This window comes from Rutidosis leptorrhynchoides, chromosome 9 (assembly GCF_046630445.1).
Source record: "Rutidosis leptorrhynchoides isolate AG116_Rl617_1_P2 chromosome 9, CSIRO_AGI_Rlap_v1, whole genome shotgun sequence".
Classification (NCBI taxonomy): Eukaryota; Viridiplantae; Streptophyta; class Magnoliopsida; order Asterales; family Asteraceae; genus Rutidosis; species Rutidosis leptorrhynchoides.
In genome coordinates this window covers 240236204-240308292 of record NC_092341.1, presented here as the reverse complement: position 1 = coordinate 240308292, position 72089 = coordinate 240236204, and the positions used below count along the sequence as shown (strand labels likewise).

At 34.9% G+C, this 72089-nt stretch overlaps 3 protein-coding genes across 3 annotated transcripts; 2 read left to right on the top strand and 1 right to left on the bottom strand.

Annotated features, from left to right (window-relative positions):
- Nucleotides 1-40743: 40743 nt before the first annotated feature.
- LOC139866967 (uncharacterized) lies at nucleotides 40744-46616 on the bottom strand. Its single transcript, XM_071855274.1, has 17 exons — nucleotides 46320-46616; nucleotides 46028-46219; nucleotides 45649-45804; nucleotides 45277-45570; nucleotides 44955-45172; nucleotides 44772-44846; nucleotides 44419-44485; nucleotides 43971-44296; nucleotides 42822-43246; nucleotides 42319-42457; nucleotides 42063-42171; nucleotides 41831-41933; nucleotides 41546-41735; nucleotides 41356-41454; nucleotides 41212-41270; nucleotides 40999-41104; nucleotides 40744-40908 (listed from the first exon to the last, which is right to left on the bottom strand). The coding sequence occupies exons 1-17, from the start codon at nucleotides 46552-46554 to the stop codon at nucleotides 40744-40746; spliced, it is 2958 nt and encodes a 985-aa protein (XP_071711375.1). The 5' UTR covers nucleotides 46555-46616.
- Nucleotides 46617-59282: 12666 nt separating this feature from the next.
- On the top strand, nucleotides 59283-61266 carry LOC139868626 (uncharacterized). The gene is made up of 9 exons (XM_071856959.1): nucleotides 59283-59333; nucleotides 59512-59648; nucleotides 60103-60261; nucleotides 60370-60423; nucleotides 60499-60594; nucleotides 60681-60773; nucleotides 60841-60984; nucleotides 61060-61167; nucleotides 61228-61266. Exons 2-9 carry the CDS (start codon nucleotides 59562-59564, stop codon nucleotides 61264-61266), a joined length of 780 nt encoding a protein of 259 aa, XP_071713060.1. The 5' UTR covers nucleotides 59283-59333; nucleotides 59512-59561.
- Nucleotides 61267-67042: 5776 nt separating this feature from the next.
- LOC139868625 (uncharacterized) lies at nucleotides 67043-69309 on the top strand. The gene is made up of 8 exons (XM_071856958.1): nucleotides 67043-67051; nucleotides 67137-67188; nucleotides 67370-67491; nucleotides 67585-67677; nucleotides 67770-67913; nucleotides 68033-68140; nucleotides 68255-68306; nucleotides 69090-69309. The coding sequence occupies exons 1-8, from the start codon at nucleotides 67043-67045 to the stop codon at nucleotides 69122-69124; spliced, it is 615 nt and encodes a 204-aa protein (XP_071713059.1). The 3' UTR covers nucleotides 69125-69309.
- Nucleotides 69310-72089: the final 2780 nt, after the last annotated feature.

Genomic DNA, 72089 nt, shown 5'->3' with positions numbered 1-72089 from the left:
GTAACCCTCGTCCCTTTGACGACGTTACAACACGCTGTCTTATCAACGGCCATAACGGTTATGTTGCACAAGACCAAGGATGGGAAGTAGTCCTAGTAAAACCAGAATGCATGACTTGTTTCTGGACGTATGAATTACGTGTCTTTATTGCCTTTGCTGAACGACTTGTGTACTAGCTAGAATTATCTTCACAACTATCTTGTATCAAAGTTATTGTGTGCTATATTTTATGCTTTATGTAAAATAAGCGGTATTGTAAGTTTGTAAAATATTGTATAAAAGTTTGAACGCGAAATATTATTATAATCAGTTTTTCATATAGAATTGTAGTAGTTGAATTGTATATTAGCTACTAAGTATGAACTTAACGGGTAGGTACTACCCGAATTTAAACTTATAAAACGCTAATATGAAGAAAAAGCTTTTATAAATGAGTTCATATTATGCTACAAAATACTATTAACTACTCTTAATATTCTGTATGATTAACTTGTTCCATTTAACTATTTTGAAGGAAATGGCACCGACTACTCGACACACCGTGAATATGAATGAAGAGGAATTCCGTACTTTTCTAGCTTCAAACATAGCCGCAGTACAGGCTGCGCTACATACCAACAATAACCTTGGATCTAGCAGTACAGGAAATCGTGTAGGATGCACCTACAAAGAATTCACTGCCTGCAAACCTTTGGAATTTGATGGAACCGAAGGACCGATCGGATTGAAACGGTGGACCGAGAAGGTCGAATCGGTGTTTGCCATAAGTAAGTGTACTGAAGAGGACAAAGTAAAGTACGCTACGCATACCTTCACAGGTTCTGCGTTAACATGGTGGAATACCTATCTAGAGCAAGTGGGACAAAACGATGCGTACGCACTACCGTGGTCAGCATTCAAGCACTTGATGAACGAGAAGTACCGTCCCAGAACCGAGGTCAATAAGCTCAAGACAGAACTTAGAGGGTTACGAACCCAAGGATTTGATATTACCACGTACGAAAGACGATTCACAGAATTGTGCCTATTGTGTCCGGGAGCATTCGAAGATGAGGAAGAGAAGATCGACGCGTTTGTGAAAGGATTACCGGAAAGAATCCAAGAAGATATAAGTTCACACGAGCCCGCCTCCATACAACAGGCATGTAGAATGGCTCACAAACTCGTGAACCAGATTGAAGAAAGAATTAAAGAACAGACTGCTGAAGAGGCCAATGTGAAGCAAGTCAAAAGAAAGTGGGAGGAAAGCGGTGATAAGAATCACCAATACAACAACAACAGCAATTACAACAATAATCGCAACAATTATCCCAACAATCGCAACATCAATCGCAACTACAACAAACGGCCCAACAACAACAACAACAACAACAACAACAGCAACTACAACAATCATCCCAACAACAATAATAACCGCAACAACAACAACAATCAGAAGCAGCTATGCCAAAGGTGTGAAAAGAATCACTCGGGGTTCTGCACCAAATTTTGCAACAAGTGTAAAAGAAATGGTCATAGCGCGGCGAAGTGTGAGGTCTACGGACCAGGGGTTAATAGAACGAAAGGAACAAATGGTGTCGGAACGAGTAATGGCGGAGCAAGTAGTGTCGGAGCAAGTTATGCCAATGTAGTTTGTTATAAATGTGGAAAACCGGGCCACATTATTAGAAATTGCCCGAACCAGGAGAACACGAATGGACAAGGCCGTGGAAGAGTTTTCAATATTAATGCGGCAGAGGCACAGGAAGACCCGGAGCTTGTTACGGGTACGTTTCTTATTGACAATAAATCTGCTTACGTTTTATTTGATTCGGGTGCGGATAGAAGCTATATGAGTAGAGATTTTTGTGCTAAATTAAGTTGTCCATTGACGCCTTTGGATAGTAAATTTTTACTCGAATTAGCAAATGGTAAATTAATTTCAGCAGATAATATATGTCGGAATCGAGAAATTAAACTGGTTAGCGAAACATTTAAGATTGATTTGATACCAGTAGAGTTAGGAAGTTTTGATGTGATAATCGGTATGGACTGGTTGAAAGAAGTGAAAGCGGAGATCGTTTGTTACAAAAAATGCAATTCGCATTATACGAGAAAAAGGAAAACCCTTAATGGTGTACGGAGAAAAGGGCAACACGAAGCTACATCTTATTAGTAATTTGAAGGCACAAAAACTAATAAGAAAAGGTTGCTATGCTGTTCTAGCACACGTCGAGAAAGTACAAACTGAAGAAAAGAGCATCAATGATGTTCCCATTGCAAAAGAATTTCCCGATGTATTTCCGAAAGAATTACCGGGATTACCCCCACATCGATCCGTTGAATTTCAAATAGATCTTGTACCAGGAGCTGCACCAATAGCTCGTGCTCCTTACAGACTCGCACCCAGCGAGATGAAAGAACTGCAAAGCCAATTACAAGAACTTTTAGAGCGTGGTTTCATTCGACCAAGCACATCACCGTGGGGAGCTCCTGTTTTGTTTGTCAAGAAGAAAGATGGTACATTCAGGTTGTGTATCGACTACCGAGAGTTGAACAAACTTACCATCAAGAACCGCTACCCACTACCGAGAATCGACGACTTATTTGATCAACTACAAGGCTCGTCTGTTTATTCAAAGATTGACTTACGTTCCGGGTATCATCAAATGCGGGTGAAAGAAGATGATATTCCAAAGACTGCTTTCAGAACACGTTACGGTCATTACGAGTTTATGGTCATGCCGTTTGGTTTAACTAATGCACCAGCTGTGTTCATGGACCTTATGAACCGAGTGTGTGGACCATACCTTGACAAGTTTGTCATTGTTTTCATTGATGACATACTTATTTACTCAAAGAATGACCAAGAACACGGTGAACATTTGAGAAAGGTGTTAGAAGTATTGAGGAAGGAAGAATTGTACGCTAAGTTTTCAAAGTGTGCATTTTGGTTGGAAGAAGTTCAATTCCTCGGTCACATAGTGAACAAAGAAGGTATTAAGGTGGATCCGGCAAAGATAGAAACTGTTGAAAAGTGGGAAACCCCGAAAACTCCGAAACACATACGCCAGTTTTTAGGACTAGCTGGTTACTACAGAAGGTTCATCCAAGACTTTTCCAGAATAGCAAAACCCTTGACTGCATTAACGCATAAAGGGAAGAAATTTGAATGGAATGATGAACAAGAGAAAGCGTTTCAGTTATTGAAGAAAAAGCTAACTACGGCACCTATATTGTCATTGCCTGAAGGGAATGATGATTTTGTGATTTATTGTGATGCATCAAAGCAAGGTCTCGGTTGTGTATTAATGCAACGAACGAAGGTGATTGCTTATGCGTCTAGACAATTGAAGATTCACGAACAAAATTATACGACGCATGATTTGGAATTAGGCGCGGTTGTTTTTGCATTAAAGACTTGGAGGCACTACTTATATGGGGTCAAAAGTATTATATATACCGACCACAAAAGTCTTCAACACATATTTAATCAGAAACAACTGAATATGAGGCAGCGTAGGTGGATTGAATTATTGAATGATTACGACTTTGAGATTCGTTACCACCCGGGGAAGGCAAATGTGGTAGCCGATGCCTTGAGCAGGAAGGACAAAGAACCCATTCGAGTAAAATCTATGAATATAATGATTCATAATAACATTACTACTCAAATAAAGGAGGCGCAACAAGGAGTTTTAAAAGAGGGAAATTTAAAGGATGAAATACCCAAAGGATCGGAGAAGTATCTTAATATTCGGGAAGACGGAACCCGGTATAGGGCTGAAAGGATTTGGGTACCAAAATTTGGAGATATGAGAGAAATGGTACTTAGAGAAGCTCATAAAACCAGATACTCAATACATCCTGGAACGGGGAAGATGTACAAGGATCTCAAGAAACATTTTTGGTGGCCGGGTATGAAAGCCGATGTTGCTAAATACGTAGGAGAATGTTTGACGTGTTCTAAGGTCAAAGCTGAGCATCAGAAACCATCAGGTCTACTTCAACAACCCGAAATCCCGGAATGGAAATGGGAAAACATTACCATGGATTTCATCACTAAATTGCCAAGGACTGCAAGTGGTTTTGATACTATTTGGGTAATAGTTGATCGTCTCACCAAATCAGCACACTTCCTGCCAATAAGAGAAGATGACAAGATGGAGAAGTTAGCACGACTGTATTTGAAGGAAGTCATCTCCAGACATGGAATACCAATCTCTATTATCTCTGATAGGGATGGCAGATTTATTTCAAGATTCTGGCAGACATTACAGCAAGCATTAGGAACTCGTCTAGACATGAGTACTGCCTATCATCCACAAACTGATGGGCAGAGTGAAAGGACGATACAAACGCTTGAAGACATGCTACGAGCATGTGTTATTGATTTCGGAAACAGTTGGGATCGACATCTACCATTAGCAGAATTTTCCTACAACAACAGCTACCATTCAAGCATTGAGATGGCGCCGTTTGAAGCACTTTATGGTAGAAAGTGCAGGTCTCCGATTTGTTGGAGTGAAGTGGGGGATAGACAGATTACGGGTCCGGAGATTATACAAGAAACTACCGAGAAGATCATCCAAATTCAACAACGGTTGAAAACCGCCCAAAGTCGACAAAAGAGCTACGCTGACATTAAAAGAAAAGATATAGAATTTGAAATTGGAGAGATGGTCATGCTTAAAGTTGCACCTTGGAAAGGCGTTGTTCGATTTGGTAAACGAGGGAAATTAAATCCAAGGTATATTGGACCATTCAAGATTATTGATCGTGTCGGACCTGTAGCTTACCGACTAGAGTTACCTCAACAACTCGCGGCTGTACATAACACTTTCCACGTCTCGAATTTAAAGAAATGTTTTGCTAAAGAAGATCTCACTATTCCGTTAGATGAAATCCAAATCAACGAAAAACTTCAATTCATCGAAGAACCCGTCGAAATAATGGATCGTGAGGTTAAAAGACTTAAGCAAAACAAGATACCAATTGTTAAGGTTCGATGGAATGCTCGTAGAGGACCTGAGTTCACCTGGGAGCGTGAAGATCAGATGAAGAAGAAATACCCGCATCTATTTCCAGAAGATTCGTCAATACCTTCAACAGCTTAAAATTTCGGGACGAAATTTATTTAACGGGTAGGTACTGTAGTGACCCGAACTTTCCCATGTTTATATATATTAATTGAGATTGATATTTACATGATTAAATGTTTCCAACATGTTAAGCAATCAAACTTGTTAAGACTTGATTAATTGAAATATATTTCATATAGACAATTGACCACCCAAGTTGACCGGTGATTCACGAACGTTAAAACTTGTAAAAAAACTATATGATGACATATATATGGTTATATATATAGTTAACATGATATTATGATAAGTAAACATATCATTAATTATATTAACAATGAACTACATATGTAAAAACAAGACTACTAACTTAATGATTTTGAAACGAGACATATATGTAACGTTTATCGTTGTAACGACATTTAATGTATATATATCATATCAAGAGATATTCGTACATCATAATATCATGATAATATAATAATTTAAAATCTCTTTTGATATTATAAACATTGGGTTAACAACATTTAACAAGATCGTTAACCTAAAGGTTTCAAAACAACATTTACATGTAACGACTAACGATGACTTAACGACTCAGTTAAAATGTATATACATGTAGTGTTTTAATATGTATTCATACACTTTTGAAAGACTTCAAGACACTTATCAAAATACTTCTACTTAACAAAAATTCTTACAATTAGATCCTCGTTCAGTTTCATCAACAATTCTACTCGTATGCACCCGTATTCGTACTCGTACAATACACAGCTTTTAGATGTATGTACTATTGGTATATACACTCCAATGATCAGCTCTTAGCAGCCCATGTGAGTCACCTAACACATGTGGGAACCATCATTTGGCAACTAGCATGAAATATCTCATAAAATTACAAAAATATGAGTAATCATTCATGACTTATTTACATGAAAACAAAATAACATATCCTTTATATCTAATCCATACACCAATGACCAAAAACACCTACAAACACTTTCATTCTTCAATTTTCTTCATCTAATTGATCTCTCTCAAGTTCTATCTTCAAGTTCTAAGTGTTCTTCATAAATTCTAAAAGTTCTAGTTTCATAAAATCAAGAATACTTTCAAGTTTGCTAGCTCACTTCCAATCTTGTAAGGTGATCATCCAACCTCAAGAAATCTTTGTTTCTTACAGTAGGTTATCATTCTAATACAAGGTAATAATCATATACAAACTTTGGTTCAATTTCTATAACTATAACAATCTTATTTCAAGTGATGATCTTACTTGAACTTGTTTTCGTGTCATGATTCTGCTTCAAGAACTTCGAGCCATCCAAGGATCCATTGAAGCTAGATCCATTTTTCTCTTTTCCAGTAGGTTTATCCAAGGAACTTAAGGTAGTAATGATGTTCATAACATCATTCGATTCATACATATAAAGCTATCTTATTCGAAGGTTTAAACTTGTAATCACTAGAACATAGTTTAGTTAATTCTAAACTTGTTCGCAAACAAAAGTTAATCCTTCTAACTTGACTTTTAAAATCAACTAAACACATGTTCTATATCTATATGATATGCTAACTTAATGATTTAAAACCTGGAAACACGAAAAACACCGTAAAACCGGATTTACGCCGTCGTAGTAACACCGCGGGCTGTTTTGGGTTAGTTAATTAAAAACTATGATAAACTTTGATTTAAAAGTTGTTATTCTGAGAAAATGATTTTTATTATGAACATGAAACTATATCCAAAAATTATGGTTAAACTCAAAGTGGAAGTATGTTTTCTAAAATGGTCATCTAGACGTCGTTCTTTCGACTGAAATAACTACCTTTACAAAAACGACTTGTAACTTATTTTTCCGACTATAAACCTATACTTTTCTGTTTAGATTCATAAAATAGAGTTCAATATGAAACCATAGCAATTTGATTCACTCAAAACGGATTTAAAATGAAGAAGTTATGGGTAAAACAAGATTGGATAATTTTTCTCATTTTAGCTACGTGAAAATTGGTAACAAATCTATTCCAACCATAACTTAATCAACTTGTATTGTATATTATGTAATCTTGAGATACCATAGACACGTATACAATGTTTCGACCTATCATGTCGACACATCTATATATATTTCGGAACAACCATAGACACTCTATATGTGAATGTTGGAGTTAGCTATACAGGGTTGAGGTTGATTCCAAAATATATATAGTTTGAGTTGTGATCAATACTGAGATACGTATACACTGGGTCGTGGATTGATTCAAGATAATATTTATCGATTTATTTCTGTACATCTAACTGTGGACAACTAGTTGTAGATTACTAACGAGGACAGCTGACTTAATAAACTTAAAACATCAAAATATATTAAAAGTGTTGTAAATATATTTTTGAACATACTTTGATATATATGTATATATTGTTATAGGTTCGTGAATCAACCAGTGGCCAAGTCTTACTTCCCGACGAAGTAAAAATCTGTGAAAGTGAGTTATAGTCCCACTTTTAAAATCTAATATTTTTGGGATGAGAATACATGCAGGTTTTATAAATGATTTACAAAATAGACACAAGTACGTGAAACTACATTCTATGGTTGAATTATCGAAATCGAATATGCCCCTTTTTATTAAGTCTGGTAATCTAAGAATTAGGGAACAGACACCCTAATTGACGCGAATCCTAAAGATAGATCTATTGGGCCTAACAAACCCCATCCAAAGTACCGGATGCTTTAGTACTTCGAAATTTATATCATATCCGAAGGGTGTCCCGGAATGATGGGGATATTCTTATATATGCATCTTGTCATTGTCGGTTACCAGGTGTTCACCATATGAATGATTTTTATCTCTATGTATGGGATGTGTATTGAAATATGAAATCTTGTGGTCTATTGTTACGATTTGATATATATAGGTTAAACCTATAACTCACCAACATTTTTGTTGACGTTTAAAGCATGTTTATTCTCAGGTGAATATTAAGAGCTTCCGCTGTTGCATACTAAAATAAGGACAAGATTTGGAGTCCATGTTTGCATGATATTGTGTAAAAACTGCATTCAAGAAACTGATTTCGATGTAACATATTTGTATTGTAAACCATTATGTAATGGTCGTGTGTAAACAGGATATTTTAGATTATCATTATTTGATAATCTACGTAAAACTTTTTAAACCTTTATTTATAAAATAAAGGTTATGGTTTGTTTTAAAAATGAATGCAGTCTTTGAAAAACGTCTCATATAGAGGTCAAAACCTCGCAACGAAATCAATTAATATGGAACGTTTTTAATCAATAAGAACGGGACATTTCATGTATGGCCGTAAGTGCCGATCTCCTATTTGTTGGGCCGAAGTAGGCGAAAAGCAAATCACCGGACCCGAGGTAGTCCACGAAACGACGGAGAAGATTGCTCAGATTCAAGCTAGACTTAAGATAGCCCGTGATCGCCAAAAGAGTTATGCCGATCTTAAACGTAAAGACTTTGAATTCAACGTTGGTGATCGTGTAATGTTAAAGGTTGCACCTTGGAAAGGTGTGATCCGTTTTGGAAAACGTGGAAAGTTAAACCCACGATACATTGGTCCTTTTGAAATATTGGAACGTGTTGGACCCGTTGCATACCGTTTGGATCTACCAGCACAATTGAGCTCAGTTCATCCTACCTTCCATGTATCGAACTTGAAGAAGTGTCTTGCTGCACCCGAACTTATCATACCATTAGAAGAACTTACTATTGACGACAAACTCCACTTTGTGGAAGAACCTGTTGAAATTATGGATCGTGAGATCAAAACTTTGAAACGCAACAAGATTCCGATTGTACGAGTACGATGGAATGCCAAGCGAGGACCTGAGTTTACTTGGGAGCGAGAGGATCAAATGATGCGAAAGTATCCTCACCTTTTCCCGACTCCTCCATCTACCTCAGCTTAAATTTCGGGACGAAATTTTCTTTAACAGGTGGGTAATGTAACGACCCTGGAATTTCCAACATTTATTTATTAATAATTATTATTATTAATACGTGTGATTAAACGAATGTATGTTATTACATTTACATGTTGCCTTAATTGCCCGTACTTGACTTTTTATGGCCCGGAACGTCTCTGCGACACACGAAACTTCACGAATAATATTTTTAAATATTATTTGCATTCATGATTAAGTTTTATTAATCATTTTAATTAACTAAAGCTATTAGTTAGTTACTTGGGCTCAAGTTGGACTTTTATTGGATTACTTGCTAACTACTTACAAACTTGGGCATTTTAGTGTTAATGGACTTGTGTAAGCCCACCCTACTTATATTATGGATTAACTAGCCCATGTTAGCACTTGTAAGTATTAGTTTGTAGGTTAACTAGTTAGTTTGTTCAATTGGAATCTAGTTGACTTGTTATCCCCATGCATGGCCCTTCATTAACCACCTTTTGAAGCTTTAACACCTTAGTGACCAACAAACAACTCACCCATCCTTGGTGAGCTGCTGAACCGACGGCACCCATGGAGTAAAAGGGTTCAAAAATCTTTTTTTTCACTCACTTGCTCACTTACTTCACTCTTGTTTCATTCTCTCAAAACACACACTTGAAATCCTCTCAAACTTTCTCTCAACTTTCTCTAGTTCTTGCAAGTAAGTTGAAGACTTTTTCTCTCCTTCTTTGCTTAACAAAACCGAACCATAAGACACATTAATCATCAACATGCTTTGTTGTTTTAATCTTTGTTTACATGTGTTGATTTCTTGCTAGTTGTTACTTACTTTCTAGCTTTCAAGAAGCAAACTTAATAGTTTGATTTCTTCATCTTTATCTTGTTATAACAAGAACATTCAAGAACATAATCTATCTAGTTATGTTCTACATATTTTGTTTCAAAAAAAAAAAAAAATTAAAGTTCATAGTTGTATAAACTCATTACTTGTAGTTCTTGAAGTAACTTTGAAATTACTTCACTTAAAGATCAACTTTGGTTGAACCTTTAAAAGTATGAGCAACTATGAATCATTTTCTTATTTACTTAAGTTACTACTTCATTTATGCACTTTATTTACATGTTGTTAGTTTATTTGGTCAAGTACTACAAGTTAGACTTGATCTCATAATTTTCTTGAACTTAAAAGTTAACTTATAAGTTTCAAGAACATAGAAGTGTAACTTACTAGTTACAACTTCAAATACCTTTGAAAGATTCAAGTTATCTAGCTTATGGTCTTCTTAATTTGTCATAAACAAAAGCTATAAAGTTTACATACACTTTACTAGTTGATAATTTAAGTTTATAACTTGTTTTTACTTCTAAAGTTCATGTAAGTGTTGAAACTAAGACTTTGATGTAACTTTGGTTCATCAAACCTCATACAACTCTTAAGTGAGTTGATCTACATGTCTTGAGACTCACACTTGTGTTATAATTGTCAAATTTTAGTTGTATTACTTTTACATTTCATGTATGTGCTAAATCTAAGACTTTGATGTAACTTTGGTTCATCAAAACACTTACAACACTTAAATGAGTTGATCTTCATGTCTTAGACTTGCACTTGAGTTATGATGGACAAACCTTGGTCAAGATGATGTTAACACATCAACGAGTTGTACACTTGAAGCTATACGCATCAAGGATGAGAACCATGATGAGCATCAAGCACCAAGACACCGGAACTCACCTAAAACCCACTGTTTCTGTCCAAAAGTTTCTGTTCAGATATTTATGGAACAGACCCGTGGACCTGGGCTGTTCTAACCTTGATTTTTAGATAGAACTTTTTGAGTAGATAACTTTTCATATAGAACTCGTCTTAATCCGAGTTACGGTTTAGGATTTATGGCCCTCCGATCGTCACTATGTCCTTTAACGTTGTGCAGAAATTTCTGACCTACTCGCACTTAGACCGTCGCCACGGTCAAACCAAGATGAGTTTGCTTCTGTAAATTTTACCACACTTAAGGGACTCATAGACGGAGCCATGGCCACTGGTCTCACCTTAATTCAGTAAGGGTAGAGGCCGTGGTGACTGACTGAAGTCAGACCTTGTTTTAAACTACTTTCATAAACGAACCTTACTTGTTACCTTTTGTTTAATGATGATTGATGATGACCCTTATGACCTTAATTACATAATTATAAACCTTTTGAGACGACTTACTGACTTAGTACTATTTGACTTAGGTTGAGGACATTTGGACCGTTACTTGCACACCATTTTCCCGACTACTACTTTACCGCTACTACTATCATTGTGAGTTATAGCATTCCCTTTTTACTTTAACTTATTTTGGAAACTGAGAATACATGCGGATTTTATGTTTTACATACTAGGCACGAGTACTAAAACTTATATATGTGTGGGTTATACAACGGCATAAACATTCCCTTTAGCTCGGTAACGTTTAATCATCGGTTTTTTTGAACCGTGAACGCGAATCTTAGATATGGATCCATAGGGTTTGACATCCCCACTCAGGCTAGTAGCGCTAGCAGTTAACGAGTGTTTAATACTTCGTAAACATACGCACTCGCCAAGTGTACTTTCAGGGGGTATTTTAAACGTTAAGTTAGTTACCAAGTGCCCACGGTTAACATATACTTTACCATACTGTTTTGAAACGCTCTTTGTAGCACTGAAATCTCGTGGCCTACCTTACATACTGTTATACTTAAACTATAGCTCACCAACCTCTGTGTTGACGTTTTTAAGCATGTATTTCTCAGGTGCTTGAGGTTGCTTCCGCTGTCTTACTTGTCGTGTTGTAGAACCCGCTGCTTAGAGTTGTTATCGCATGACTACTTATCTTGCATTCAAACTTGTTTACTTTTGAAACTATGTTATGTAACAACCATTGGGGTCACGTACACTTATTTATTGCTTCTACTTAGCGAAGCATGTTTTGAAATGTAAAACATTTGATGTCGGTTATGACATCACCTTTTTATAATGAATGCAACTTCTTTATTTACAGCATATAGTACTTAACCTTGTAATGATCCTGTTGTTGATGATTCGTACACGATGGTTTTGTACGGGGCATCACATTTGGTATCAGAGCGTTGGTTGTAGGGAATTAGGATGCATTAGTGAGTCTAAGACCGACCCGAGTAGGATTCACTAATAGGACTAATCTACAACTTGCTAGTTTACTTGTTTCCGCTGTATTTACTGCATGCTACTGCTTACTGTTACTGCTATATGCCGTATGCTACTACGTGATATCACTACTGTATGATATTACTTGCTTTCGATTGTATGCTACTTTCATACGAATTACTGTTATTGCCATGATAGTTACTGTTATACATGATTTAAACTGTTGGCCTATTATTTGCTTGCTTTATGACATACTGACATGGAAAATTTACTTTTCCTTGTTCAGATGTCGGACGTTCCACCTGTTGATATTCCGGGCAGTACAGGCTCAGACCCCGTTGTTCCACCTACTGCTGCACCTGCTGCTGCTGCTGCCGATATTCCGGCCCCGACACCCACTGGCGATCCCGGCGCTTCTACTTCTGGAGCTAGCTCTAGCGCACCTGCCCCAGCGTCTGCTTCCAGACCCCCGAGGCAACTGGCTTACATTGGTGGTATGGAGATCCCCGCGGAGTTCGGAAAAGGTCCCTTCCGTAATCACTGGCGCACACCTTGCCGACGCACTCCCGACGGACGCCTAGCCGTGATTACGCCAGGCCGACACCGACAGATGTTGGCCGCTTTCGGACATTTCGGATTACCACCTCCGCCACCCGCGTCACCACCACATGATTCAGACGACGGGTCTTCCACCGATGCTCCTTCAGACGACACCTCATCTGACGACTCCAGCGATGATGAGGATCCTGCCGATAGACCTATTCAGGCACCCTCCACCCCGCCGAAGAAGCGGTACCGTTTCGATGGCACCGTCATTCCAGGGGTGAATGGAGGTCGTGCTTTTACTGATGCTTTTGGCCATCGACGTAGGGTTACTGCTCGTAAACGAGTTGTGCCATACCCTGCCGACCCACAGATACGTAAGGTTCCCCGTTACGTATTGACTATTCCTGGAACCGTACCACCTAGATTCAGATACGCACCACTTACATCTAGGGACGTGCCGTCTACATCCGGAGCTGGACCATCTACATCAGCACCACCGGCACCACCCGCACCACCCGCCCTACCTGCACCGCCTGCCCCACCAGCTCCCTCTAACGAGGAACTGATGAGGGAGATTGAGACTCTCCGAGCTCGAGTCACTGAGCTCGAGGAGCAGTTGGCTCGAGGAGCAGTTCACCCGCCTTCACCGTAGGACCTTGTATTTAGATTTCATGATGTAATCTAGATATAGTTTCATGTATTTCATATGTATTGTACGAACTTATTCAGATGTATGAAACTTATTATTATTAATGAATGGAACTTTGCGTTATTTAATTCTTGCACGATGTTCTATTTACATTGCTGTACGATGATTCTGTGGTATTTGTACCTAGATGCATTATTTAATAACATGTGATGTTTTGATTCCATGTTAGTCACTATATACTGTATTACTACTACTTGCATGCTGGATTTTGACTTGGGTCAAAATTTTTGTTTAGAATACCATGGCTAACGGAAGAACCACGCCTACCGCCGCCCAGATTGAGGACATGATTAACGAACGTGTTGCTGCTGCTCTAGCAGAAAGGAACCCTCCAATTGTACCACCGCCTGTCGTTCCACTCGTCCGAGATGGGTGTACTTACAAGGAATTCCAGAGCTGCAAACCGCATAACTTCAGCGGCACCGAGGGACCAGTTGGTCTCACCAGATGGTTCGAAAAGTTGGAATCGGTATTCAGGGTTAGCAATTGTTCGGAAGCTAACAAAACGACATTTGCATCTTGCACGCTTTCTGATGGCGCGCTTACATGGTGGAATACCATGGCCCAAGTGAAATGTCCCGTTCTTATTGATTAAAAACGTTCCATATTAATTGATTTCGTTGCGAGGTTTTGACCTCTATATGAGACGTTTTTCAAAGACTGCATTCATTTTTAAACAAACCATAACCTTTATTTCATCAATAAAGGTTTAAAAAGCTTTACGTAGATTATCAAATAATGATAATCTAAAATATCCTGTTTACACACGACCATTACATAATGGTTTACAATACAAATATGTTACAACAAAATAAGTTTCTTGAATGCAGTTTTTACACAATATCATACAAGCATGGACTCCAAATCTTGTCCTTATTTAAGTATGCGACAGCGGAAGCTCTTAATAATCACCTGAGAATAAACATGCTTAAAACGTCAACAAAAATGTTGGTGAGTTATAGGTTTAACCTATATATATCAAATCGTAACAATAGACCACAAGATTTCATATTTCAATACACATCCCATACATAGAGATAAAAATCATTCATATGGTGAACACCTGGTAACCGACAATAACAAGATGCATATATAAGAATATCCCCATCATTCCGGGACACCCTTCGGATATGATATAAATTTCGAAGTACTAAAGCATCCGGTACTTTGGATGGGGTTTGTTAGGCCCGATAGATCTATCTTTAGGATTCGCGTCAATTAGGGTGTCTGTTCCCTAATTCATAGATTACCAGACTAAATAAAAAGGGGCATATTCGATTTCGATAATTCAACCATAGAATGTAGTTTCACGTACTTGTGTCTATTTTGTAAATCATTTATAAAACCTGCATGTATTCTCATCCCAAAAATATTAGATTTTAAAAGTGGGACTATAACTCACTTTCACAGATTTTTACTTCGTCGGGAAGTAAGACTTGGCCACTGTTGATTCACGAACCTATAACAATATATACATATATATTAAAGTATGTTCAAAATATATTTACAACACTTTTAATATATTTTGATGTTTTAAGTTTATTAAGTCAGCTGTCCTCGTTAGTAACCTATAACTAGTTGTCCACAGTTAGATGTACAGAAATAAATCGATAAATATTATCTTGAATCAATCCACGACCCAGTGTATACGTATCTCAGTATTGATCACAACTCAAACTATATATATTTTGGAATCAACCTCAACCCTGTATAGCTAACTCCAACATTCACATATAGAGTGTCTATGGTTGTTCCGAAATATATATAGATGTGTCGACATGATAGGTCGAAACATTGTATACGTGTCTATGGTATCTCAAGATTACATAATATACAATTACAAGTTGATTAAGTTATGGTTGGAATAGATTTGTTACCAATTTTCACGTAGCTAAAATGAGAAAAATTATCCAATCTTGTTTTACCCATAACTTCTTCATTTTAAATCCGTTTTGAGTGAATCAAATTGCTATGGTTTCATATTGAACTCTATTTTATGAATCTAAACAATAAAAGTATAGGTTTCTAGTCGGAAAAATAAGTTACAAGTCGTTTTTGTAAAGGTAGTCATTTCAGTCGAAAGAACGACGTCTAGATGACCATTTTAGAAAACATACTTCCACTTTGAGTTTAACCATAATTTTTGGATATAGTTTCATGTTCATAATAAAAATCATTTTCTCAGAATAACAACTTTTAAATCAAAGTTTATCATAGTTTTTAATTAACTAACCCAAAACAGCCCGCGGTGTTACTACGACGGCGTAAATCCGGTTTTACGGTGTTTTTCGTGTTTCCAGGTTTTAAATCATTAAGTTAGCATATCATATAGATATAGAACATGTGTTTAGTTGATTTTAAAAGTCAAGTTAGAAGGATTAACTTTTGTTTGCGAACAAGTTTAGAATTAACTAAACTATGTTCTAGTGATTACAAGTTTAAACCTTCGAATAAGATAGCTTTATATGTATGAATCAAATGATGTTATGAACATCATTACTACCTTAAGTTCCTTGGATGAACCTACTGGAAAAGAGAAAAATGGATCTAGCTTCAATGGATCCTTGGATGGCTCAAAGTTCTTGAAGCAAAATCATGACACGAAAACAAGTTCAAGTAAGATCATCACTTGAAATAAGATTGTTATAGTTATAGAAATTGAACCAAAGTTTGAATATGATTATTACCTTGTATTAGAATGATAACCTACTGTAAGAAACAAAGATTTCTTGAGGTTGGATGATCACCTTACAAGATTGGAAGTGAGCTAGCAAACTTGAAAGTATTCTTGATTTTATGAAACTAGAACTTTTGGAATTTATGAAGAACACTTAGAACTTGAAGATAGAACTTGAGAGAGTTCAATTAGATGAAGAAAATTGAAGAATGAAAGTGTTTGTAGGTGTTTTTGGTCGTTGGTGTATGGATTAGATATAAAGGATATGTAATTTTGTTTTCATGTAAATAAGTCATGAATGATTACTCATATTTTTGTAATCTTATGAGATATTTCATGCTAGTTGCCAAATGATGGTTCCCACATGTGTTAGGTGACTCACATGGGCTGCTAAGAGCTGATCATTGGAGTGTATATACCAATAGTACATACATCTAAAAGCTGTGTATTGTACGAGTACGAATACGGGTGCATACGAGTAGAATTGTTGATGAAACTGAACGAGAATGTAATTGTAAGCATTTTTGTTAAGTAGAAGTATTTTGATAAGTGTATTGAAGTCTTTCAAAAGTGTATAAATACATATTAAAACACTACATGTATATACATTTTAACTGAGTCGTTAAGTCATCGTTAGTCGTTACATGTAAGTGTTGTTTTGAAACCTTTAGGTTAACGATCTTGTTAAATGTTGTTAACCCAATGTTTATAATAACAAAAGAGATTTTAAATTATTATATTATCATGATATTATGATGTACGAATATCTCTTAATATGATATATATACATTAAATGTCGTTACAACGATAAACGTTACATATATGTCTCGTTTCAAAATCATTAAGTTAGTAGTCTTGTTTTTACATATGTAGTTCATTGTTAATATAATTAATGATATGTTTACTTATCATAATATCATGTTAACTATATATATAACCATATATATGTCATCATTTAGTTTTTTTACAAGTTTTAACGTTCGTGAATCACCGGTCAACTTGGGTGGTCAATTGTCTATATGAAACCTATTTCAATTAATCAAGTCTTAACAAGTTTGATTACTTAACATGTTGGAAACATTTAATCATGTAAACATCAATCTCAATTAATATATATAAACATGGAAAAGTTCGGGTCACTACAGTACCTACCCGTTAAATAAATTTCGTCCCGAAATTTTAAGCTGTTGAAGGTGTTGACGAATCTTCTGGAAATAGATGTGGGTATTTCTTCTTCATCTGATCTTCACGCTCCCAGGTGAACTCGGGTCCTCTACAAGCATTCCATCGAACCTTAACAATTGGTATCTTGTTTTGCTTAAGTCTTTTAACCTCACGATCCATTATTTCGACGGGTTCTTCGATGAATTGGAGTTTTTCGTTGATTTGGATTTCATCTAACGGAATAGTGAGATCTTCTTTAGCAAAACATTTCTTCAAATTCGAGACGTGGAAAGTGTTATGTACAGCCGCGAGTTGTTGAGGTAACTCAAGTCGGTAAGCTACTGGTCCGACACGATTAATAATCTTGAATGGTCCAATATACCTTGGATTTAATTTCCCTCGTTTACCAAATCGAACAACGCCTTTCCAAGGTGAAACTTTAAGCATGACCATCTCTCCAATTTCAAATTCTATATCTTTTCTTTTAATGTCAGCGTAGCTCTTTTGTCGACTTTGGGCGGTTTTCAACCGTTGTTGAATTTGGATGATCTTCTCGCTAGTTTCTTGTATAATCTCCGGACCCGTAATCTGTCTATCCCCCACCTCACTCCAACAAATCGGAGACCTGCACTTTCTACCATAAAGTGCTTCAAACGGCGCCATCTCAATGCTTGAATGGTAGCTGTTGTTGTAGGAAAATTCTGCTAACGGTAGATGTCGATCCCAACTGTTTCCGAAATCAATAACACATGCTCGTAGCATGTCTTCAAGCGTTTGTATCGTCCTTTCGCTCTGCCCATCAGTTTGTGGATGATAGGCAGTACTCATGTCTAGACGAGTTCCTAATGCTTGCTGTAATGTCTGCCAGAATCTTGAAATAAATCTGCCATCCCTATCAGAGATAATAGAGATTGGTATTCCATGTCTGGAGACGACTTCCTTCAAATACAGTCGTGCTAACTTCTCCATCTTGTCATCTTCTCTTATTGGTAGGAAGTGTGCTGATTTGGTGAGACGATCAACTATTACCCAAATAGTATCAAAACCACTTGCAGTCCTTGGCAATTTAGTGATGAAATCCATGGTAATGTTTTCCCATTTCCATTCCGGGATTTCGGGTTGTTGAAGTAGACCTGATGGTTTCTGATGCTCAGCTTTGACCTTAGAACACGTCAAACATTCTCCTACGTATTTAGCAACATCGGCTTTCATACCCGGCCACCAAAAATGTTTCTTGAGATCCTTGTACATCTTCCCCGTTCCAGGATGTATTGAGTATCTGGTTTTATGAGCTTCTCTAAGTACCATTTCTCTCATATCTCCAAATTTTGGTACCCAAATCCTTTCAGCCCTATACCGGGTTCCGTCTTCCCGAATATTAAGATGCTTCTCCGATCCTTTGGGTATTTCATCCTTTAAATTTCCCTCTTTTAAAACTCCTTGTTGCGCCTCCTTTATTTGAGTAGTAATGTTATTATGAATCATTATATTCATAGATTTTACTCGAATGGGTTCTCTATCCTTCCTGCTCAAGGCATCGGCTACCACATTTGCCTTCCCCGGGTGGTAACGAATCTCAAAATCGTAATCATTCAATAATTCAATCCACCTACGCTGCCTCATATTCAGTTGTTTCTGATTAAATATGTGTTGAAGACTTTTGTGGTCGGTATATATAATACTTTTGACCCCATATAAGTAGTGCCTCCAAGTCTTTAATGCAAAAACAACCGCGCCTAATTCCAAATCATGCGTCGTATAATTTTGTTCGTGAATCTTCAATTGTCTAGACGCATAAGCAATCACCTTCGTTCGTTGCATTAATACACAACCGAGACCTTGCTTTGATGCATCACAATAAATCACAAAATCATCATTCCCTTCAGGCAATGACAATATAGGTGCCGTAGTTAGCTTTTTCTTCAATAACTGAAACGCTTTCTCTTGTTCATCATTCCATTCAAATTTCTTCCCTTTATGCGTTAATGCAGTCAAGGGTTTTGCTATTCTGGAAAAGTCTTGGATGAACCTTCTGTAGTAACCAGCTAGTCCTAAAAACTGGCGTATGTGTTTCGGAGTTTTCGGGGTTTCCCACTTTTCAACAGTTTCTATCTTTGCCGGATCCACCTTAATACCTTCTTTGTTCACTATGTGACCGAGGAATTGAACTTCTTCCAACCAAAATGCACACTTTGAAAACTTAGCGTACAATTCTTCCTTCCTCAATACTTCTAACACCTTTCTCAAATGTTCACCGTGTTCTTGGTCATTCTTTGAGTAAATAAGTATGTCATCAATGAAAACAATGACAAACTTGTCAAGGTATGGTCCACACACTCGGTTCATAAGGTCCATGAACACAGCTGGTGCATTAGTTAAACCAAACGGCATGACCATAAACTCGTAATGACCGTAACGTGTTCTGAAAGCAGTCTTTGGAATATCATCTTCTTTCACCCGCATTTGATGATACCCGGAACGTAAGTCAATCTTTGAATAAACAGACGAGCCTTGTAGTTGATCAAATAAGTCGTCGATTCTCGGTAGTGGGTAGCGGTTCTTGATGGTAAGTTTGTTCAACTCTCGGTAGTCGATACACAACCTGAATGTACCATCTTTCTTCTTGACAAACAAAACAGGAGCTCCCCACGGTGATGTGCTTGGTCGAATGAAACCACGCTCTAAAAGTTCTTGTAATTGGCTTTGCAGTTCTTTCATCTCGCTGGGTGCGAGTCTGTAAGGAGCACGAGCTATTGGTGCAGCTCCTGGTACAAGATCTATTTGAAATTCAACGGATCGATGTGGGGGTAATCCCGGTAATTCTTTCGGAAATACATCGGGAAATTCTTTTGCAATGGGAACATCATTGATGCTATTTTCTTCAGTTTGTACTTTCTCGACGTGTGCTAGAACAGCATAGCAACCTTTTCTTATTAGTTTTTGTGCCTTCAAATTACTAATAAGATGTAGCTTCGTGTTGCCCTTTTCTCCGTACACCATTAAGGGTTTTCCTTTTTCTCGTATAATGCGAATTGCATTTTTGTAACAAACGATCTCTGCTTTCACTTCTTTCAACCAGTCCATACCGATTATCACATCAAAACTCCCTAACTCTACTGGTATCAAATCAATCTTAAATGTTTCGCTAACCAGTTTAATTTCTCGATTCCGACATATATTATCTGCTGAAATTAATTTACCATTTGCTAATTCGAGTAAAAATTTACTATCCAAAGGCGTCAATGGACAACTTAATTTAGCACAAAAATCTCTACTCATATAGCTTCTATCCGCACCCGAATCAAATAAAACGTAAGCAGATTTATTGTCAATAAGAAACGTACCCGTAACAAGCTCCGGGTCTTCCTGTGCCTCTACCGCATTAATATTGAAAACTCTTCCACGGCCTTGTCCATTCGTGTTCTCCTGGTTCGGGCAATTTCTAATAATGTGGCCTGGTTTTCCACATTTATAACAAACTACATTGGCATAACTTGCTCCGACACTACTTGCTCCGCCATTACTCGTTCCGACACCATTTGTTCCTTTCGTTCTATTAACCCCTGGTCCGTAGACCTCACACTTCGCCGCGCTATGACCATTTCTTTTACACTTGTTGCAAAATTTGGTGCAGAACCCCGAGTGATTCTTTTCACACCTTTGGCATAGTTGCTTCTGATTGTTGTTGTTGCGGTTATTATTGTTGTTGGGATGATTGTTGTAGTTGCTGTTGTTGTTGTTGTTGTTGTTGTTGTTGGGCCGTTTGTTGTAGTTGCGATTGATGTTGCGATTGTTGGGATAATTGTTGCGATTATTGTTGTAATTGCTGTTGTTGTTGTATTGGTGATTCTTATCACCGTTTTCCTCCCACTTTCTTTTAACTTGCTTCACATTGGCCTCTTCAGCAGTCTGTTCTTTAATTCTTTCTTCAATCTGGTTCACTAGTTTGTGAGCCATTCTACATGCCTGTTGTATGGAGGCGGGCTCGTGTGAACTTATATCTTCTTGGATTCTTTCCGGTAATCCTTTCACAAACGCGTCGATCTTCTCTTCCTCATCTTCGAATGCTCCCGGACACAATAGGCACAATTCTGTGAATCGTCTTTCGTACGTGGTAATATCAAATCCTTGGGTTCGTAACCCTCTAAGTTCTGTCTTGAGCTTATTGACCTCGGTTCTGGGACGGTACTTCTCGTTCATCAAGTGCTTGAATGCTGACCACGGTAGTGCGTACGCATCATCTTGTCCCACTTGCTCTAGATAGGTATTCCACCATGTTAACGCAGAACCTGTGAAGGTATGCGTAGCGTACTTCACTTTGTCCTCTTCAGTACACTTACTTATGGCAAACACCGATTCAACCTTCTCGGTCCACCGTTTCAATCCGATCGGTCCTTCGGTTCCATCAAATTCCAAAGGTTTGCAGGCAGTGAATTCTTTGTAGGTGCATCCTACACGATTTCCTGTACTGCTAGATCCAAGGTTATTGTTGGTATGTAGCGCAGCCTGTACTGCGGCTATGTTTGAAGCTAGAAAAGTACGGAATTCCTCTTCATTCATATTCACGGTGTGTCGAGTAGTCGGTGCCATTTCCTTCAAAATAGTTAAATGGAACAAGTTAATCATACAGAATATTAAGAGTAGTTAATAGTATTTCGTAGCATAATATGAACTCATTTATAAAAGCTTTTTCTTCATATTAGCGTTTTATAAGTTTAAATTCGGGTAGTACCTACCCGTTAAGTTCATACTTAGTAGCTAATATACAATTCAACTACTACAATTCTATATGAAAAACTGATTGTAATAATATTTCGCGTTCAAACTTTTATACAATATTTTACAAACTTACAATACCGCTTATTTTACATAAAGCATGAAATATAGCACACAATAACTTTGATACAAGATAGTTGTGAAGACAATTCTAGCTAGTACACAAGTCGTTCGGCAAAGGCAATAAAGACACGTAATTCATACGTCCAGAAACAATTCATGCATTCTGGTTTTACTAGGACTACTTCCCATCCTTGGTCTTGTGCAACATAACCGTTATGGCCGTTGATAAGACAGCGTGTTGTAACGTCATCAAAGGGACGAGGGTTACGTAATGTCCAACAGTCCCGTAATAATCTAAAAACCTCATTTCTTACCCCAATTACCGACTCCGTCACTTGTGGAAACGTTTTGTTTAATAGTTGTAGCCCGATGTTCTTGTTCTCACTTTGGTGAGAAGCGAACATTACTAATCCGTAAGCATAACATGCTTCTTTATGTTGCATGTTAGCCGCTTTTTCTAAATCACGAAGTCCAATATTCGGATATATTGAGTCAAAATAATTTCTTAACCCGTTGCGTAAAATAGCATTTGGGTTCCCCGCAATATATGCGTCAAAGTAAACACATCGTAATTTATGGGTTTCCCAATGTGATATCCCCCATCTTTCAAACGAAAGTCTCTTATAAACCAAGACATTCTTGGAACGTTCTTCGAATGTCTTACAAACTGATCTCGCCTTAAATAGTTGTGCCGAAGAATTCTGGCCGACTCTAGACAAGATTTCATCAATCATGTCTCCGGGTAGGTCTCTTAAAATATTGGGTTGTCTATCCATTTTGTGTTTTTAAACTGTAAAATAGACAAGAGTTAGATTCATAAAAAAAATACTTATTAATACAAGCAATTTTTACATATATCATAAAGCATAAGAACACTATATTCCATATATTACACCACACGAATACAACTATCTTATTCCGACTCGCTCGTTTCTTCTTCTTCGGTTTTGGTTCGTTTTGCCAAGTTTCTAGGGATATATGATGTTCCCCTAATACGAGCCGTCGTTGTCCACATTGGTTTAGAAAAACCTGGTGGTTTAGAGGTTCCCGGGTCATTGTTACAACTTAAGGACTTCGGGGGTTGACGATACATATAAAGTTCATCGGGGTTGGAATTAGATTTCTCTATTTTTATGCCCTTTCCCTTATTATTTTCTTTTGCCTTTTTAAATTCAGTTGGGGTAATTTCTATAACATCATCGGAATTCTCGTCGGAATCCGATTCATCGGAGAATTGGTAATCCTCCCAATATTTTGCTTCCTTGGCGGAAACACCATTGACCATAATTAACTTTGGTCGGTTGGTTGAGGATTTTCTTTTACTTAACCGTTTTATTATTTCCCCCACCGGTTCTATTTCTTCATCCGGTTCCGATTCTTCTTCCGGTTCCGATTCTTCTTCCGGTTCCGACTCTTCTTCCGGTTCCTCTTCGGGAACTTGTGAATCAGTCCACAAATCATTCCAATTTACATTTGACTCTTCATTATTATTAGGTGAGTCAATGGGACTTGTTCTAGAGGTAGACATCTATCACATAATATCAAACACGTTAAGAGATTAATATATCACATAATATTCATATGTTAAAAATATATAGTTTCCAACAAAAATGTTAAGCAATCATTTTTAAAGAAACCACGGTCGAAGTCCAGACTCACTAATGCATCCTAACAAACTCGATAAGACACACTAATGCAAATTTTCTGGTTCTCTAAGACCAACGCTCGGATACCAACTGAAATGTCCCGTTCTTATTGATTAAAAACGTTCCATATTAATTGATTTCGTTGCGAGGTTTTGACCTCTATATGAGACGTTTTTCAAAGACTGCATTCATTTTTAAACAAACCATAACCTTTATTTCATCAATAAAGGTTTAAAAAGCTTTACGTAGATTATCAAATAATGATAATCTAAAATATCTTGTTTACACACGACCATTACATAATGGTTTACAATACAAATATGTTACAACAAAATAAGTTTCTTGAATGCAGTTTTTACACAATATCATACAAGCATGGACTCCAAATCTTGTCCTTATTTAAGTATGCGACAGCGGAAGCTCTTAATAATCACCTGAGAATAAACATGCTTAAAACGTCAACAAAAATGTTGGTGAGTTATAGGTTTAACCTATATATATCAAATCGTAACAATAGACCACAAGATTTCATATTTCAATACACATCCCATACATAGAGATAAAAATCATTCATATGGTGAACACCTGGTAACCGACAATAACAAGATGCATATATAAGAATATCCCCATCATTCCGGGACACCCTTCGGATATGATATAAATTTCGAAGTACTAAAGCATCCGGTACTTTGGATGGGGTTTGTTAGGCCCGATAGATCTATCTTTAGGATTCGCGTCAATTAGGGTGTCTGTTCCCTAATTCTTAGATTACCAGACTAAATAAAAAGGGGCATATTCGATTTCGATAATTCAACCATAGAATGTAGTTTCACGTACTTGTGTCTATTTTGTAAATCATTTATAAAACCTGCATGTATTCTCATCCCAAAAATATTAGATTTTAAAAGTGGGACTATAACTCACTTTCACAGATTTTTACTTCGTCGGGAAGTAAGACTTGGCCACTGTTGATTCACGAACCTATAACAATATATACATATATATTAAAGTATGTTCAAAATATATTTACAACACTTTTAATATATTTTGATGTTTTAAGTTTATTAAGTCAGCTGTCCTCGTTAGTAACCTATAACTAGTTGTCCACAGTTAGATGTACAGAAATAAATCGATAAATATTATCTTGAATCAATCCACGACCCAGTGTATACGTATCTCAGTATTGATCACAACTCAAACTATATATATTTTGGAATCAACCTCAACCCTGTATAGCTAACTCCAACATTCACATATAGAGTGTCTATGGTTGTTCCGAAATATATATAGATGTGTCGACATGATAGGTCGAAACATTGTATACGTGTCTATGGTATCTCAAGATTACATAATATACAATACAAGTTGATTAAGTTATGGTTGGAATAGATTTGTTACCAATTATCACGTAGCTAAAATGAGAAAAATTATCCAATCTTGTTTTACCCATAACTTCTTCATTTTAAATCCGTTTTGAGTGAATCAAATTGCTATGGTTTCATATTGAACTCTATTTTATGAATCTAAACAATAAAAGTATAGGTTTCTAGTCGGAAAAATAAGTTACAAGTCATTTTTGTAAAGGTAGTCATTTCAGTCGAAAGAACGACGTCTAGATGACCATTTTAGAAAACATACTTCCACTTTGAGTTTAACCATAATTTTTGGATATAGTTTCATGTTCATAATAAAAATCATTTTCTCAGAATAACAACTTTTAAATCAAAGTTTATCATAGTTTTTAATTAACTAACCCAAAACAGCCCGCGGTGTTACTACGACGGCGTAAATCCGGTTTTACGGTGTTTTTCGTGTTTCCAGGTTTTAAATCATTAAGTTAGCATATCATATAGATATAGAACATGTGTTTAGTTGATTTTAAAAGTCAAGTTAGAAGGATTAACTTTTGTTTGCGAACAAGTTTAGAATTAACTAAACTATGTTCTAGTGATTACAAGTTTAAACCTTCGAATAAGATAGCTTTATATGTATGAATCAAATGATGTTATGAACATCATTACTACCTTAAGTTCCTTGGATGAACCTACTGGAAAAGAGAAAAATGGATCTAGCTTCAATGGATCCTTGGATGGCTCAAAGTTCTTGAAGCAAAATCATGACACGAAAACAAGTTCAAGTAAGATCATCACTTGAAATAAGATTGTTATAGTTATAGAAATTGAACCAAAGTTTGAATATGATTATTACCTTGTATTAGAATGATAACCTACTGTAAGAAACAAAGATTTCTTGAGGTTGGATGATCACCTTACAAGATTGGAAGTGAGCTAGCAAACTTGAAAGTATTCTTGATTTTATGAAACTAGAACTTTTGGAATTTATGAAGAACACTTAGAACTTGAAGATAGAACTTGAGAGAGTTCAATTAGATGAAGAAAATTGAAGAATGAAAGTGTTTGTAGGTGTTTTTGGTCGTTGGTGTATGGATTAGATATAAAGGATATGTAATTTTGTTTTCATGTAAATAAGTCATGAATGATTACTCATATTTTTGTAATCTTATGAGATATTTCATGCTAGTTGCCAAATGATGGTTCCCACATGTGTTAGGTGACTCACATGGGCTGCTAAGAGCTGATCATTGGAGTGTATATACCAATAGTACATACATCTAAAAGCTGTGTATTGTACGAGTACGAATACGGGTGCATACGAGTAGAATTGTTGATGAAACTGAACGAGAATGTAATTGTAAGCATTTTTGTTAAGTAGAAGTATTTTGATAAGTGTATTGAAGTCTTTCAAAAGTGTATAAATACATATTAAAACACTACATGTATATACATTTTAACTGAGTCGTTAAGTCATCGTTAGTCGTTACATGTAAGTGTTGTTTTGAAACCTTTAGGTTAACGATCTTGTTAAATGTTGTTAACCCAATGTTTATAATAACAAAAGAGATTTTAAATTATTATATTATCATGATATTATGATGTACGAATATCTCTTAATATGATATATATACATTAAATGTCGTTACAACGATAAACGTTACATATATGTCTCGTTTCAAAATCATTAAGTTAGTAGTCTTGTTTTTACATATGTAGTTCATTGTTAATATAATTAATGATATGTTTACTTATCATAATATCATGTTAACTATATATATAACCATATATATGTCATCATTTAGTTTTTTTACAAGTTTTAACGTTCGTGAATCACCGGTCAACTTGGGTGGTCAATTGTCTATATGAAACCTATTTCAATTAATCAAGTCTTAACAAGTTTGATTACTTAACATGTTGGAAACATTTAATCATGTAAACATCAATCTCAATTAATATATATAAACATGGAAAAGTTCGGGTCACTACACCAAGCGCAAGGAATTGATGAGGCGTATGCTACGCCTTGGGAAGAATTTAAATGTGCTATGATCGAGGAATACTATCCGAGAACCGAAATTCAGAAGATGGAAATCGAATTTATGCAGTTAAAGGCCGTAGGGAACGACCTTAACAGTTACAACCGTAGGTTTTTGGAGTTGGCTCTTATGTGTCCGACCATGGTCACCCCCGAATTTAAACGCTTGGAAAAATACTTCTCGGGACTTCCTAAGTCCATCAAGGGTAATGTTACCTCATCCAAGCCACCAAGCGTTCCTGAAGCAATGCGCATGGCGCATACTCTCTTGAATCAAATCATCCTTGACGAGCCGGAGAAGGCTAAGTTTGAAACTGGTAGTGGCGAGAAGAGGAAATGGGAAAACAACCACAACAACAACAGGGGTAAGAACTATGATCAAAACCCGGCGAAGCGACATGAAGGGTTCAGGCAAAACAACAATAACACCAACCCCAACAACAACAGCTCCAATCCGAACTACAAGGGAACTTTACCACAATGCAAGAGGTGTTATAAGCACCACACCGGGTATTGCAATGTTATCTGTGAGAAATGCCAACGGACTGGGCATGTTGGTAAGGATTGTAAGGTTACTACTTTGAACGTGAAGCCAAACCACAACAACAATGGGCCTAGGAAATGTTATGAGTGTGGAAAGACGGGCCATTTCAGAAACGAGTGCCCAAACAAGCGTAAGGATGGCGGACCACCACGTGCTAGAGCCTTCAATGTTAATGCGAGGGACGCACGCGATAACCCCGACTTGGTGACAGGTATATTCACAATCAACAATCTTTTAGCTTCTGTCTTGTTTGATACTGGTGCGGATAGAAGTTATGTATGTAGACATTTTTGCGATAAGATTAATTGGTCATTAGTCCCGTTAAAAGAAAGTATGCTTGTCGAGGTCGCCAATGGAAAACTTGAAAAGGTTGACCATATTAGTCGTGGAGCTATTATCAATATAGCTGGTGCAGATTTTGAAATTGATTTGATACCTATCAAACTGGGAAGTTTTGACGTGATCGTCGGTATGGATTGGTTGAGCAATATAAAGGCCGATGTTATCTGTGGAGATAAAGCACTTCGCATACCACAAGGAGATGGCGAACCACTGGTTATCTATGGAGAGAGATGTACCTCAAAGTTAAACCTCATTAGTTGCGTGAAAGCGCAAAAGATTATGAAGAAGGGACGTTTTGCTGTCCTAGCACATGTGAAAGCAGTAGAAACTGAGGTAAAGAGCGTGAACGACGTTCGAATTGTGAACGAATTTTCCGATGTCTTCCCAGAGGAATTGCCTGGATTGCCGCCGCAGAGAGCCGTAGAATTTCAGATTGATTTAGTGCCAGGAGCTGCACCTGTAGCTTGCGCACCTTATAGACTCGCACCTTCCGAGATGCAAGAATTACAGAGTCAACTACAAGAGCTGTTAGATCGAGGGTTTATCCAACCAAGTTTCTCGCCTTGGGGCGCACCAGTTCTGTTTGTGAAAAAGAAGGATGGATCCTTTCGTATGTGTATCGACTACCGTGAGCTCAACAAATTGACAATCAAGAATCGGTATCCTCTTCCGCGAATTGATGAACTTTTTGATCAACTACAAGGATCGAGGGTTTATTCAAAGATCGATTTGCGATCCGGCTATCACCAGTTGAGGGTGAAGGAAAGTGACGTGATGAAAACTGCATTCAGAACCCGCTATGGTCATTATGAGTTTCTTGTGATGCCATTCGGTTTGACAAATGCACCTGCCGTGTTCATGGACCTCATGAATCGTGTCTGCAAGCCTTACTTGGACAAGTTTGTTATCGTCTTCATAGATGATATCATCATCTACTCTAAGAGCGAAGAAGAACATGAGCAACACCTCCGATTAGTACTTGAACTCTTAAGACAAGAGCAACTTTACGCCAAATTCTCTAAGTGTGAATTTTGGTTGAAGGAAGTACAATTTTTGGGTCATGTTGTAAGCGACCAGGGTATCAAGGTTGATCCCGCCAAGATTGAAGCCATCAGCAAGTGGGAGACCCCCACTACTCCAACGCATATTCGCCAATTCCTAGGTCTCGCCGGTTATTACCGAAGGTTTATCGAAGGATTTTCTCTGATTGCGCGTCCTTTGACCGCACTGACTCACAAGGGCAAGAAGTTCATTTGGGAACCCGCACACGAATCAGCATTCCAAACTTTGAAGAAGAAGTTAACCTCCGCACCTATCCTATCACTTCCTGAAGGCAGTGACGACTTTGTTGTTTATTGCGATGCTTCGAAGAGTGGTTTTGGTTGTGTGCTGATGCAACGATCAAAGGTTATTGCCTATGCCTCCCGCCAATTGAAGATTCACGAGCAGAACTACACTACGCATGATCTTGAACTTGGAGCCGTTGTCTTTGCACTCAAATTGTGGAGACATTATTTGTATGGAACTAAGAGCACTATTTTCACCGATCACAAGAGTCTCCAACACATATTTGATCAGAAGCAACTGAATATGAGACAGCGTCGATGGATCGAGACGCTCAACGACTACGATTGTGAACTCCGTTATCACCCTGGCAAGGCCAATGTTGTAGCTGACGCTTTAAGCCGAAAGGAGAGGACATCACCTCTTCGTGTTAGGGCTCTGAACATCACCATTCATTCGAACCTCAACAACCAAATCAGAGTAGCCCAAGTTGAGGCTCTCAAGGAGGAGAACATATCTCACGAACATCTAAACATACTTGTCTCTCGATTCGAGGTTAGGGAGTCTGGACTCCGATGTTATGCCGGAAGAATTTGGGTACCTCTTTATGGAGATCTACGGAACCTGATACTTGATGAAGCACACAAGTCGAGATATTTGATTCATCCTGGAGCGGGTAAAATGTACCACAACCTTAAAGAACAGTATTGGTGGCCGAATCTTAAGAAGGACGTTGCAACTTATGTTGGGAAGTGTTTGACTTGTTCGAAAGTTAAGGCCGAACATCAGAGACCTTCTGGGTTACTTCAACAGCCGGAAATCCCACAATGGAAGTGGGAAAGGATCACAATGGATTTTATTACTAAGCTGCCGAAGACGGTGGGCGGATGCGATACTATTTGGGTTATTGTTGACCGCCTTACCAAATCTGCACACTTTCTAGCGATGAAGGAAACTGATACAATGGAAAGACTTGCGCAGCTGTACATCAAAGAGATTGTATCTCGTCATGGTGTACCTTTATCGATCATCTCCGATCGCGATCCCCGTTTTGCTTCTAGATTTTGGCGTTCTTTGCAAGAAGCCATGGGAACTCGTCTCGACATGAGTACTGCGTATCATCCTCAGACTGACGGGCAAAGTGAACGAACGATTCAGACCTTAGAGGACATGTTGCGTGCATGTGTTATTGATTTTGGAAAGGCCTGGGAAAGGCATTTGCCACTCGCCGAATTCTCGTACAACAACAGTTATCACTCTAGCATTAATGCTGCACCTTTCGAAGCGTTGTATGGCCGTAAGTGCCGATCTCCTATTTGTTGGGCCGAAGTAGGCGAAAAGCAAATCACCGGACCCGAGGTAGTCCACGAAACGACGGAGAAGATTGCTCAGATTCAAGCTAGACTTAAGATAGCCCGTGATCGCCAAAAGAGTTATGCCGATCTTAAACGTAAAGACTTTGAATTCAACGTTGGTGATCGTGTAATGTTAAAGGTTGCACCTTGGAAAGGTGTGATCCGTTTTGGAAAACGTGGAAAGTTAAACCCACGATACATTGGTCCTTTTGAAATATTGGAACGTGTTGGACCCGTTGCATATCGTTTGGATCTACCAGCACAATTGAGCTCAGTTCATCCTACCTTCCATGTATCGAACTTGAAGAAGTGTCTTGCTGCACCCGAACTTATCATACCATTGGAAGAACTTACTATTGACGACAAACTCCACTTTGTGGAAGAACCTGTTGAAATTATGGATCGTGAGATCAAAACTTTGAAACGCAACAAGATTCCGATTGTACGAGTACGATGGAATGCCAAGCGAGGACCTGAGTTTACTTGGGAGCGAGAGGATCAAATGATGCGAAAGTATCCTCACCTTTTCTCGACTCCTCCATCTACCTCAGCTTAAATTTCGGGACGAAATTTTCTTTAACAGGTGGGTAATGTAACGACCCTGGAATTTCCAACATTTATTTATTAATAATTATTATTATTAATACGTGTGATTAAACGAATGTATGTTATTACATTTACATGTTGCCTTAATTGCCCGTACTTGACTTTTTATGGCCCGGAACGTCTCTGCGACACACGAAACTTCACGAATAATATTTTTAAATATTATTTGCATTCATGATTAAGTTTTATTAATCATTTTAATTAACTAAAGCTATTAGTTAGTTACTTGGGCTCAAGTTGGACTTTTATTGGATTACTTGCTAACTACTTACAAACTTGGGCATTTTAGTGTTAATGGACTTGTGTAAGCCCACCCTACTTATATTATGGATTAACTAGCCCATGTTAGCACTTGTAAGTATTAGTTTGTAGGTTAACTAGTTAGTTTGTTCAATTGGAATCTAGTTGACTTGTTATCCCCATGCATGGCCCTTCATTAACCACCTTTTGAAGCTTTAACACCTTAGTGACCAACAAACAACTCACCCATCCTTGGTGAGCTGCTGAACCGACGGCACCCATGGAGTAAAAGGGTTCAAAAATCTTTTTTTTCACTCACTTGCTCACTTACTTCACTCTTGTTTCATTCTCTCAAAACACACACTTGAAATCCTCTCAAACTTTCTCTCAACTTTCTCTAGTTCTTGCAAGTAAGTTGAAGACTTTTTCTCTCCTTCTTTGCTTAACAAAACCGAACCATAAGACACATTAATCATCAACATGCTTTGTTGTTTTAATCTTTGTTTACATGTGTTGATTTCTTGCTAGTTGTTACTTACTTTCTAGCTTTCAAGAAGCAAACTTAATAGTTTGATTTCTTCATCTTTATCTTGTTATAACAAGAACATTCAAGAACATAATCTATCTAGTTATGTTCTACATATTTTGTTTCAAAAAAAAAAAAATTAAAGTTCATAGTTGTATAAACTCATTACTTGTAGTTCTTGAAGTAACTTTGAAATTACTTCACTTAAAGATCAACTTTGGTTGAACCTTTAAAAGTATGAGCAACTATGAATCATTTTCTTGTTTACTTAAGTTACTACTTCATTTATGCACTTTATTTACATGTTGTTAGTTTATTTGGTCAAGTACTACAAGTTAGACTTGATCTCATAATTTTCTTGAACTTAAAAGTTAACTTATAAGTTTCAAGAACATAGAAGTGTAACTTACTAGTTACAACTTCAAATACCTTTGAAAGATTCAAGTTATCTAGCTTATGGTCTTCTTAATTTGTCATAAACAAAAGCTATAAAGTTTACATACACTTTACTAGTTGATAATTTAAGTTTATAACTTGTTTTTACTTCTAAAGTTCATGTAAGTGTTGAAACTAAGACTTTGATGTAACTTTGGTTCATCAAACCTCATACAACTCTTAAGTGAGTTGATCTACATGTCTTGAGACTCACACTTGTGTTATAATTGTCAAATTTTAGCTGTATTACTTTTACATTTCATGTATGTGCTAAATCTAAGACTTTGATGTAACTTTGGTTCATCAAAACACTTACAACACTTAAATGAGTTGATCTTCATGTCTTAGACTTGCACTTGAGTTATGATGGACAAACCTTGGTCAAGATGATGTTAACACATCAACGAGTTGTACACTTGAAGCTATACGCATCAAGGATGAGAACCATGATGAGCATCAAGCACCAAGACACCGGAACTCACCTAAAACCCACCGTTTCTGTCCAAAAGTTTATGTTCAGCTATTTCTGGAACAGACCCGTGGACCTGGGCTGTTCTAACCTTGATTTTTAGATAGAACTTTTCGAGTAGATAACTTTTCATATAGAACTCGTCTTAATCCGAGTTACGGTTTAGGATTTATGGCCCTCCGATCGTCACTATGTCCTTTAACGTTGTGCAGAAATTTCTGACCTACTCGCACTTAGACCGTCGCCACGGTCAAACCAAGACGAGTTTGCTTCTGTAAATTTTACCACACTTAAGGGACTCATAGACGGAGCCATGGCCACTGGTCTCACCTTAATTCAGTAAGGGTAGAGGCCGTGGTGACTGACTGAATTCAGACCTTGTTTTAAACTACTTTCATAAACGAACCTTACTTGTTACCTTTTGTTTAATGATGATTGATGATGACCCTTATGACCTTAATTACATAATTATAAACCTTTTGAGACGACTTACTAACTTAGTACTATTTGACTTAGGTTGAGGACATTTGGACCGTTACTTGCACACCATTTTCCCGACTACTACTTTACCGCTACTACTATCATTGTGAGTTATAGCATTCCCTTTTTACTTTAACTTATTTTGGAAACTGAGAATACATGCGGATTTTATGTTTTACATACTAGGCACGAGTACTAAAACTTATATATGTGTGGGTTATACAACGGCATAAACATTCCCTTTAGCTCGGTAACGTTTAATCATCGGTTTTTTTGAACCGTGAACGCGAATCTTAGATATGGATCCATAGGGTTTGACATCCCCACTCGGGCTAGTAGCGCTAGCAGTTAACGAGTGTTTAATACTTCGTAAACATACGCACTCGCCAAGTGTACTTTCAGGGGGTATTTTAAACGTTAAGTTAGTTACCAAGTGCCCACGGTTAACATATACTTTACCATACTGTTTTGAAACGCTCTTTGTAGCACTGAAATCTCGTGGCCTACCTTACATACTGTTATACTTAAACTATAGCTCACCAACCTCTGTGTTGACGTTTTTAAGCATGTATTTCTCAGGTGCTTGAGGTTGCTTCCGCTGTCTTACTTGTCGTGCTGTAGAACCCGCTGCTTAGAGTTGTTATCGCATGACTACTTATCTTGCATTCAAACTTGTTTACTTTTGAAACTATGTTATGTAACAACCATTGGGGTCACGTACACTTATTTATTGCTTCTACTTAGCGAAGCATGTTTTGAAATGTAAAACATTTGATGTCGGTTATGACATCACCTTTTTATAATGAATGCAACTTCTTTATTTACAGCATATAGTACTTAACCTTGTAATGATCCTGTTGTTGATGATTTGTACACGATGGTTTTGTACGGGGCATCACATGCCGAGTGAGGATGATTTTGTTGGTGGTAAGATCCAGACAACGGTATCCCCGATGATTGGAGGGGTACCCAAGAAAAATACATGGAGTAGAGCGAGGAGCAAGTTTGTGTGTGGTGGGAAGGTGAGGGTAGCAGAGGCAACCAAAAACACGAAGAGTGGCGTAGTTAGGTTTTTGTTTGTAGAGACGGGAGTGCGGGATGTCATGATTGATGGCGGAGGAGGGAAGAATGTTAAGTAGGTAGGCTGCCATGTGGAGAGCTTCCACCCAGCAAGTGGGCGGGAGATGAGTTTGAAAGAGTAGGGTGCGAATTAGATTGTTAATGGTGCGGAGCATACATTCAGACTTTCCGTTTTGTTGAGAGGTGTAAGGGCAGGAGAATCGAAATTGAATACCATTAGTTTGAAGAAGTTGATGAAAAGCAGTGTTATCGAATTCAACACCATTATCGCATTGAAAAGCTTTGATTTCTTGGTTAAATTGAGTGAACAAATGTACGAAATTGTATGAATGTGGTGAGTGCGTCAGATTTATTACGTAACGGAAAAATACATACATAATGCGAAAAATGATCAAGAACTATAATATAATATTTTAAACCGCTAAGACTAGAAACAGGAGACGTCCATAAATCCGAATGGATAATATCGAAAGCAGCGTTAACATTAGAACTAGAAACGGAAAAAAGAGTCGCACGTGTTTGCCAAGCTGATAGGCATGGCAAAGAACGGGGGAAGGCGATTTATTACAAATAATATCTTTATTGGAAAGGAGTCTTCGAAAAACATCATGTCCGGGATGTCCGAGACGCTGATGCCATGTAACCGGACTGGTGAGAAGAGCCTGCTGAGAAGAGTGAGAGGTGGGCGATGTAAGTGGGTAGAGATCCCCGGTGCTATTACATCGGAGAAGTAGGCGACGCGTCAAATAATCTTTTACAGAAAAACCAAAAGGATCAAATTCAACAGAGACTAGATTATCACGAGTAAATTGACGAACAGATATGAGGTTTCAACGATGTTTGGGGTTACAAGAACATTATTTAAATGTAACGGTCGGTGGACATTGGGTAACAAGCTATGGCCGGTGTTAGTGACGGAAATGGTGTTCCGTTACCAACGGCTACTGATGAATATTTGCAATTATTAAAAACAATACTAAGATTATTAATACAGGAGGTAAGATGTGAAGACGCACCCGTGTCCATGTGACACCCGGCACCACCGTAATCAGGCTGGGCTGTGTAAAGGCATTGGGCCTGCTGTTGGGAGCTTGAATTATTTTCAAAAGTTGGTCATTGGTATCGTGATTGAAGTTGTAGTTCTCATGACTCCTGTTGTAACTTTCAAACAACCTACAATCACTATTATTTTCTGCACTAGAGGACCAGAGGGAGTTCAAACAAGGATTTTGGGTGTTGAACATTTTTTTTTTCAATGACGTGAGCGACAAAATATTCAATAAATAAACGAAAGATTTCCTTTTTAATTGTTGAAAGCAATAGGACGGAAGCAATTAACCCCTTTTTTTAATTGTTTATTGTTGAAATATGTGTCATTTGCATAAGACACACAATGAGAGAAAGTGTAATCACGTGGATGATGGCAGAAGGAATTTTAGTGCTTTTTTTTTTTATTTGGGTGAAGAGAGATGACAGTAGAAGGCTGCTATAAAAAAACAAAATATATGCAAAGAGATGAACTCTACGTGTTGTGAATAAATTGAATAGAAGAAGAAAAGTTGCAAATTGACGGTGGGATAAAATAATAGGTGGCTTCCACCGATTGAATAGAAAAGATGCCAACAAACTTACAGAAGTATTTAGATCTTCAATCGACTGTAGTACAAAGAGAAGTACGAACAAAGGGATTTTTCTTTTTTTTTAGGATAAGTTTAACAGGCATCTGATACCATGTTAAATTGGATAATCGGTATTATTGATTGATTTGTGCAATACATATGAGAGGCCTTTATATAGGCAAAAATCCTAGCAATGACAAGTGAGCTAAGCCCAACAAACATAATACATGGGCTAAGAACTATGGATAAATAATATGTCTAACAAGGATATGGACAGGTATTTTATTTCCACGTTTTACAGAAGGGATAGATTGGATTGCTTGGTTCGAAGACTGGCGCAAGACCGAAGATACTAAGGCTAGACTGTATGTCATCATTGCTTCTACAGTTTGGCACATATGGAGGTTCCGGAATAGTATTTTATTTCATCAACATCCGTCAAAACGTTGTATTTTGTTTGATTCCATTTGTCTTTATTATTTTAAATGGTTTAGAAGTAGAAGTAAAATGAATGTATTATTGTGGGGTTTGACTAGGTCATGTATGTTTCGAGGTCATTCTTTTTTGTGTTCTACTTGTTATGTTAGCTCCTTGATAGGTGTATCGTTTATTTACTTAATATAATTACTTGCCTTCAAAAAAAAAAAAATTATATAAGTGAGTGGGAGAGAAAAAATAAAAGGAGTAGTTAATAAATAGTTAAAGTGTTTATTCCATTAATTGGTTCATTACTCTTAAATTATTGGGGAATGGAGTATTGCTTGCTAGTAGGTAATGATACAATAACAAATTCAATTCCACAAGTGTAAGGGTATGGAGTAGGTGAGACGTAGACAATCATTCCTCTATCTTAAAATAAAATAAAAAGTTATTTTTTCACCCCGAGTGAAACACTCCAAGAGTAGAGAAGATCTTCCCTCTCTCTGTTCAACGGATAAAGAGATTGCTTCCAAAAACACCTCCGACCAAAAAGTAGATAGTATTATCATATTACAACCAAGCATCATTAATCATTAACATTTCCATTCCACACCTCCTAATACTCTCAACCAAGCACAAACAAAAGCACAAAATTGAACTCGTAATTCAGTTAAATCAAACTATTCATTATGCTAAAAGTATTTTCTTGATTTCCTAATATATATTGGCCAAATCGAATTTGTGATTTATCCACAATCACTTAAATCGAACTAAAAATTCAAAATCAGACTCGTAATTCATGCTTAATTCAAACTCAAAATTCACAATAATTTGAATTAAACTTTAACATGGAAATTGATTAAAATTTATAAACGTATACATGTCTACTAATCAATATATATATATATATATATATATATATATATATATATATATATATATATATATATATATATATATATATATATAGTGGTAGGATCAAGAGGGAAGTAACCATTCGGGGGGAAATGGGGGGAAGCAAAAACTTTTTTTTTTTCGTTTTTAAAAAAAACGTTGTTCACGAACATTATAGATGAGATGAAAATATGAACATTTAGTAGAGACACTTTGTGATAAATGTTTTTATTTTGGCGGGAAAACGCTCGAAGAAGTAATATATAACAATTATCGTGTTTTTCGAGCGTATTTTGAGGTTTTAGCTATTGGGGTTTGGATATTAGGGTTTAGATATTAGGATTTATAGGGTTTATATATTAGGGTTTAGAAATTTAGGGTTTAGGGTTTAGATTTAGGGTTTAGATTTAGGATTTAGATTGAGTTTTTAACACGAACGGTTTAGAGTTTAGGGTTTGGTGTTTTGGGTTTATGGAATAAATCCAAAACACCAAACCCTAAACTCTAAATCGGGCTAAATTTTACTCCACAAAACATAAAAAAAAAACGTTCATATTCTTCACGAACAATATTATCTTGAATGTTATTTTTATCGATCGTTTTTCCGCCTAAATAATAACATTCATCACGAAGTGTCTCTTCTAAATGTTCATATTTTCGTGTGATCTTGATGCCGGAAAAAACAATTCAAAAAAAACGAAAAAAAAAAATATTTTGCTTCCCCCCGCTTCCCACCGATTGGTTACTTCCCCATTGATCCTGCCCCTATATATGGGCAGGATAAATGGGGAAGTAACCAATCGGGGGGAAGCAAATTTATTTTTTTCAATTTTTTTGGAATTTTTTTTTCCGGCATCAAGATCACACAAAAATATGAACATTTAGAAGAGACACTTCGTGATGAATGTTAATATTTAGGCGGGAAAACGATCGACAAAAATAACATTCAAGATAATATTGTTCGTGAAGAATATGAACGTTTTTTTTCCATGATTTGTGAATTAAAATTTAGCCCGATTTAGAGTTTAGGGTTTGGTGTTTTGAGTTTATTCCATAAACCCAAAACACCAAACCCTAAACCCTAAACCCTAAACTCTAAACCGTTCGTGTTAAAAACTCAATCTAAATCCTAAATCTAAACCCTAAATCTAAACCCTAAACCCTAAATTTCTAAACCCTAATATCTAAACTCTAATATCTAAACCCCAATAGCTAAAACCTCAATATACGCTCGAAAAACACGATAATTGTTATATATTACTTCTTCGAGCGTTTTCCCGCCAAAATAAAAACATTTATCACAAAGTGTCTCTACTAAATGTTCATATTTTCATCCCATCTATAATGTTCGTGAACAAAGTTTTTTCAAAAAACGAAAGAAAAAAAAAATTTCCTTCCCCCCGCTTCCCCCCGATTGGTTACTTCCCTCTTGATCCTACCACTATATATATGGTAGGATCAAGAGGGAAGTAAGCAATCGGGGGGAAGCAAAAATTTTTTTTTTTTTTCGTTTTTTGAAAAAACTTTGTTCACGAACATTATAGATGAGATGAAAATATAAAAATTTAGTAGAGACACTTTGTGATAAATGTTTTTATTTTGACGGGAAAACGCTCGAAGATGTAATATATAACAATTATCGTGTTTTTCGAGTGTATATTGAGGTTTTAGCTATTGGGGTTTAGATATTAGAGTTTAGATATTAGGGTTTATAGGGTTTAGATATTAGGGTTTAGGGTTTAGATTTAGGATTTAGATTGAGTTTTTAACACGAACGGTTTAGAGTTTAGGGTTTAGGGTTTAGGGTTTGGTGTTTTGGGTTTATGGAATAAACCCAAAACACCAAACCCTAAACCCTAAACTCTAAATCGGGCTAAATTTTACTTCACAAAACATGAAGAAGAAAAAAGCGTTCATATTCTTCACGAACAATATTATCTTGAATGTTATTTTTGTCGATCGTTTTCCCGCCTAAATAATAACATTCATCACGAAGTGTCTCTTCTAAATGTTCATATTTTCGTGTGATCTTGATGCCGGAAAAAAAAAATTCAAAAAAAACGAAAAAAATTTTTTTTTGCTTCCCCCCGCTTCCCCCCGCTTGGTTACTTCCCCATTGATCCTGCCCATATATATATATATATATATATATATATATATATATATATATATATATATATATATATATATATATATATACATGTATATATACATGTATACATGTATACATGTATACATGCATGTATATATATATATATATATATATATATATATATATATATATATATATATATATATATACATGTATATAGGGGCAGGATCAATGGGGAAGTAACCAATCGGGGGGAAGCGGGGGAAAGCAAAAAAAAAAAAAATTTGTTTTTTTGAATTTTTTTTTTCCGGCATCAAGATCACACGAAAATATGAACATTTAGAAGAGACACTTCGTGATGAATGTTATTATTTAGGCGGGAAAACGATCGACAAAAATAACATTCAAGATAATATTGTTCGTGAAGAATATGAACGTTTTTTTTCTTCATGTTTTGTGAAGTAAAATTTAGCCCGATTTAGAGTTTAGGGTTTAGGGTTTAGGGTTTGGTGTTTTGGGTTTATTTCGTGTTAAAAACTCAATCTAAATCCTAAATCAAAACCCTAAATCTAAACCTTAAACCCTAAATTTCTAAACCCTAATATCTAAACCCTATAAACCCTAATATCTAAATCCTAATATCTAAACCTTAATAGCTAAAACCTCAAAATACGCTCAAAAAACACGATAATTGTTATATAGTACTTCTTCGAGCGTTTTCTCGCCAAAATAAAAACATTTATCACAAAGTGTCTCTACTAAATGTTCATATTTTCATCTCATCTATAATGTTCGTGAACAAAGTTTTTTCAAAAAACGAAAAAAAAAAAAAGTTTTTGCTTCCCCCGAATGGTTACTTCCCTCTTGATCCTACCACTATATATATATATATATATATATATATATATATATATATATATATATATATATATATATATATATATATATATATATACATGAAATACCAAAAGTATCAATGAAGGTAATATAATATTTATAAACTCTTTAGTACATTAATATTGCTAAAAGTTCATGTTAGCATATCTTTCCTAACAAAGATAGTCAAAAACCAATAATCACTGTTTAGAAACTCGAAACTCCCTTTTACATGTTCTAATTCCGACAAAATGATATGATATATTCCATAGCAAATAAGGACAAACAGAGGTCACAACACGCTACAAGGAAACAACAAAACAAGAGACACTAAAAGATGGAACAAAATCTACATTGTCTTATGAGAAACCTGCTTCGAGGATCGAGTTTGGATGTCTTTAGTGTATACACTTGTAATGGCAAAAAGCAACAAAACAAATACGACTTGCGCACTCACAATTCCAAAATGACTAATGCTGTTGCCAATTTCCATCCAACTACCAGTATTTTTCACCTGTTACATTACATTGATCAATTATTATCCACAACATACTAATTAGGTAATTAAGTTAACGACATGATCATAAGGATTAGGCATTTGTACCAGAAAGAAAAAGTGAATAGTCATGACATCTGAGCATAGTATAACGAGAAAGTAGCATCCAGATCTTGGAACTCTGACTAATTTCGTTATTGCACTAAACGCACATCTACATTTAATATTATATAAAAAAATTAATTATCAAGTTTGACAAATAAGTAAAGTTGCTCTAAGTAATTAGAGGATGAGCAGTTGTAGACTTGTAGATGTACTTACATGACAAGCATGAACGGGATGAACAATTTGAAAACGAGCAAGGCCGCCATTAGAAATGGCTGTGAACAGAAACAAACATTGTAAAATATTTATAATATAAGAAAAATCTTTACAATATATGAGGCTTCATCAATCTTTACTTACACTGAATATAGTGATAAACCGATAAACAGATGAAATCTCAAAACTTGCAATACTTGCAAAATTACCAGTTCCAAAAAATGCAATATTAAAGAACACCAGCTACAAATGTAAAACAGAAAGGATAATATTAGAGATGTCAAAATGCAACTGAAAATATATAATGGTAAAAAAAAAAAAAAGTGTTACTTACAAAAACTACAGGAATTCTCATATCAGACAGCTGTAAGCATCGGTCACCTTCATCAAGAATAATGTTAGAATTCTCGGTTTCGAAAGAATTTGGGGACTTGTTAGGCTTGTTTACATATAAAAGTGCGTTTTCAAACAGTATCCATCCAAAAAGTGCAAGACCGAGGGCCCCATAGAAGACAGCTTCATATCTATACATAATAATTTCAGAATGTCAAATTTTTGCATGCTATGTTTATTGTATGTGAAGAGAGAGTTCATAAAAATTAGAAATTTAGAGATATACCCGATAGACAATAGTAGAAATGGAGGTGCAAAACCAAGAAATATGGAAGTAAGCCGAGAAAGTATGTCCGTTGCTGAAAATAACGGGAGCACCAATGATAACCCTACACAAATACAACAATGAACTTTTCATAATTGCTCAAAAAAAATTAAATATCTATATCATAGTATAGAGTACTATGATAAATATAATATGAACACATATCATCATTCATCATAAAAGAAAATGTGACCTGCAATGGACCAATTCATCACTTGATGCAATGGGAGCAGTTCACGTTTTTCTGTTCTATGAGATGTTGAAAGATACACCAACACGGATGACAAACCAACCAAAAGAGCCTACACGAAATCAATGATTAGATCTCCTTGTAGTAAATTACAAATGAATAAAAGATTTTCATGTGTATCACAACATTAATAATATAATAACACACACACACACACACACACACACACAGAGTTGTGTGCTTTATGGTAATTACATACCTGCAAATGGAAGAGCATTGGAAATTTAGGCTTTGAGTCACGATTGATGAGATAAAGCCAGTACTTGTTATCTTTGGTATGCATGTCTAAATACCTGCTGAATCCCCCTATTACGATAATTATAAGTCCACTTATACTTCTGCAAGATGAAAAAGGAAATGTAAGAGAGCATCATCACATGAAGATCATAAAAATAATATATATGTTTTTTTTTAATACTCAATAATTATATTGTATCTATTAATCCATCTTTAAAGGATACTATGTAAGTCGATGTTTTTCCCAACTAATTTTTAAAGGGGCTTGGGATATTCGTTTACACCAGAACAAGGCCAGACTAAAAGTCAACTTTTGACAGACATTGACCCTGACTTTTGACCTTTGCCCTACTTATTAAATGTTTTTCGTCAAATTGGTTGGGGTAGTTACCAAACAGCCGCAACCTTCGTTTGCAACCATGATTAAATAATTGATAGAAACACGTAGTAGATTTTTTTACGTACACTAATACCGTGTTGTCAGGGATCTCTGCAGGCATCAAGGTAAAAACGGACAAGAACCAACACGATAGCCACAAGAAAATCGGTATTCCCGATTTCCATGGGATCGATTTAAAAAGATATAGTGACGAAACGACCCCCACGATCGAGAAACACCATGTGTACATAATTCTCTCGGTGAAGCTTCTTACTAGGAGTTCAAGAATGATAATGGAGACAACACCCGTTACAAATAGTTCAATAACATGATATGCTTCTTTAGCTTGTAAAAAGTATCTCCAAAGTGCTCTTATAAAAATATATTCACCGAATATATTGGTCCAAAGAAACACCGTCGTTGCAAAATACGCATGATAAAGTGGAGGTGAGTGTTGTAGATATAGCAGGATAAAAATTGATGTCATAATTATACTTCCACCAAGGTACACCTGTCACACAAAATAATCTTATATACTTACTTTAGAACTAATTACTGAAAGTAAAAAAATCAATAAGAATGATAAGGTAATATGTAAAGCAAATGCAGTCGCTAATTACTATAGCAACGGTCTACAAATAAGATTGATTTGTGAAACTGGAGTATCAGGGTCAGATAATTATTGGTTATAATAGAGGTAGAAGATAGTATTATCAGGTGTTTCTCCTGGTTCAAATTAGTTTGAAAACATAGTCAAATGTTTGACTATGGAAAACACTAATTTAGTTTAGTATGTAAAAGTAAATGATTTACTGGCAAAAAAAAAAAGATACTTACTGAAAAAGAATGAGATATATATCATTTATGTGAAATGGTAATAAAAAGTCTTTCAAACTAGGTAGAAAAAGGTTAAATAAGTAATATTATTTTATCCTTAGATAGTCAGTCATGTTGCAGTCGGCATTAATGACTATCCAAAACATAATCATTTGACCTCCAAACAAAAACAACATATTTATGGAAAAGATTTAAATTAGCTTTAAAATTCAAATTCAGATAGCCTACAAGACTTTATTGATTGTTTAAAAAGAACGGGTTCAGTAAGGAACCAAAAAAAACCTTAGTAGACGTGTTTTTTCATAAGAATATGAAAAGTAACAGATATTTTCTTGTTACCTAACAACCACATACGACTATATAATGTTTTTACTAAAGTGTTAAGGTCAAGAACATACCTTTAATGGACGGTCTTTAGTGAAAACTACTTCATCCTTTTTAAGGATTTTTCCAGGTAAAGACGTGTAGGATTGCAACACATGAAGAATAAGATAAAGCATCCACCCAATGTAGCCGAAAATAATGACACTCATTAACATGAACCAATCATAAGTTTGAAAATAGTGGAGCCCATCCAACGCTAAGCTTCTAAGATCTTTTGATAGCTTCATTGCATGTTCATAGTTTCCAATAGATATGGTAGACTCAATTTCATCCAAAAGAGACATATAATGGGCTAACGGTTCGTATGGCTTAAATCTAAATGCACTTGCCTGCTTCAGTTCTAAGTTATGAATACAGAAGTAGTAAAGGATGAACAAAGAGATGATTTGTAATCAATTTTTATCCTTTTTTTACTTCCAATATACTTTTTATTTTATAACTGTTCTAACATATCAAGGATACGTGATTTACGAAGAAATTGGTTGAGAATTTGCTTCGTATTAGCTAGCACAGCTTCAACTTCATTCCCCTGAAACAAAATCAAGCAACAAATAAAAATTAAAATAACAATTTATTTCTGGTCAAACTCGGTCAAACTCGGCCAAAACTCAGGATTACTTGGAAAATGGTCAACTAATCGGCCAGATTACTCAGAAATCTGTCAAAACTGGTCCAAATTTTGGTCAAAGTCAAACTTGGTAAACATCCGAGTACTCCCTAAAAAGTCTTGATCGAGTACTACCCGAGTAGCGATTTTTGCAACCTAGATACTAATAAACAACAAAGAAAGTATTCAATTAAAGTGGTGTTTTTACCTTATTTAAGTCAAAGTAGTCAAGGGGAAGGCTTCCAACAGAGTTAACAGGACATGGCAAACCAATAAGAGTTGACTGTCAAAAGTCAACAAACGAATGTCAGAAGTCAAAACAAACAAGGACTTTTAAAGATATAATAAAACAAAATGAAGAATGCAAAATGAAGGTGACACACAACACAACCATCAAGGGTGCAATATCGGCTTGATTTACATCCACTCTTTCAATTTTACTCAAACCCCAATCATTAGGTGTAGGTGTATCATGCATATCATGTTCATCAACAAATCGTTCACCATTATTTTCATGTTTATACGATGCGGGCCTCGGATGCTTAATACCTGCTCCCCAAGCAACAAGTGGTGTATCTGTAACAGACCAATGCCCATCTCCATGACTACCTATTTTTTCAAAAATCACATAAATTTAGATTTAAAATTGAAAAACAAACATAAATTGTTTTGAGAAAGCAAATAAATTATTTACAAGTTTAAAGTTTCAGAACCTTTGTCACTCATTCCATGATCTGCTGTAAATATATAAGCTGTTTGATTGTCCTTAAAGTAATTTTCAAGAAGATTATAAACACGTTCAGCAATACGGTCAACAACCTTAACATTGTTGAGATATATATCAGAATAAGGACGATGTGCATGACCATTTGAATCACAACCAAGAAGATGCAAAAATATAACAATTTGATCTTGTTTAATTAGCTTTTGTAGTTTATGGTCCACTTTAGACTTATTCACAATGCTCTCAAACTGATCAAATGACCACTCATCCAAAAACGATGCATCTGCAATTAATATCAACAAAACAATCAATAACATACCAGCATCTGTTTACCTTAAACACGATCAACACGTTTACACACCAGTAGCAAAATCTTCATACTCATGAGGATATGTATTCCATGTACTATGAGGCAAAGCTCCACAAAATATTGGAACGATATCTGGGCTACCATACGAAAATGTATGCCGACTCTTATTAAAAACTGAATCGAATTCCACAGGATTTGCTTTCCATCCTGCATATATATAAAAGTTATGCTTCATTAAATTACAGAAAGATCAACTTTTTTTTTTTTTTTTTTTTTTTTGAAAGGCAAGGCCCCAAAGTGATGTTGGTGGGGATTGAACCTGGTCCCCTTTGGAGATTCCCAAGCACCCAACCACTCAACCACCCATTTGGGGTTCAGAAAGATCATTTGAAAAGTTCAATATAATCTAGAGCAGAAATTGAAATGTAACCTTTGGTGACGGCACTAGGATCCTCATAAAAACCAGCTATAATGGCAACATGCCCAGGTCTAGATTCAGTTGGCGGTCGAGCATGAGACACACCCCATCTCCCTTGTCCTTTAATCACACTTCTCAAAAAAGGAGCTCGATAACTCCCATCAGAATCTGGCTCGAAAAACTTATCGGCCCTCAACCCATCAGCTGTAATAACATTTAAACTACTTATCAATATTTTACTTGTATGGCATTTCATCAAACAGTTGGTGTGCAAGTGCATATCAGACTATTGATTAACCATTACCTACAAGGAGAACAAGGCGCTTTGCAGGAGGTGTAAAGCGAGGAGGAACAGGAACCATGCCATGAACAATCGGAGATTTGAAGTAAATATCAAAAATGCTGAGCATGTATACAGCATGAAGTGTTATACCAAGAGCTACAAGCCATATTTCCCTCCTTTTTAACCATTTTCTTGCTCTGATCCGAGACGCTGATTGTTTTCTAGGTTTAATTCCCAGGATTCCATGTTCTTGCATCTTAATGTGTTGCTTATTGATTCACCAGTTTCACACAGTTTCTTTCGGGTCCTAACAAACTTTTGAATCGGAATTTTGTATGTTGGTTTGACCGGTCAAATTTAAAAGTGTAAGAAAATTTCTTTTTTTCGTTTTTTTTTTTTTTTTGTAGATCTGTGATTTGTATTTTATTATTTGTATTTTTATTATTTGTATTTTGGGGACGTTTTGAGATTAGGGATGGCAATGGATCGGATATGGATCAGGTGATGCCGTATCCATATCCATATCCATTTTGTTTTTGTTCATTCATATCCATATCCATATCCATATTCATTTAGTTTCAGATCATCCGTCCATATCCATATCCAATGGATTAAGCGAGTTAATGGATATCCAATGGATATTAAAACAAATGTTATAGTATTTTTTAATATACGATTAAAACGTAAACGTAGTACAACAAAAATATGTATGACATGACATTAATAATTCTATCCATAAAAATGTGTAATCTTTGTCGAAGATATAACAAAATGTGCTAAACTTATTATAAAACATTCATTATAAAAAATTAAATATGAAATTTGTAAGTTTATTTTGTTAGATATACATGTTTTATTTTAATATATTATAGTTATTTTATCATAGAGTTGAAAGCAAAATGAAATTCTAATGGTAAATGAGCTTGTAATAGTAAATATATAAGAATATATCTATATTTATGTATTTGTATACGTATTTCGGGTGGTAATGGATATATCCATGGATGAAACTTTTCATCCATGTCCATATCCATATCCATTTAGGTTCATCCATATCCGTATCCGTATCCATTTAGGTTCATCCATATCCGTATCCATATCCATTTAGGTTCATCCATATCCATCACGAAGCGGGTGGATCGGGTGGATATCCACCAGATCGGGTGACCATTGTCATCCCTACTTGAGATTGATTTACTCGATTATAAAGTGTTAGTAAAATACTAGTAAAATGACCCGTGGAATCACGGGTTTATTTAAACGAAACAGTTTAATAATATGTTTTAAGTATTAAGCGAACGTAAATGCTAAAGTCATTTAGTTTAATGACACGTGAAACTATAGAGTCCGACTAAGAAACTCGTCAGCTGAACATTTCATCAAACACCTAAAATGCATAGTATTAAACAATTCACATTCAATCGTAAGAGATAATATTGGTTGTCATTTTATTTTAAATGTGTAAATTAAAATACGAATTTAGAATTGGTTTCCTTCTGCCTAGCTTTTGTACCTTCTCATACTCAATTTAAAATAATTAATTAAAATAAATCAAAATCATTTAATTTTAATAATTAAAATAATTATTAATAAGATTTAATAACAATAATAATTAATTAATAAAATATAATTTTAATTCAAAATTATTTAAATTAATGACATCACTCACCATGCTTAGATTTTTTTTCTTTTATTTTTTGATTTTCTTTAAACAAAAAAATTAGCCTAATAATAACATCATCATTATAGAATTTTAATATAAACTATAGATAGATGAATTTAATCGATTAATATACTCGCATATATTTAAATAAGGATCTCAAATCATTTCACATTTTGTCATTCCTATTTTTTTTTCACTTATACTGACGACGTCAGTTCACTTTTCTTTACAATTTTCTCATATGAGCAGTCCACCCTTTTTTACATTTTTCTCAAATGGACATAATGGTGTCGTGCTCGTGGATACGTGGTAAGTTGTGTTGTGCCAGAATTCACCCCAGGGGATCCAATAGCACCAAGTTTTAGGTTGATCTAAAGCGAAACATCTAAGGTAAGTTTCTAGACTTCGGTTGACCCTTCAATTTTACCGTCAGGTTAGGGTGGTAGGTCGAACTGAACTTGAGTTAAAATTCTTTAGCAACATTATCACCGATTGAACAAATTGAGGAATCACCAACAGCAAAAAGTACCCTCGGTCTATCAACCACAAATAAAGTTTTATTCTTATCTCAAGGTAAGAAAATTCAGGTTTTTAATCAACTAATCATCAAGTACTAACACCTTTTATATTAGACGAAAGCAGTTACCTTCATCGTGTTTACTTTATAATTTTAATCAGTAGTATGATAGTAGACATCAAGTTAAGGGAAAGTCCGCTATATAGTTTTGGTACCACCCTTTTTATATTAACCGCAACTTAGTTACTGCTGATGATTAGTTGATATAACTAGATAGAGCTCAAGTCGCGAGCTATTTATAGTGTTTTTTTTTTTTTAATTTTTTTTTTTTACATTTTTGTGAAAAAACGTGATACCATTTAGGGGATCCAAATCTTGCCAAAACAAGTGGCAAGCAATACTAAGTTACTAACATAAATCAAAGTTTCAACCAACAATGTGGAACGCAAAAAAAAAAAAAAAAAAAAAATATATATATATATATATATATATATATATATATATATATATATATATATATATATATATATATAATACAAGTCAAACAAGCTAACATAAAATATCATAAATAACAGCCGCATTAAAAAACAACAAATAAACAAACAACAGTAAACAATGACGAAAATGCCAACCGCACAACTAGGACGGTTGCGAGCTCTTTACAATTATACATTATATTATATTATATATGCATATATTAATTATGGTGAGCAAAATGCTACTCACAATGGCAAATATATAAATACCTCAATTTGAGGATATTTTGGTAATTTACTTTTTTTGTTTAAAGAATTCTTCTTCATGTTTTTTACAATTTTTTTCACTACCTTTTTGGCTTTTTTCATTCTTTTATTTTTTAAACATTTGATTAACTGACAGTTTTTTACTATTAAATTAACCGGCAGGTAACGACTAAAATCATCACCTAATGAAGTTATTTTTTATAATTTTTTTGCTTCGTTTATTTTTTTACCGACCTTTAACCGTTCTTTAACGTTTAATTAATCGACCTTTAATCGATCAAAAGTTCAAAACCACGAGGCCCAAGAGCAAATTTTTTATCCTCTTTCAAATTAATAATAAAATAAAATGCAGTAAATACGCGTTTTAAAATAAACTGAAACACGATATAAAAGGGTTAACAAGTCTGGCGCCAATAAACCCAAAACCCTTTGTACCAAAATATCACAATCCGATCATCATCTGTGCATTTCTTCCCGCTCATTAAAGGTACACACGTGTTTCTGATCATCTTTGCTATTACATTTTGTTATTTACAAGTTTCCATAACTATTGTACTCTAAATCCGTAACGGAAATGACGGTTAAAATTAGGGTTCCGTCTGACATTTTGTAAAATCGTTTAAAATAGTTTATTATTTTACTCAATAAATAAATTATGCTCTCAGGTTAAACAGTCGGTGTCTGTTGATAGGTAGGGCAAAATTGTTAATCATCAATGGAAGATGAGTCGTTAGGAAAGGAGACGTTTATGGTGTTTACTGGCGGAACTTGAACCCGGACACAGGTGGGACGAATGTAAAAATTTAATAAAAGTTTAAATGCCAGGAGGGTAAACACTAAAAAAACCTTATTTGTTAGTAAAAAAAAAAAAAATTTAGTGTAAATTTTTTTTTTTTCAAATCCGGAGGGGGCGGTCACCCCCTCCGGATATAACTAAGTTCCGCCCCTGCTGTTTACAAAAGCTGGAATGATTTCGAATATATGGTAAGCTCTATAAATCATCATTAGTCAATATTATAAAAATCATAATATGTTTAGTTAATATTTAATTTGAAAGTTATAAAAGTAGCTAGTAGTAATCGGCCAAGTCGAAACTAGTTGGACGTTGACCAATTTTGACTTTGATTATGTTTGACCGAATAAATCAGCCAAGTCAAAGACTAGTCTGGGGACTTCTACAACCTTGATATAATCCGATTGTCGTAACATTCGAACATATCCAAGGATTTATGGTGCATTTTCACTTTTGCTAGGTCTGGCTATGTTGTGTCCCATGAACCCTAATTTATATATTTGTTTTTTATACTTATAATGTTCATCGGGTAATGCTATTTACTGTATCTTTAGTTATTAGTTTGACAATTCAAATGATGTCACTTATTCACTTATTTATGCTAATTATCAAAATGTATGTTTTAATTCGGGGTTATACTTTAGCTGGGTGGTCCAGATGTTAAAGTGGGTAAATACAATGGGTTGCCAAGGGCTACTGAGAAGTACCTCACGGAACATGGGCATAAAAATGCTATGTATACTATTGGTGTTTCAAGTGTAGAAGGTGATATCTATAGCCAACTTTTTCCCTGTGATTATCAAGTGTAGAAGATGACAAGATGGAGAAGTTAGCACGACTGTATTTGAAGGAAGTCGTCTCCAGACATGGAATACCAATCTCTATTATCTCTGATTGGGATGGCAGATTTATTTCAAGATTCTAGCAGACATTACAGCAAGCATTGGGAACTCGTCTAGACATGAGTACTGCCTATCATCCACAAACTGATGGGCAGAGCGAAAGGACGATACAAACGCTTGAAGACATGCTACGAGCTTGTGTTATTGATTTCGGAAACAGTTGGGATCGATATCTACCGTTAGCAGAATTTTCCTACAACAACAGCTACCATTCAAGCATTGAGATGGCGCCATTTGAAGCACTTTATGGTAGAAAGTGCAGGTCTCCAATTTGTTGGAGTGAAGTGGGGGATAGACAGATTACGGGTCCGGAGATTATACAAGAAACTACCGAGAAGATCATCCAAATTCAATAACGGTTGAAAACCGCCCAAAGTCGACAAAAGAGCTACGCCGACATTAAAAGAAAAGATATAGAATTTGAAATTGGAGAGATGGTCATGCTTAAAGTTGCACCTTGGAAAGGCGTTGTTCAATTTGGTAAACGAGAGAAATTAAATCCAAGGTATATTGGACCATTCAAGATTATTGATCGTGTCGAACCAGTAGCTTACCGACTTGAGTTACCTCAACAACTCGCGGCTGTACATAACACTTTTCACGTCTCGAATTTGAAGAAATGTTTTGCTAAAGAAGATCTCACTATTCCGTTAGATGAAATCCAAATCAACGAAAAACTTCAATTCATCGAAGAACCCGTCGAAATAATGGATCGTGAGGTTAAAAGACTTAAGCAAAACAAGATACCAATTGTTAAGGTTCGATGGAATGCTCGTAGAGGACCCGAGTTCACCTGGGAGCGTGAAGATCAGATGAAGAAGAAATACCCGCATCTATTTCCAGAAGATTCGTCAACACCTTCAACAGCTTAAAATTTCGGGACGAAATTTATTTAACGGGTAGGTACTGTAGTGACCCGAACTTTTCCATGTTTATATATATTAATTGAGATTGATATTTACATGATTAAATGTTTCCAACATGTTAAGCAATCAAACTTGTTAAGACTTGATTAATTGAAATATGTTTCATATAGACAATTGACCACCAAAGTTGACCGGTGATTCACGAACGTTAAAACTTGTAAAAACTATATGATGACATATATATGGATATATATATAGTTAACATGATACTATGATAAGTAAACATATCATTAAGTATATTAACAATGAACTACATATGTAAAAACAAGACTACTAACTTAATGATTTTTAAACGAGACATATATGTAACGATTATCGTTGTAAAGACATTTAATGTATATATATCATATTAAGAGATATTCATACATGATAATATCACGATAATATAATAATTTAAAATCTCATTTGATATTATAAACATTGGGTTAACAATATTTAACAAGATCGTTAACCTAAAGATTTCAAAACAACACTTACATGTAACGACTAACGATGACTTAACGACTCAGTTAAAATGTATATACATGTAGTGTTTTAATATGTATTTATACACTTTTGAAAGACTTCAATACACTTATCAAAATACTTCTACTCAACAAAAATGCTTACAATTACATCCTCGTTCAGTTTCATCAACAATTCTACTCGTATGCACCCGTATTCGTACTCGTACAATACACAGCTTTTAGATGTATGTACTATTGGTATATACACTCCAATGATCAGCTCTTAGCAGCCCATGTGAGTCACCTAACACATGTGGGAACCATCATTTGACAACTAGCATGAAATATCTCATAAAATTACAAAAATATGAGTAATCATTCATGACTTATTTACATGAAAACAAAATTACATATCCTTTATATCTAATCCATACACCAACGACCAAAAACACCTACAAACACTTTCATTCTTCAATTTTCTTCATCTAATTGATCTCTCTCAAGTTCTATCTTCAAGTTCTAAATGCTCTTCATATATTCTACAAGTTCTAGTTACATAAAATCAAGAATACTTTCAAGTTTGCTAGCTCACTTCCAATCTTGTAAGGTGATCATCCAACCTCAAGAAATCTTTGTTTCTTACAGTAGGTTATCATTCTAATACAAGGTAATAATCATATTCAAACTTTGGTTCAATTTCTATAACTATAACAATCTTATTTCAAGTGATGATCTTACTTGAACTTGTTTTCGTGTCATGATTCTGCTTCAAGAACTTTGAGCCATCCAAGGATCCGTTGAAGCTAGATCCATTTTTCTCTTTTCCAGTAGGTTTATCCAAGGAACTTAAGGTAGTAATGATGTTCATAACATCATTCGATTCATACATATAAAGCTATCTTATTTGAAGGTTTAAACTTGTAATCACTAGAACATAGTTTAGTTAATTCTAAACTTGTTCGCAAACAAAAGTTAATCCTTCTAACTTGACTTTTAAAATCAACTAAACACATGTTCTATATCTATATGATATGCTAACTTAATGATTTAAAACCTGAAAACACGAAAAACACCGTAAAACCGGATTTACGCCGTCGTAGTAACACCGCGGGCTGTTTTGGGTTAGTTAATTAAAAACTATGATAAACTTTGATTTAAAAGTTATTATTCTGAGAAAATGATTTTTATTATGAACATGAAACTATATCCAAAAATTATGGTTAAACTCAAAGTGGAAGTATGTTTTCTAAAATGGTCATCTAGACGTCGTTCTTTCGACTGAAATGACTACCTTTACAAAAACGACTTGTAACTTATTTTTCTGACTATAAGCCTATACTTTTTCTGTTTAGATTCATAAAATAGAGTTCAATATGAAACCATAGCAATTTTATTCACTCAAAACGGATTTAAAATGAAGAAGTTATGGGTAAAACAAGATTGGATAATTTTTCTCATTTTAGCTACGTGAAAATTGGTAACAAATCTATTCCAACCATAACTTAATCAACTTGTATTGTATATTATGTAATCTTGAGATACCATAGACACGTATACAATGTTTCGACCTATCATGTCGACACATCTATATATATTTCGGAACAACCATAGACACTCTATATGTGAATGTTGGAGTTAGCTATACATGGTTGAGGTTGATTCCAAAATATATATAGTTTGAGTTGTGATCAATACTGAGATACGTATACACTGGGTCGTGGATTGATTCAAGATAATATTTATCGATTTATTTCTGTACATCTAACTGTGGACAACTAGTTGTAGGTTACTAACGAGGACAGCTGACTTAATAAACTTAAAACATCAAAATATATTAAAAGTGTTGTAAATATATTTTGAACATACTTTGATATATATGTATATATTGTTATAGGTTCGTGAATCAACCAGTGGCCAAGTCTTACTTCCCGACGAAGTAAAAATCTGTGAAAGTGAGTTATAGTCCCACTTTTAAAATCTAATATTTTTGGGATGAGAATACATGCAGGTTTTATAAATGATTTACAAAATAGACACAAGTACGTGAAACTACATTCTATGGTTGAATTATCGAAATCGAATATGCCCCTTTTTATTAAGTCTGGTAATCTAAGAATTAGGGAACAGACACCCTAATTGACGCGAATCCTAAAGATAGATCTATTGGGCCTAACAAACCCCATTCAAAGTACCGGATGCTTTAGTACTTCGAAATTTATATCATATCCGAAGGGTGTCCCGGAATGATGGGGATATTCTTATATATGCATCTTGTTAATGTTGGTTACCAGGTGTTCACCATATGAATGATTTTTATCTCTATGTATGGGATGTGTATTGAAATATGAAATCTTGTGGTCTATTATTATGATTTGATATATATAGGTTAAACCTATAACTCACCAACATTTTTGTTGACGTTTTAAGCATGTTTATTCTCAGGTGATTATTAAGAGCTTCCGTTGTCGCATACTTAAATAAGGACGAGATTTGGAGTCCATGCTTGTATGATATTGTGTAAAAACTGCATTCAAGAAACTTATTTTGTTGTAACATATTTGTATTGTAAACCATTATGTAATGGTCGTGTGTAAACAGGATATTTTAGATTATCATTATTTGATAATCTACGTAAAGCTTTTTAAACCTTTATTGATGAAATAAAGGTTATGGTTTGTTTTAAAATGAATGCAGTCTTTGAAAAACGTCTCATATAGAGGTCAAAACCTCGCAACGAAATCAATTAATATGGAACGTTTTTAATCAATAAGAACGAGACATTTCAGTGCCACCTTTTGGAGCGGCGCTCCAGACCCCTTTTTGCTGAATCTGAGCTGAAAACTCACTAATATCACCTGTTTTCGAACCAAACTCGAATCAAACCAATCCCTTTCACTTGCTTTCATATAAAATCACAAAAAGCCATCAAATATCTTCAAAATTCATCTCCTTGGTCTTAGAACTCGAACTTTCAAAACACTTATCAAAATAACACCAAATCGTATCCAAAAGGACCAAAAATGTACCAGATATCGCTAAGGAAAACGCGTATGAAATATGCGATATCAATAGTCCACTTACTACAACCAAGTCCACTAACCCTCATACACTAATTGATACCAGCCCATTACCTCATTTTAAATGCCTGCGGCCTGATTTTGATAAGTCTAATAATATCGGCCCAAGTAACATCAAACAAATAAATTTCGGTTTTGGTGTTGAGGGCAGTTAGAAACAGAAGAGGAAAAAAAATATATCAACAATCTTGTTCAATGTTTTATTTGTTCAATGTTTTATTGATAATCTTGTTCATCGCCTTTTAAACTTGAAAGTTCGTGAATGGTTTTAACTGAAATCGAAACCTCAGGGTCAAAATAGGTATTTGTCCCATGGACACTCATAGTGTATATTACACTTTTTAAAAAGCAAAAAGGAGGACACAATTCAGACACCTTGTTTCATCTGGTCCGTTCTTTAACATATAAAGTTCACCTTTGTTATTATAATAACCGAATAAAAGAATTAACAATACCATTGTAGCTGAACGAAACACAACAGTAAGAAACAGTAATAACAACCAGCAGGTAACAGTAGACAGTAATTAAGGGTGGTGTTTTGGGTCGATTAAAATAGGAAATATTTATGGGTTTCAATGGTAATGATGGTGGTTCTTGTGGGTGTAGGGTGGTATATTGTTTTCGGATAACAGAAAAGGAAACAATCATATGCAGCAACAAAAATGGCGAGATTGGGGGTGTTTCACGATCAAATTTAAGGGAGAGAGAAAAGAATTAGAGAGAGAGATGGATAGGTGACGGATCATGATGGTTGATGGAGTAGAAGATGGTGGCGGTGTATGTGGTTGTGTTTGGGTGATCAAGACCGGAACTCGAAGAATAGTAGAAGCATTCGAGTAATCAGAAGGGAGTAATTGTAATCGTCGAAGTGTAATGGTTATGTGTGGTGATCGGTTTGATCAAATAGCAACGGGTGATAGATGGATGGGTGTTGGAAATGAAGCGTGTATATGTAATGAATAGTGTATAGGTGGTTTAATGGTTGGGTGATGGTGTGTTTAGGTCGATGGTTAAGGTGGTGATGAAGCTTGGGTTTGACAGGAAACCAAGAAAAGGAAAGAAGGTGGTGGATTCTAGGGTGGACAAAGGTGATGCGAGTGGCTTGGGGTGTTCGATAGATTAACAATAGAAAACACAATTGATTGAAGATGGTGACTGTTGTCAAGGCTGGTTCACAAAAACAAGATGTAAGAAAGAATGGTTACTTATCACTGAATTTGATCACTTGTTATATAAGAATGTAGAGATTTAATTGAATGATTGGAGCAGACAAAAAAAAAGAAAAAAGAAAAAAAGAAAGTGACTTGCAACTCAATTGATTCTTGTGTCGAACATTGAATCAGAAAAAGGAAATAACAACATGCAGATAGAAACAAAAACTGGATTGAAACTTGAAACGAAATTTGTATTCTTTTATATATTTTAATCATTATTGTATCATGATAGTCATTTATAGTTTAAAATTATTAAATAAAAATTAAATCAACTGTCCGCGCTCGATCTCAGGTAAAATATAAAAAGTGTTAAAATTTACTAATTAGATCCTAAATACATTTCTAATATGCCTATAAATTATATCACTCATTTTGGGATCACCGTTTATTCTTAAAATCATCTAAGTTTGAATTCAACTTGTTCAAATAATCATCAAGTGCTACAATTGTTTATTAAATGAATTCGAAATCATATATATATATATTTAATATATTTCAATTATATATATTGATATATTTTAAATAATAATTATTATAATATCATATTTTATTTTATTAGACATAATTAATTTTGATAACAATAACATATAGTATTATATTTTCAGTTATTATTTATATATATACACACATATCTATTTACAATTAATTGTTCGTGAATCGTTGGGAACAATCGAAGGTCAATTGAATATATGAAACAGTTCAAAATTTTCGAGACTTAATTACAGACTTTGCTTATCGTGTCGAAATCATATAAAGTTTAAGTTTAAATTTGGTCGAAAATTTCCGGGTCGTTACATGATTAACCATTGGCATGTATTATCAATCAATGGAATTCAAAACAAATTCACAATTAATACTACAGAGTTCAGATTAAGTTAAGATATTGGTACATTCTGAATAAAAAAAGTGACTATTAATATTTTATAAACTTAAGAATAAAAGGTTATGTTCAAAGAAGAAATATTCATGCATGCATGTTTTCTTGTTTTCATTTAAGTTAAACTGAACTAAAACTACAAATTTCTGTTGATGGTTAAACATGTTCTTTTGAATACTCACCCATCAATATCAATATCATAAGATGAAATGCTAGTATATATATATATATACTCCGTATGTACCAAAAAAAAAAATGTTTCTACTTTAATACTCCGAGAGTAAAAATGTCTATGATAAGTTAATACAAAGTTAATCATTATGGAGTATAAGTTATATATAATAATTAATAAATGCAAGGGTAAATTTTTTTTTTTATCATAATGGATAGATTAGTTTTTTTTTTTTTTTTTAATTTTTTTACTATCATTATAAATAAAGTGGATTATATATATATATATATATATATATATATATATATATATATATATATATATATATATATATATATATATATATATATATATATATTATAATAATAATAATATATAGATAATGAAAACATATACTTTTATTTTATTTGTTAAACAGTTTAAATGACATGTCTTAATTTAGTTTTTAATAGTTTAAATACTATTATTTTTAATTAATATCTTAAGTTTGGTGAATTCAATAAAGAATTTAGTGGAGTTATCAGTAGTTATTAGGGCATATTTAATTTTTCATGACTGAATTTTTATATATTAAAAAAGAGGCTAGATTTTAGAAATATAAGAGTGAATTTAGTGGAGTTATAACTATTTAGTAGGGCCTATTTAATTTTTCAGAACTTAATATATATATATATATATATATATATATATATATATATATATATATATATATATATATATATATATATATAACTTCAATGCTACATAAGAAATGAATTGTGGGAAGGCACTTCGTTATCTTCGCACATCGAAGCACGCTAAGCATTTTACTTGATTGAACTAGATAGATAGAGCTCAAGTCACGAGATCTTTAAAGGCTTTTTTTTTTTTTTTTTTTTTTTTTTTACTTTTTTGCAAAAAAAAAAAAAAAAGTGATACCATTGAGGGGATCCAAATCTTGCCAAACAAAAGGCAAACAATATTAACATAAATCAGAGTTTCAATCAACAATGGAACGCACATAATAAGAAAATATAATACAAGCCAAACAAGTTAACTAAGAATATCACAAATAACAACCGTATTAAAAAGCAACAAATAAACAATCAACAGTAAACAACAATGAAAATGCCAACCGCACAACTAGGACGGTTGCGTGCTCTTTACAATTACACATTACTATATTATATTATATATACATATATTAACATATTAATTGTGGTGAGCAAGACACTATTCACAATGACAAATATATAAATACCTTAACTTTGAGGATATTTTGGTAACGTTTTTTAACTCTTAGTCATGTTTTTTACAATTTTTTTCACTACCTTTTTGGCTTTTTTTCATTCTTTTTCTTTTTTTAAACATTTGATTAACTGGCCATTTTTTATTGTTAAATTAACCGGCAGTTAACGACAAAAATTATCCCGAAGTTACTTATTATAATTTTTTTACTTCCTTTATTTTCTTATCGACCTTTAGCCGTTATTTATCATTCAATTAATCGACCTTTAATCGATAAAAACTACCTGCAGGGCAGCCGAAGAGCAAGTTTTTTATCCTCTTTCAAATAAAATAAAATAAAATAAAATAAAATAAAATGCTGTAAATACGCCGTCACGATATAAAAGGTTAAGAAGTCTGGCGCCAATAAACCCAAAACCCTTTGTACCAAACATCACAATCCGATCATCATCTGTGCATTTCTTCCCGCTCATTAACGGTACATACGTGTTTCTGATCATCTTTGCTATTACATTTTGTTATTTACAAGTTTCCATAACTATTGTACTCTAAATCCGTAACGGAAATGACGGCTAAAATTAGGGTTCCGTCTGACATTTTGTAAAATCGTTTAAAATAGTTTATTATTTTACTCAATAAATAAATTATGCTTTCAGGTTAAACAGTCGGTGTCTGTTGATAGGTAGGGCAAAATTGTTAATCATCAATGGAAGATGAGAATGACACTTATTACGTCGTTAGGAAAGGAGACGTTTATGGTGTTTACAAAAGCTGGAATGATTTCGAATATATGGTAAGCTCTATAAATCATCATTAGTCAATATTATAAAAATCATAATATGTTTAGTTAATATTTAATTTGAAAGTTATAAAAGTAGCTAGTAGTAATTGGCCAAGTCCGAAACTAGTTGGACGTTGACCAATTTTGACTTTGATTTTGTTTGACCGAATAAATCGGCCAAGTTGAAGACTAGTCTGAGGACTTCTACAATCTTGATATAATCCGATTGTCGCAACATTCGAACGTATCCAAGGATTTATGGTGCATTTTCACTTTTGCTAGGTCTGGCTATGTTGTGTCCCATGAACCCTAAGTTATATATTTGTTTTATATAATTATAATGTTCATCGGGTAATGCTATTTACTGTATCTTTAGTTATCAGTTTGACAATTCAAATGATGTCACTTATTCACTTATTTATGCTAATTATCGAATTGTATGTTTTAATTCGGGGTTATACTTTAGCTGGGTGGTCCAGATGTTAAAGTGGGTAAATACAATGGGTTGTCAAGGGCTACTGAGAAGTACCTCACGGAACATGGGCATAAAAATGCTATGTATACTATTGGTGTTTCAAGTGTAGAAGGTGATATCTATAGCCAACTTTTTCCCTGTGATTATCAGGTTAGATTACTTCGTTCGTATAACTTTTTTATCCTTTATTTATGTCGTTGATTTCTCAACTCTTCTACGTCGTGAATTAATAGTTTTGTTGCTTTGATCGTTTTTCAGAAGCCAAAATACATTACTGAGAAAGTTCGCAGCAAAACTTATGGGAAGGAAAAGGTAATGTTTTAGAAGTTGTACTGTTTTTCATTGTATTTGTGGCCGATATTATTTGAAGTTTAAGCAATTTTGCAGAAAGATATTGGATCAACTTCTTTATCAAAAGCGCCTCAACGAAAATTGCCCGAGACTGAACACTTTATTGAGGCTCTACCTGTTTCTGCCCATTGTGTGAGTTTTAATTTCAGACTATTGAGTCCCGTTCTGTTTCATTCGTTCATTAAATAGTAACCGACTCTTAATTACTTTGTAATTAGTGCTCATGTATTCTGGAGTTTGCTGGTGCTGGAAACCGAAAGCCTGGACCAGCAGGTGCTGGTGTTGTGATACGTGCGGATGATGGTAGTCTGGTATGAATCACTCAACTCAAAAGTCATGCAATATGGGTACTATATCTTATTATGAAATTTTTTTCAGGTTTATCGTGTGCGTGAAGGCCTGGGAGTTGCAACTGACATTAATGCCGGATATCGAGCTGTGATATTAGGAATGCGTTATGCTCTTAGACTAGGATTTATGCATGTTCGTGTGCAAGGGGACTCTAAAATTGTTTGTTTGCAGGTATCCATTTTGCTTTTTCTTTTGTTCCCTGATAGTCTATATATTGACATGTCAGACGCAATTTTGAAAAATTAGGTTAAAGGTTGGTGGAAAAATAATAGTCGGAACATGATTGATTTGTGCAAAGCTGCAAAGGAGCTTAAGGAGAAGTTTCTGTCTTTTGATATTTCTGATGTTCAAAGGGTATTGTATATTTTATCATTCCATCATTAAATTATGTGCAAATTTTTTGTTTGCTGATAGTTGGTTTCAAGTCTTAAGAACGGTCAGGCAGGTGGATAACGGTTTAAAACACTGTTGCAAAAACCCTTATTACTCCTTCATAAGAACTGACCGATCTAATTTTTCAAACCCGTCTAATTATTTCGTCAACATTGGGTGATGGGTCAAAACCGGATTTGTTGGTTAAAGACAAAATTGATCCAACATTTTAACATGAATTTATATAAAATTTTAGAGTTTTTGAACAAATGAACAAGTATGTTTATGTATATGGTTTTCTTCTATAATTACCCATAATTTTGACATTTATTATTTAAATGTATCAAAAAGTCCAATCCGATTAATCCCTGAATTGCCAATTATCACCTCCATAGTCTCAATCGAGTACGCCCCGGGTAGAGAGATTTGCAACCTTGAATGGGTGAATTTTCAGGGCGGTTTGGTTTGATCCAGCAATGCATTTTTTGTTACGAATAATCTAAAATTTAACATGATTACCAAAACTTATAAGATCTATGGTCATCTTAACAATCAATAAGATAGCTAATGCGTGAATTGTGGCCAAACAGAAACGATAACGAATTAAACAAGAAAAGCCCTACAGCTTCTTTTTTTTACCACACGTAAAATAATAATAATCAACCATAAAACCCCTAAACTCCGTAATATGACCTGACTTATATAAGTTACAAATGGATAAGAATACCAACAGATAGATAAGTTTAAAAATAAAGATAAGAAGAAATATTAAATTTTAAATAATAGATATAAGACTCTATATATTCTGGCTGATTGTTTCCCATTCCATACGATCACCATGCTCCATATATTCCATAATATACAAACAGCCCACTTATTTATTTTGTTTCCACACAATACGGCCCAACAGGTGGCCCATTTCCAGTTTCTCCAAAATAATTGTGCAACCCAACAAGAGAAGGCCCACTATTAATTAAACTAGACCCACCTGGATCATAAGGATATGCATCATCCTCCCCTTCTTCGAAAAGACTCGTCCTCGAGTCTAAGAAGTGAGAACACGCATCGGTTGAAAAAATACTCTCCAGCTCCTTCATCTCGTCTTCAAATTTCTCGGGTTGTTGCACCATCTTTTCAGTGTCTTTCTTTGATAACCTTCCCTTATCATTGGGAATATGACTTTTGTGCTTTTGACCTTCGAATACTTGAACCAAATCACCATGCTGATTATAAGAATAGGTTGAGAAAACTTGTTCCTTTTGGTTGCTGTCACCGGTCAAGATAGCACCTTGGACAGCCGCACCATAAGCAACAATTTCATCTTCTTCAATTTCTTTAGTTTCAAAAAAAGAAAAAAATTCTTCACCATCAGTATCATAAATGGGTTCCGAATCATAGATGGATTCTCCATCCTCACCATCTATATCATAAATGGTTTCTGAATCGATTCGTTCTGAATCGTACCGCGCAGGGAATCGTTGTTAGTTCAGTTCCAACTCGGCGATTCGCTTATATAATCGTTCAATTTCTGCGTCTCGAGGGTCTTCGTTGCCTCTTTCGGCGTGTCTACGATTATCCCTATCGCTGCCTCGATCGGCGGTTCTGCAATAGTCTCCTCGATAACCTTCACAAAACATTGTTTGGCCAAAACCTGATCTCTGTTACCAAATAATGTAAAAAGAATTGTGGCCAAACAGAAAACGATACGATATAGATGATAACTCATGAATCTCACACGACAAAAAGGCTACAGCCCGTTTCTTTTATTCATAAACTCAAAACTAGTTACAAAGAAGATTCACAAGTGCCTTTTAAAGGCCAAATACATAGATATGGATAAAAACTAAATAAACAAATTAAAATATGGATAACTATTAAAAACTAACCCTTGTTATCTTGAATTCAAATTACTCCGTAGTTAGACTTCCAGCTAGCCTTGGCCCTTTTTTAACTTTTTGTTTCCAGCCATGATACTCACGAAATAGTTTTCCCATTTTGGTCCAAAAATATTATTTCCAAAATAAACATCCAACCTCATTATCCCAAATGATCTTAAGCCCATTGTAAGTGTTGATTGTACCATATTCTGCATCCAAAGAAAATAACATTCACGACTTTCTTTTATTTCACATATAAAAAAATATCAATAATCAAAACTTACCTTTGGGTTTGCACAGGGCCGGTCAAACTTTGGTCAAAAATTTTGCATGCCCCGGGCGAAATGATTATAAAATGCCCCCAACAGTTACGCAAACATATATCTTTATGAGATTTAAACTATGTGTATTAATCATTTTTTCAAAATGATGCCCCTAACCGCGTGATGCCCCGGGCCGTCGCCCGCTTCGCCCATAGCCTTAGCCGGCCCTGGGTTTGCAAACACCACGTATTTATTGACTGAGAAATAAGATAAAATTCTAAACTAACAAAGAGATAAGCTAGAATTTAAACTAATAGATAGATAAAAATAATATAAACTAAAGGATAAACATGCATATCCTAATTCTCATCCAACACCTTCTTTCACGCAGCTTTTGTTGTCTTCATAGTGTATTGAAAGGATCGTGGCTAAAACAACAAAGATAGATAGTGATTAAACCTTCTCGGTTTAAACAAAAATACAACCTTCTCGGTTAAACAAAGAAAATAACCTTCACGGCTTTCTTTTATTTCACATATAAAAAAATATCAATAATCAAAACTTACCTCTGGGTTTGCAAACACCACGTATTTATTGACTGAGAAATAAGATAAAACTCTAAACTAACAAAGAGATAAGCTAGAATTTAAACTAATAGATAGATAAAAATAATATAAACTAAAAGATAAACATGCATATCCTAATTCTCATCCAACACCTTCTTTCACGCAGCTTTTGTTGTCTTCATTTGTGCACATGAAAACACCAAATTCAGGCCCACTAACATGATCCAAATGATCCTTTAAATAATCTGAAAGCCCAAACTTAGCAAGCCCACTAACTACAGTACTACACTAATTATTCCTGCATCATCCTCCCCTTCTTCGAAAAGACTCGTGAACATTACGACTATCCCCGACATATGGTGACCAACCAGCAACATTAACTTTGGCCGAAATATTGTAATGATCAAGGACTTCAATTGTGTATGTGTTAGTTTTTTCCAACACACAAAAAAGATCATCAACTGTCTTATCTTCACTCTCATAACTGATTGGCATGTTCAACCCGTCCTCTTGTGACTCGTCTTCCTCTTCCTCAACGTCAGTATCATAAATAGGGACGGTATCTTTAACCACACAAGGCTCGGGAACATACTCCATATTAAAAACCTGATCAACCGAATCAACAAATTCATCCGATTAAGCCTCTCCCGGAACTTCAAGATTTTCAAGCTTCATCTCTATATTACGCAAGAGATGTTGCATGTCTTCCAACTCTTGAATCTTGCGATTCAGTTTCTCGATCTCAGCTTGTTTAGCCATGCCTGGGCTCTGATACCAAATAGTGTATTGAAAGGATCGTGGCTAAAACAACAAAGATAGATAGTGTTTAAACCTTCTCGGTTTAAACAAAAATACAACCTTCTCGGTTAAACAAAGAAAATAACCTTCACGGCTTTCTTTTATTTCACATATAAAAAAATATCAATAATCAAAACTTACCTCTGGGTTTGCAAACACCACGTATTTATTGACTGAGAAATAAGATAAAACTTTAAACTAACAAAGAGATAAGCTAGAATTTAAACTAATAGATAGATAAAAATAATATAAACTAAAGGATAAACATGCATATCCTAATTCTCATCCACACTTTCTTTCACGCAGCTTTTGTTGTCTTCATTTGTGCACATGAAAACACCAAATTCAGGCCCACTAACATGATCCAAATGATCCTTTAAATAATCTGAAAGCCCAAACTTAGCAAGCCCACTAACTACAGTACTACACTAATTATTCCTGCATCATCCTCCCCTTCTTCGAAAAGACTCGTGAACATTACGACTATCCCCGACATATGGTGACCAACCAGCAACATTAACTTTGGCCGAAATATTGTAATGATCAAGGACTTCAATTGTGTATGTGTTAGTTTTTTCCAACACACAAAAAAGACCATCAACTGTCTCATCTTCACTCTCATAACTGATTGGCATGTTCAACCCGTCCTCTTGTGACTCGTCTTCCTCTTCCTCAACGTCAGTATCATAAATAGGGACGGTATCTTTAACCACACAAGGCTCGGGAACATACTCCATATTAAAAACCTGATCAACCGAATCAACAAATTCATCCGATTAAGCCTCTCCCGGAACTTCAAGATTTTCAAGCTTCATCTCTATATTACGCAAGAGATGTTGCATGTCTTCCAACTCTTGAATCTTGCGATTCAGTTTCTCGATCTCAGCTTGTTTAGCCATGCCTGGGCTCTGATACCAAATAGTGTATTGAAAGGATCGTGGCTAAAACAACAAAGATAGTGTTTAAACCTTCTCGGTTTAAACAAAAATACAACCTTCTCGGTTAAACAAAGAAAATAACCTTCACGGCTTTCTTTTATTTCACATATAAAAAAATATCAATAATCAAAACTTACCTCTGGGTTTGCAAACACCACGTATTTATTGACTGAGAAATAAGATAAAACTCTAAACTAACAAAGAGATAAGCTAGAATTTAAACTAATAGATAGATAAAAATAATATAAACTAAAGGATAAACATGCATATCCTAATTCTCATCCACACCTTCTTTCACGCAGCTTTTGTTGTCTTCATTTGTGCACATGAAAACACCAAATTCAGGCCCACTAACATGATCCAAATGATCCTTTAAATAATCTGAAAGCCCAAACTTAGCAAGCCCACTAACTACACTAATTATTCCTGCATCATCCTCCCCTTCTTCGAAAAGACTCGTCCTCGAGTCTACAACATTACGACTATCCCCGACATATGGTGACTAACCAGCAACATTAACTTTGGCCGAAATATTGTAATGATCAAGGACTTCAATTGTGTATGTGTTGTTAATTTTTTCCAACACACAAAAAAGACCATCAGCTGTCTCATCTTCACTCTCATAACTGATTGGCATATTCAACCCGTCCTCTTGTGACTCGTCTTCCTCTTCCTCAACGTCAGTATCATAAATAGGGACGGTATCTTTAACCACACAAGGCTCGGGAACATACTCCATATTAAAAACCTGATCAACCGAATCAACAAATTCATCCGATTAAGCCTCTCCCGGAACTTCGAGATTTTCAAGCTTCATCTCTATATTACGCAAGAGATGTTGCATGTCTTCCAACTCTTGAATCTTGCGATTCAGTTTCTCGATCTCAGCTTGTTTAGCCATGCCTGGGCTCTGATACCAAATAGTTTATTGAAAGGATCGTGGCTAAAACAACAAAGATAGATAGTGATTAAACCTTCTCGGTTTAAACAAAAATACGACCTTCTCGGTTAAACAAAGAAAATAACCTTCACGGCTTTCTTTTATTTCACATATAAAAAAATATCAATAATCAAAACTTACCTCTGGGTTTGCAAACACCACGTATTTATTGACTGAGAAATAAGATAAAACTCTAAACTAACAAAGAGATAAGCTAGAATTTAAACTAATAGATAGATAAAAATAATATAAACTAAAGGATAAACATGCATATCCTAATTCTCATCCACACCTTCTTTCACGCAACTTTTGTTGTCTTCATTTGTGCACATGAAAACACCAAATTCAGGCCCACTAACATGATCCAAATGATCCTTTAAATAATCTGAAAGCCCAAACTTAGCAAGCCCACTAACTACACTAATTATTCCTGCATCAATAGCAGAGGTTGGAAACACTTTGGAAACACTGGAATATGTTTTGGGTGACTCATAAGAATGTTTTTTTGCTTTCTTTCTTTTAAATGATGCATTAATTACTAACATTTGGATGTTTGTAAATTATGGAAGGAGGACAATGTTGAAGCTGATGCTCAAGCCAACCTTGGTGTACATCTTCAAGGTAACATATACTCCAGACTATCTTTATTTTCATAATTTACATTATTATGCATTTATTTTATATATATATATATATATATATATATATATATATATATATATATATATATATATATATATATATATATATATATATATATATATATATATTTTAACATATTTATTTTTATATATCTGTGCAGATGGTGAAGTTGAAGAGGAAGTCGATAGGAGAGTTGGATCAACTTCATTATCAAAAGCTTCTACAAGAAAATTGCCCGTGACTAAAAGCTATATCGACGCTTTACCTGTTTCTGACCATTCTGTGAGTTATAATTTCATTTCAGAGTGACTCGAGTTTAATCTCTATCATTTATGATAAAACTTAAAAGTAACCGAATTTTAAATTTCTTATCAGTGCTCATGTATTATCGAGTTTGACGGTGCTGCAAAAGGAAACCCGGGACCCGCAGGTGCTGGGGCTGTCATACGTGCAGTTGATGGAAGTCTTGTATGAATTACTCAACTCAAAACTCATGCACTCATCATTGTGTATATATATTAATATGCAACTTAGATATATCTTATTATGAATTTTGTTAGGTTTATCGTGTGCGTGAAGGTCTGGGAGTTGCAACTAACAATGTTGCTGAATATCGAGGTGTGATCTTAGGATTGCGTTATGCTCTTAAATTAGGATTTAAGCATATTCTTGTTCACGGGGACTCCCAACTTGTTTGTATGCAGGTATCCATTTAACTTATTCGTTTGTTCCTCGATTACCTATCTATTCTGTTTTAGTTGTTACATACATATTCGTGCTTTGATTATATTGACGTGTAGACACAATTATGACATATTATTAGGTTGGTGGTTGGTGGAAAGTTAATGCTCCGAACTTGATTGATTTGTGCAAAGTTGCAAAGGAGCTTAAAGGGGAGTTTTGGTCTTATCAGATATGTCATGTTGAAAGGGTAAGTGTTATGTCTATCATTTCGTCCTTAAATTATGTACAAAATCTCTTTGCTGATATTTAGTTTCTGCATTGCTAACATTTGGATGTGTGTTAATGTTATAAATATGGGAAGGAGTACAACTCTGAAGCTGATGCTCAAGCCAATCTAGGTGTACGTCTTCAGAGTAAGATATAATCCAGACTATTTTCTTTATTTAAATTAGATTATTGTATTTATGTTGATAATGTGTTTTAGTGTATTTTTTTTTTTTTTTTGAAAAGCAAGATAATTTTATTGATAAGGAAATGATACAACGAGGATTACAACATGAGAAACACTAATTTGAGCGAAACTCGAGGACCTATACTAGATATAAAGTAAGAAACTAACAAGATGTAGAATACCCTGATTTCGGAGCAGTATTATCAATCCTAACATCAATCACCATTACCCTCATCATCTACTAATACATAAAAAGGATTGTTTGTTTCAATTCTATCTTTGGAATGTGTCTTATTATTACCTTCACCATCAATGCCCTTCCCTTTATCTCTTTTCCTTAAAACATTATGATTTCGATTTTTCTGGGTCTCCACATTCCAATTTGTTTCCTCCACAGCAATATTGTCTTTAATACCATAATTATTCTTAACTGCATTTTGCTTGATACCTTTTGCTTTTGTTGACTGCCATTGACTTTTATTATTATCAAAATTCAGCTTATGAAATATCCTTCCATTCTTACCAACAACTTTAGAGCCATCCTCAACACACTGGTTATTTAAATCAACTGTTTCACCATCATTGTTGATTTTCAAAGCGTCTTTTAACACTTGTGCAGATACTTCATCTTCTGTTTTAGGCCTAATTTTACAAGTATTAAAAGAGTGCCCAAACACTTTGCAATGAGTGCATAAAGGTGTTTTAGTGTATTTTATATTTCTGAAATTATTCTATGTTTGTGCAGATGGTGAAGTTCGAGAGGAAGTTGATAGGAGATAGTTTTAAACGTCTAAACGCCTTGTAAAGTAGTGACTGGAATCTCTTGCTCAGTGAGCAACTATCTTTTGAGTCTTTAGAATTCGTGCCGTATTGCATATATTGATGTACCACAAACAGCATTACATCATTGCCCCTTTGCTTTTGGGTGAAATTAACCAGGAGGTTTGGTTTTTGCAGCTGTTTCGATTGCCATTAATTCTATATCACAAAACACACATGTACATGGTTTGTTTATATAATAACTGTGTGACGACCCCTTGAGTATTAAAAATGAAACATCATCTTACCACCAAGTTCACAAGACCAATCTTCTATCTCGTCTTTTAGCATACTTGGGGCCTGTACCTGTTTACTTGGGGTTTAATGAACTTAAATGACTAGAGAGATTATTCGGCCAACTTTTGTGTGTTTACTTAGGAATTAATCAAATAATCCTACCACATGCCTTTGCGATGGATCTTGTGCACATTTAAAATAAATAGATGAAAGGCATAAAATCAAGGTGTTGATGGAAGTGGAACCAAGGCTTAAAAAATCAAGTTCTTGTCATTGAGACTACCTCCAACCTTCGTTGATTGGCCAGGATATTAAGGGTAAATGTTCAAATTATGGTGTTAGGGTAACAGTGGTAAAATCATTAGTTACATCATCTAATTATCGATGCGTATGTATTATTATGTTTTATTATATTTGGGTTACTATAAAAAAAGATGGTGAAGATGATGAACTTTAAACTGGGTGCATTACGCGAAGACTTGGTGGCCAAGCTTCCCACACTGTTGAGGTCATGGTTCAAGCCAACAACTTCCATAATTCCATTGCGCATTTTATAATTTATACACAGCCAAAGGAAATATTCCTATATTTTTTTAAATTTGTCGTGTTGAAACCGTACATATTTCTTTGCTGCCCACACAGCCCACCAAACCTTAACGCTATAAGTGAAAATAGTGTTTATATATGAGATTCCAAAAGTTTCGGGTCATTACTAGCTTCTTAATCCAGGTACAAATTTTTATACGTACCTAAAATAATGGTAAATTTTAATTTTCACCATCCATCCCATTTTCCTAATTCATTCATATAGCCCAATTACTTAATATTCATTGAAATAGCTATTGATAGGTGGTGATTCATTTTTCTTACATAATTTTTTGTTATTATTATCTGATTTGTTAGGTTTATCGTGTGCGTGAAGGTCTGGGAGTTGCAACTAACAATGTTGCTGAATACCGAGGTGTGATATTAGGATCGTGTTGTGCTCTTAAATTAGGATTTAGGCATAATCTTGTCCACGGGGACTTTCAACTTGTTTGTACTCACGTATCCATTTAACTTATTCATTTGTTCCTCGTTTAACTATTTATTCTTTCTTCGTTGTTACATACTCGTGCTTTGATTATATTAACGTGTCAGACACAATTTTGACATTTTAGGTTAAAGGTTGGTGGAAAAACAATAGTTGGGACATGACTGATTTGTGCAAAGCTGCAAAGGAGCTTAAGGAGAAGTTTCTGTCTTTTGAGATTTGTCACGTTGAAAGGTTATGCATTGTTAAAATATTAGTGCAATCTAATTAAATAGATTCTATTGTCACAAGATATATCTTGTAGAGATTTTTGCATTTCTCCAAGATATCTTGCATTTAATATAGAGATTTTGCATATCTCTAAGATATCTTGCATTTAATATAGAGATTATAGGATATCTCTTTTATATCTAACATTTAATGAATCTTAGGTATAGTTGGTTTGCATTTATTATGCATTTATATTTCTCTTGTATTTAAAGAGGTAGTATGTAACATTTGAAAATAAGGAAAACCATTTACAATACACTTCAAGTTTGTACATTCTTTGTTCATATTTTGTTTACTAAACTTCTATTCTAGCAAGTTATTAATTATTTTATAGTATCAAGAGCTTGGTTATAAACTTGATTATAAGTTTAGTCCTAAGTTAAACTTTGTGTGCAATTACTCAAAGTGTAAACTAGTTTCTTGCTAATCATAAATGGAAGTCTCAAATGTAAACAATGGAGGTATGTTCAATGGTATGGAAAGACTTGTAGGCAACAACTACAAGTATTGGAAGATGTGTATGGAAGCTTATCTCCAAGGTCAAGACCTATGGGAACTTGTGGCCGGAAGCAATGCCATAATTCCCGTAGAAACTCTTGAGCAAGGCGAGTCACGAAGAAAATGGAAGATTAAGTGTGGGAAGTGTAGTGACCCGAACTTTTCCATGTTTATATATATTAATTGAGATTGATGTTTACATGATTAAATGTTTCCAACATGTTAAGCAATCAAACTTGTTAAGACTTGATTAATTGAAATAGGTTTCATATAGACAATTGACCACCCAAGTTGACCGGTGATTCACGAACGTTAAAACTTGTAAAAAAACTATATGATGACATATATATGGTTGTATATATAGCTAACATGATATTATTATAAGTAAACATATCATTAATTATATTAACAATGAACTACATATGTAAAAACAAGACTACTAACTTAATGATTTTGAAACGAGACATATATGTAACGTTTATCGTTGTAACGACATTTAATGTATATATATCATATTAAGAGATATTCGTACATCATAATATCATGATAATATAATAATTTAAAATCTCTTTTGTTATTATAAACATTGGGTTAACAACATTTAACAAGATCGTTAACCTAAAGGTTTCAAAACAACACTTACATGTAACGACTAACGATGACTTAACGACTCAGTTAAAATGTATATACATGTAGTGTTTTAATATGTATTTATACACTTTTGAAAGACTTCAATACACTTATCAAAATACTTCTACTTAACAAAAATTCTTACAATTACATTCTCGTTCAGTTTCATCAACAATTCTACTCGTATGCACCCGTATTCGTACTCGTACAATACACAGCTTTTAGATGTATGTACTATTGGTATATACACTCCAATGA

Excerpts from the sequence above, each read along its gene's own strand:
- LOC139866967 (XM_071855274.1), bottom strand. The coding sequence starts at position 46,554 with ATGCAAGAACATGGAATCCTGGGAATTAAACCTAGAAAACAATCAGCG. Across the intron at positions 41,271-41,355 it reads GGTTTATCACTATATTCAGT|CCATTTCTAATGGCGGCCTT; the intron begins GTAAGTAAAGAT and ends TTCTGTTCACAG. Across the intron at positions 40,909-40,998 it reads CTATTCACTTTTTCTTTCTG|GTGAAAAATACTGGTAGTTG; the intron begins GTACAAATGCCT and ends GTAATGTAACAG.
- LOC139868626 (XM_071856959.1), top strand. The coding sequence starts at position 59,562 with ATGGAAGATGAGAATGACACTTATTACGTCGTTAGGAAAGGAGACGTT. Across the intron at positions 59,649-60,102 it reads GGAATGATTTCGAATATATG|CTGGGTGGTCCAGATGTTAA; the intron begins GTAAGCTCTATA and ends GTTATACTTTAG. Across the intron at positions 60,774-60,840 it reads GTGCGGATGATGGTAGTCTG|GTTTATCGTGTGCGTGAAGG; the intron begins GTATGAATCACT and ends AATTTTTTTCAG.
- LOC139868625 (XM_071856958.1), top strand. Across the intron at positions 67,189-67,369 it reads CCTTGGTGTACATCTTCAAG|ATGGTGAAGTTGAAGAGGAA; the intron begins GTAACATATACT and ends ATATCTGTGCAG. Across the intron at positions 68,307-69,089 it reads TCTAGGTGTACGTCTTCAGA|ATGGTGAAGTTCGAGAGGAA; the intron begins GTAAGATATAAT and ends ATGTTTGTGCAG.